General features: G+C 50.6%; 4 protein-coding genes across 10 annotated transcripts; 2 read left to right on the top strand and 2 right to left on the bottom strand.

Moving 5' to 3' along the window:
- The first annotated feature begins 4742 nt into the window (after positions 1-4742).
- On the top strand, positions 4743-38341 carry Adamts13 (ADAM metallopeptidase with thrombospondin type 1 motif 13). Of its 6 annotated transcripts, none has more exons than XM_038336071.1 (29): positions 4743-6000; positions 6279-6348; positions 8010-8158; positions 10374-10457; positions 10704-10828; positions 10949-11095; positions 13276-13422; positions 13870-14032; positions 15411-15515; positions 16312-16463; positions 16563-16626; positions 18661-18787; positions 19967-20115; positions 20565-20685; positions 21479-21559; positions 22336-22517; positions 23383-23518; positions 23599-23728; positions 24332-24517; positions 26019-26205; positions 27031-27151; positions 30057-30186; positions 30266-30435; positions 32762-33000; positions 33733-34045; positions 34725-34871; positions 35167-35343; positions 37197-37381; positions 37934-38341. In XM_038336071.1, the coding sequence occupies exons 1-29, from the start codon at positions 5884-5886 to the stop codon at positions 38123-38125; spliced, it is 4296 nt and encodes a 1431-aa protein (XP_038191999.1). In that variant the 5' UTR covers positions 4743-5883; the 3' UTR covers positions 38126-38341. The 6 variants fall into 6 exon arrangements, 5 of the variants coding, with proteins under 5 accessions (XP_038191999.1, XP_038191996.1, XP_038191995.1 ...); XM_038336067.1 differs by lacking the exon at positions 30266-30435 and adding an exon at positions 31437-31619 and having other exon boundaries at positions 4747-6000; positions 32796-33000; XM_038336068.1 differs by lacking the exons at positions 30266-30435; positions 34725-34871; positions 35167-35343 and adding an exon at positions 31437-31619 and having other exon boundaries at positions 32796-33000.
- Positions 38342-38656: 315 nt separating this feature from the next.
- On the top strand, positions 38657-48560 carry Cacfd1 (calcium channel flower domain containing 1). 2 transcript variants are annotated; one of them, XM_038337849.1, is made up of 5 exons: positions 38657-38832; positions 41613-41685; positions 42958-43083; positions 46196-46303; positions 46708-48560. In XM_038337849.1, exons 1-5 carry the CDS (start codon positions 38715-38717, stop codon positions 46796-46798), a joined length of 516 nt encoding a protein of 171 aa, XP_038193777.1. In that variant the 5' UTR covers positions 38657-38714; the 3' UTR covers positions 46799-48560. The 2 variants fall into 2 exon arrangements, with proteins under 2 accessions (XP_038193777.1, XP_038193778.1); XM_038337850.2 differs by having other exon boundaries at positions 38705-38832; positions 41554-41685.
- A 344-nt stretch (positions 48561-48904) lies between these two features.
- On the bottom strand, positions 48905-55353 carry Slc2a6 (solute carrier family 2 member 6). The gene is made up of 10 exons (XM_038337408.1): positions 55242-55353; positions 54550-54712; positions 53388-53594; positions 52705-52804; positions 52039-52247; positions 51625-51777; positions 50917-51025; positions 50409-50594; positions 50070-50215; positions 48905-49552 (listed from the first exon to the last, which is right to left on the bottom strand). The coding sequence occupies exons 1-10, from the start codon at positions 55328-55330 to the stop codon at positions 49397-49399; spliced, it is 1518 nt and encodes a 505-aa protein (XP_038193336.1). The 5' UTR covers positions 55331-55353; the 3' UTR covers positions 48905-49396.
- Positions 55354-58098: 2745 nt separating this feature from the next.
- Positions 58099-58422, bottom strand: LOC119818379 (NADH dehydrogenase [ubiquinone] iron-sulfur protein 5-like). Its single transcript, XM_038335672.1, has one exon. The coding sequence runs from the start codon at positions 58420-58422 to the stop codon at positions 58099-58101; it is 324 nt and encodes a 107-aa protein (XP_038191600.1).
- Positions 58423-68460: the final 10038 nt, after the last annotated feature.

The raw sequence follows: 68460 nt of genomic DNA on the forward strand, positions 1-68460 counted from the left end.
CCGAGTGCTGGGATTAAAGGCGTGCACCACCACTGCCCGGCTCGAGAAAATTCAAGGTTAGTAAAGTAATCTATTTCTGGGGGTATTTTCCACCCCCTTTTGCTTGTTTAACATATCCTTTATAGTCCTATCTGATCTTTCAATGACTGCTTGACCTGTAGGATTGTAGGGTATACCAGTAACATGCTTAATGTTGTAATAAGCAAAAAACCGTTTCATTTTCCTAGAGACATAAGCTGGACCATTATCCGTCTTTATTTGTGCAGGTATACCCATGATGGCCATAACTTCTAATAAGTGAGTGATTACTGAATCGGCCTTTTCTGAGCTTAAAGCAGTTGCCCATTGGAATCCTGAATAAGTGTCAATGGTATGGTGTACATATTTTAATTTTCCAAATTCTGCGAAATGGAACACATCCATCTGCCAGATTTCATTTCTTTTAGTGCCCTTTGGGTTAGTCCCTGCAGGCAGTGGTGCTTGGTTATAGAAAGAGCAAGTAGGGCATTTCTTTACGATCTCCTTAGCTTGTTGCCATGTAATAGAAAACTCTTTCTTCAAGCCTTTGCTATTGACATGATGCTTTTTGTGAAATTCGGAAGCCTGCAGCACACTACCAATCAATAATTGATCAATATCTGCATTACCTTGTGCTAAAGGACCTGGCAGACCCGTATGGGATCGGATGTGTGTTATATACATAGGGCAAAGTCTGTTCCTGATCATTTCTTGTACCTGGATAAACAATAAAGTTAGTTCAGTATCATCAGGTATGAATTCAGCAGTTTCAATATGTAAGATAACTCTTTCTGCATATCGTGAGTCAGTAATAATGTTAAGAGGTTCCTTAAAATCCCTTAGCACCATAAGAATGGCAAATAACTCTGCCTTTTGGACAGAATCATAAGGACTTTGTTCCACCTTACTCAAGTCTTCTGATTTGTAGCCTGCCTTCCCTGATTTATTAGCATCAGTATAAAACGTGCGGGCTCCAGTTATTGGAGCATCACGGACAATTCGAGGAAGAATCCAAGAAGTTCTCTTTATAAAGTTAAGCCTTTTGCTTTTTGGATAGTTGTTATTAATTTCTCCTAAAAAGTTAGCACAAGCTCTTTGCCATGGTTCATTATCTTCCCACAATTTTCGTATCTCATCAGCGGTGAAAGGCACTATGATTTCTGTTGGGTCTATGCCTGCTAGTTGACGAAGTTTCAATCTATTTACCATTGCCTTCTGCAATGCCTCAATCTCTTGCCCAGTATTATGTTTCAAGGCTTTCATAGAGGATTCAAAGGTATGAAGTTTGTCCAACACCGATAACGTCTCATCCTTGGACAGAATTTTTATGGCATGAATGGTGCCATCTTGTATTGAAATTCTGTCCAGCAATCTTTCATAGCCCTTTGATAAAGTCTTGTTAATACATTCAATGGTTCGAATCTTCTCAGATAATGTTTCAGTTCCTACCGACCAGGGATTGTAACTTATGATTCAAATCAGCTGTTCCTGCCTCCATATCTTGCATTTTCCTCTCAAGTGATAAAGCCATCTCAGAGAGAGATCTGTTATTCCTTTCGTCATGAGATTCAAACTTCTCCTTGAAAGTTTCAAATCGTTTACAAAACTCTTGCATATTTTTCTCAATTAACAAAGCCATCTCAGAGGAAAGTCTATTATTCCTTTCCTCGAGAGCTGCAACCGTCTTTTCAAGCTGTTTATTAATGTTTTCCAAACCAGTTATGTCCTTGTTTAGTTTTTTAGCTCCTGCCTGTAAGGACTCTATCTCTTTTTTATCTTTCAACCACGTTGTAATGAAAAAAATAAAAATAAAGAAGATACCAAGCCCTGTAAATATCCAGCCAAAGGAAACCACATCTGTATCGCTCAAAAATTCAGTCATCGTGTAATTAAACAAATTATAGAATCCTTTAATAGTGATATTATCAGACATTTTTAATCTGAATGCTTAATTTCAATCAAATGAAAAATTACCTGTAATTACCGTTGTCTGACACTAGATGGCGCAGTGCACCTAGGTTCACGTTTTTTTTTCTGGAAACCAAAGATGGCGTCCCGCGCAGAGCACAGTAGCTGGGGAAGCGGAGGCGATGTTCCGGTAGCTTAAAATCAACGGTGAATCTCTGCAAAAGCTGCACAAACAGCTGGCGGGCGAGCGGGTAGCGATCTGCTAGCTTAATATCAACGTTGAGTATCTACAAGAGCTTCACAAACAATTTGGCGGGCCACCCGGCGCCCTGAGGTGGGGGGAGGGGGGAGGCGGATCGCGCGTGGGCGTGCACGCGGCTCTCAATGGCCGGTGGCTGGACCTGGCTGAGCCTGTTAGTGGCTACGGCTACCGGGACGCACGCGGAGCGCAGGAGCGAGCCGCGGTTTTGGTCCCGCGGTGCAGAGCAGCCTCCGCCAGGCAAACAGCTCCTGGGCGGAGCAAAGCAGCAGGCCTGGCACAGTAAAGGATACTGCGTCGCTCCAAATGGAGGCGTGGGAATAATAATAATAAAAAAAATGCGTGCTCCGGCTCAATCAGCTGAATTAAAGTTGAGCCGGCTCCGCCCGCCTGTGAATTTTGAGCAGGAATCTGCCGACCAAAGCAGACTGTGGGGTACGGGTGATTTCAGGTGGCTTGGCTGCCCGGGGTTCTGCCCCACGTGGGAGCGCCAAATGTACCGGCTGCCGGCAGTCGGAGGGGTTAGGAAATAACCAAGATAGTCCTATTATAATAAATCAGTTTTAATAAAAGGGGAAATAAGGGAACTTACAGAACCAAGGATCCAGCGGAGCAGAAGGTAACGCGGGGGATAGCAAACGGGGCTCCTTCCGGGGCCCCGATCCTATTTAAGGGGTATCCTACTCTGCTGGGGCAGCCACGCCCCTGAACGCAGGGATTGGGCCAGCTGCCCCAACAATGATTCTTTGTATTGTTTTTATTTGTTTCTATTTTGATGATTTCAACCTCAGTTTGATTAGTTCTTCCTCTTCTTCTTGTTTTTCTTTTCTGTTTTGTTTGTTTGTTTGTTTGTTTGTTTGTTTGGTCGGTTGGTTTTTTGAGACAGGGTTATTCTGAATAGCCCTGGCTGTCTTGGAACTCACTCTGGAGACCAAGCAGACCTCAAACTCAGAGATCCACCTACCTCTGCCTCCTGAGTGCTGGGATTAAAGACATATGCCACCACTGACTGGCAATTGCTTCTTCTTGTATATTTAGAGTTTTCAGATGTGTCACTAAGTTACAAACATGAGATACCTCTGTACTGGCATTTCATTTGTATTTTAATAAATAAAACTCGCCTGAGGATCAGAAAAGTAAAACAACCTCACTGGCCAGCCTTGCAAACCAGGCAGCAGTGACATACACTATTAATCCCAGTAGCTACACTAATTTGCCATAGAAACCAGGCAAAGTGCTGCATGCCCTCAATCCCAGAACTAGAGAGGATTAGGATTATAAAACAAGAAGAGACAGCTCTCAGGTTCAGTCTCATTCTGAAATTCCTGGAGGCAGGCTTGACATTTCAGATTGTGATCAAGGTAACATCCAATGGCTGGCTGCTTTGCTTTTTTGACCTTCAGGTTGAACCCCAATTTCCATCTCTGAGTTTTATTAATTGTGCTTCATACCTCCGCTTATTTTATGTAGGCACTTAGCGCTATGAACTTGCTTGCCTCTTAGGCCTGCCTTCATTATATTCCATAGGTTTGAGTTTGAGCATGTTATGTTTTCATTTTCATTCATTCTAAAACGTTTTTTAATTTCCTTATAAATTTCTGTCTTGACCCAGTTTCATTCATGGCTTCCATGAATTTTTATACTCTCTGTCATTTCCTTTGTTGTTGACATCTAGCTTTAATCTTAATGGTCAGATAGAACGCAAGGTGTTATTTAAGGTCTCTATGTATACTGTATGGTGGGTATATCTGGTTAGTTTGTTGTTGGCTTCTCTCCCCCAAGCAGCCACAGTGGTTCTCTGCTCAGCTCATAGCCACTTTTCTGGAGTCTAGCACAGTGCCTTTCTTAGCCTTTGCAAGAGCTCAGATAAATGTACGCCACCTGGATGAATGAGTGGGTGGATCTAGCGGAGGGGCAGAGGCTAAATGCCAGCGGGAAAGAGGTGTGCTGAGGGAGCAACACCTCAGAGAGAGGGACTGAAGGCATGGTCCATCAGTTCAGAGTACTCCCTGTGCTGCACTCACACGCACAGCCCTGCATGGTGATAACGCACATATGCATAATTCAAGAACAAAAGTTAAAAGCCTAGGAGTTGGAGAGGTGGTTCAGTGGTCAAAAGTTCTTCCTGATCTTGCACAAGACTAGCATTTGGGTCCTGGCACCCATACTGGGGATTCAACACCTCCTATGGACTTCTACACTCACATGGTGGTGCATATTCAAACAAACAGGCACACATATGCACACAAATAAAAATGAACTAAATATTTTTCATTTAAAAATACACCTCAAGAAAGTGAGAGAGGAGGCTGGAGAGATGTCTCAGTCAGTCTTGGTCTTCAATAAACACCATCAGAATCTAGAGAATAGAGAGCAAGGACACACAGGCAAAGAGCAAAAGTTTCTTTCTTTCTTTCTTCCTTCCTTCCTTCCTTCCTTCCTTCCTCTCTCTCTCTCTCTCTCTCTCTCTCTCTCTCTCTCTCTCTCTTTCTCTCTCTCTCTCTCTCTCTCTCTCTCTCTCTCTCTCTCTCTCTCTCTTTCTTTATTTCTTGTCCTTTAATATAGGCTGCCATGAGAAGGTATGACCCAGATTTAGGGTCTTCCTACTTCAAATTATCCAATTAACCAAAACCCCTTACAGAAGTGCCCAGCAACTTGGGTTTTAGTTAATCCCAGATGTAGTCAAGTTGACAACCAAGAAGCTGGATTCTGAGATGTCATCAAAGGATAGTGGTGGCAGCTGCAGTGGTAGCAGGATGCACATACTTATGAGCAATGAGTGAAAGCTGGTAGGCAAAGACAGCTCTGCTCTTTCCTTGGACCTTGTTATATACCAGGGCTGCTATACTCGTTACACAAGTTCTGCCCACTCTGGTGGAAGGTCTTCTCTCGGTTAATCTTCCCAGAAAGTACCCTCAGATCCATCTAGAGGTGTGTCTCTTCGTCTACTCCAGATCCAATCTTGCTGACAACTAAGATTACCTCCCCGCAAAGACCCAAACTGTAATAGGGAACTGGCAGGGTGAAGGGCAGGCAAGAGTGTTTTGGAGCAAGTGAATAAGAAATTTCCAGGAGGTACAGTGGGATGCCAGGCGGTTGGTGGCAGTGCTTGCAGAGATGTGCACCCCAGGTGCAGGTCAGATCAGGTGGACAGTGTCAAAATAGTAGGGATGAGGGCAGGAGGATGAGGTGAGGGCACAGGGGTCTGCAAGTACAGTGCAGGGAGAGGCACAAACTCTGCCAAGGGCAAAGGGACAGGAGAGCTAGAGAGAGCCTGGAAATGGATGTGCCAGAGCTGTCATGCATCCTCTCATTGGTCAGTCAGAGATTCCAGCCACCTAAGGCCTGTCACTTCACATGAGCCCACAACCCAGGGCTCCTATCTAGAGCTTGCTCCTGTCCAGACTGAACTGCTCGGCCAGACCCTCCCAGGAGGCTAGGTGTGCACAGCAGGAAGGCTTTCCTACTGCAGGACTTAGTTGGGATGCTCTTCACTGGGAGCCACCCCAGGCAAGTTCCTAGCAGAAGAAGCTGCTTGCAGCCTGCCCCACAGCCCTGCCCTGGGAGTAAGATCCGTTAGAAAAGTAAACACTGCCTGTTGTCCCGCCCAGCCAGCAAGTAAAGTCTGTCACATTCCACACTAACCAGACTCCCAGTCACCAGGGCTCCTGTCCAGCCATCCGCTGCCTTTTCTAAGGATGAGCCAGCTTTGCCTATCGGTGTCACGCCAAATGTTTCATGCTGCCAGTATCAGAGGAGTCCTCACTGGTGCCTTCTTCATTCTGAGCTGCTGCGGGGTCTCTGATTTCCAGAAGGTGGGATTGCATGAACTCTGGTATTGGCATCACCTGGGAGAGGGGGCTGCCAAAGCTCTTGGGTGGAGTGGTTGTGGTCTCTCTGCTGGCAGAAAAAGAAATTTGATTACTCTGCTGAAGATGACAGGCTCCATTTTGTTGCAGACCTCTGTGGACCTCTCTCCTCTCCTCCATGATGAGGCACAATCCCTCATTCTCTGTCCCTATATCTCCCATCATCCTCTCTCCCTTGGTCTTGTCTCCTTTCTCCTTCTCCTCCATGTCTTTTTATTTTGCAGAGTTTTCTTCAAGATCGGGAACCCAAGGAGGCACCCTCTAACTTTGGGCCCCGTGCTGCTGCATTCACAGGTAGCTGTCTTGACATTCTCTAAGCCAGGGGGATTCTTGAACCTTCGGAGAAGGTCTAAGGGAGTTTTCACTGAGTCAATGCCATGAGGGTACTGGTAGCCATGGACACATGAGGTCAGAGAAACTTTGCGTCTCTCTGTTAATTAGCTTCACTGCTCCCTGCCAACTTGATAAAAACTGTTTCGGGTGTTCTGGCTGCCCTGGAATCCTGACTCCAGGCTTCTGTTTAGTATCACAAGGGAGGGGGCGTCCATCGGCTGGCCTCTTTGGCCTGTGGATGGCCTTCGCGGGGCTGGCCGAGTTTCAGGAACTTGTCACTTCTGGTCATAGTTGTAAATATTTATTCTTCCTTTGGGAACAAGGTAGGTGCCAGGCCAAGCAACTCTGGCTCCTGTCCTGTAGATCTCCTCATGGTAAAGGCTTTCCCATGACCTATGACCCTGTCTCTCAGGATGCCATCCCTTTTCCCAGAAGAGCAGTTGGTGATTCGATTAAAACCATGGTTGGGGGATGGACTGTGGAGCTAGCTCACTTGGTAAGGTGCTTCTGTGGAAACATGAGGACCCGAGTTCTAGTCCCAGCATCCAAATAAAAAAGCTGGGCATGGTAGCCCATGTTTCTAATTCCTGTGCTTAGTAGAGGCAGAGCACAGTGTGCATCCTTCCCAGACCACAGAAAAACTGGTTACAATGGTATAGCTCCTCATCCTTTCTATTCTGTCCACGAGTCAGGAAAATCCCTGGGGCTCGCTGGCCAGCCAACCTTGCCTAATTGATGAGCCTTGAGTCTCAGTGAGAAATCTTTTCTTAAAAAACAAGGTGGGTGGCTCCTGAAGTTGACTTCTGGCCTCCGTCAGACTCACACAGATGCTGGCAAGATCCAGATGGGGTTAGCAGTCAGGCTGAAGAGGGTTAGGGATGTCCTTCTGCCTGCAACTGGTTTTCCTGTGGCCTAGGTGGGATACACACTGTCTGGATCCTCGGGTCCTCCTACCTCTGGGTTCCTGAAGGGCTAGGATGATGTCACCTGGGCTTCTAGTCCTTCTCTACTCCAGAAGACAGTGAGCACTGAGTAGGACTCCTGTGGTCCAGGGACCAGAGGTGTTCGCCTTCCTGTTGGCTTGTTTATGGAACACCTATTTCAAGGCTGAGACTATTTTGCTAAGTACTGATCCAGCCCCGAGGCAAGATCTAAAGACAGTAGGCAACTTGCAGTCCACTCACTCTGGAGCCTGAAAGAGCAGGGTTCTAATGCAGGACCCTGTCTTCAGGCCTTTATTCCTCCCCACTTCTCACCCAAGAGAGAATCCTCAACTCCTTAGCCTTAGCAGGAGGGTCCCAGATGGGAGGGGCCAGGGAAAGGAAAGTGGATCTTGCCTCTTGCGGTGCCTCAATTAACTGGGGCCATGCTCTGCTTTGTCTGTGAGAGCAACCTTGGGGAGCCATGCTGTGTGGTCCTAGGAGAACTCTTCACTTTTTCTTTTCAGCCTGAACTGGGCCTTCTGCCCACTCCCTCACCACCTTCCTCAGGCTGAGAACTGAGCCCTGGGAGTGGACATGAAATTGTCCTTTTGACTTCCAGGCGTAGCCACCCCATCTCTGTTAGCTTCCCAGAACTTGTTTTTCAAAATCTTTGTCCTCATCCTTCTCCTCCCCGTCTAGGCCATCCTTCCTCTCTCCGCCAGAGACTGAGATGGAGAAGGACTTTGGGGGACATTCTGCACCTAGAACTGCTGGTAGCTGTGGGTCCCGATGTCCACCAGGCTCACCAGGAGGACACAGAACGCTACGTGCTCACCAACCTCAATATCGTGAGTGGTGGTAGGCTGGCAATGGCTGGTATAGGAAGGTGGGCTCAGGGTCTCTGGTGGGTCTGTGGGCTCTGTCTCTGAGCCTCTGGACATAATGCCCCACTCTCGGGGATTGTGACCAAAAGTCAGTACGTTTGAACTCGCATAGAAGCTGAGGGTCTGCCGGAGCTCATGGCCCAAAAGAGAAAAGGAGGTCACTGCTGTCTTCCTCTTCTCTCATCTCCACCACAGCAGAGATGGGCAAAGTCAGGGAATCCCTCTCAATACCAGACTCCTCCCACAGTCCCTCAGTTCTGCCCCAGTGTTCATGTGGCCAACAGTGAGTGCAGCCTGCACACACTGCTCCCTCTTCAGAGGCACAGGGCAGATGAGCACTCCAGGCGTGAACAGATGCTATTCTGCCTGGAGATGTGAGGCTCCCTTTCTCACGGGCACCTCCTCCCTGTGATCTGATGGTGGGGAGAGTAGAGGCGCCTCAGATCATTAATCTTATGTCGGAATGGCAATGTGTCAGCCCAGACACAAGCAATATCAAGCTTCCCTCAGAGAGGACATGAGACACTGTACCGACATCCATACAGTACACACAAGACATATGTGTGATAAGATACTTCCAGACCTTCAGGAATAAACACTGTACCAATGGCATTAGTGAGCATTCATGTGGTGTCACCAGGCCCAATGTGAAGAGAATGATTGGGTCCATTTGCTGGAGCAGTGTCTTCAAAAAAATGATGAACTAAGCTGGGTGTGGTAGCAGACACTATCAGCCCAGCATCCAGAAGACTCAGAAAGGAAGGTTATAAGTTTGAGACCAGTTTGGTCTTATTGGGCTGTCCTAAAAAGAGGAGAAGGAAGGAAGGAAGGAAGGAAGGAAGGAAGGAAGGAAGGAAGGAAGGAAGGAAGGAAGGAAGGAAGGAAGGAAGGAAAAAGAAAAGAGATGGCTCAATAGGTGAAGGAGCTTGCCACCAAACATGACAACCTGAATATAACCTAGACCCCACACGGTGGAAGGAGACAGCCAATTCCTGCAAGCTTTCCTTTGAATTCTATATGTGTGTACATAACGCTACAAAAAGTGTAAAACAATGTTTTAAAATCTGATAAACTGACTCTAGGAACCAGTTCCGGCCAGTGACTGACAGCCCCAGCAGTTTCTCCTACTCTCCCAGGTCTGCCGCAGAGATGGGCATGGGGCAGGGAGTCATGAAGAGATCCTGGGTGTGGCTCTGGGGCAGCATTTGGTCCCAGTCACTGTCACTTTCTCTAGCACAGCTCAGGCGTCAGCCTGGTCACCCTTTTCAGGCCAAAGGAAAAGTCCTCTCTGAATCCACCTCACCAGTCTCAGGGCCAAAGGTGGTCTGTCTACCCCAGGCCTTCCCTCCCACTTACAGGCGTGGTCTAATTCCAGAGAAACCTGTGTAGGCTTTTAGTCTAAAACCCCCCGAGGTGATGTTTTTTCAATGAAATTATTCCTTATACAAATTGGAAACTATTGTCTTTAAAATTTGGGGTTCATCCCTCCAATTTTAAGTTGCCAAACCGAGGTTCCCTCGAGTTATTCACATGCCATTAGAACATTGTTCTCAATCTATGGGTCATGATCCCTTTGGGGAGGGGATCAAACAACCCTTTCACAGGGATTGCCTGAGACCACTGGAAAACACAGATATTTACATTATGATTAATAAAGTAGCAAAATGACAGTTATGAAGTAACAGTGAAATAATTTTATGGCTGGGGGGTCACCACAACATGAGGAACTGTACTGAAGGGTCGGAGAGTTAGGACCGGTGAGAACCATTGATCAGGTGGTACCTGAAACAGAGTATCTAGTTTTATTCTCCTTATCTGCTAGCCAGGCACTGCTTGATCTCCACCTTATAAAACAGAAAGCCTGTAAGGAAACTGAGGCTTAGTGATTGGTGACCTGAGCCTATAGCTCGGAAGAGGCAGAGTTTAGATTCATACTCAGGCCTGCAATCAGCTTTTTTGTTAGTTGGTCTCCCAAGGCATGAGCTAGAGAGCCACCTGTAGGCAGGAGGCCTAGAGGCTCCTCTGACAGTCTACAGTTGGCTTCCAGTACACAGACAAGATTTTCCATCGCCCCAGCCTCCACGGGGCGCCCTCTTTACCACTGGTCCTGCCACTGGGGCTCCTGGACCGACTCTGAACTCGTGTGTTGCCTCACTCTCTCTGTTGTTGCCTTCTGCAGGGGTCAGAGCTGCTGAGGGACCCATCCCTGGGGGCTCAGTTCCAGGTGCACCTGGTGAAGCTGATCATTCTCTCTGACTCGGAGGTGGGTACAACCCCTAACTCTGTGCTCTTCATTCTTTCCTGCAGAACTGGTAGGGGGGTGGTAACTGTGGGGCTCAGCTGTGTGGACAGCTCTCCTGAAACTTTTCAGAGTCTCGGTTTCTCCATTGGTCACGTGGGGTAGCAATAGGATTGTTATAATGTGAACGAACTGAGAAGCACATTGGCAACAGTCAGCACCATCCTTGGTACCACTTCCGTAGAGACAGGCTCTTTGGTTGCTTCCTAGAGTACTCCAAATATCACGACCAACATCACCTCATCCCTGATGAGTGTTTGTGAGTGGAGTCAGACAATCAACCCCCACGATGACGAGAATCCAAGTCATGCTGACCTGATTCTCTATATAACCAGGTAACTGAGATCCCCACGGGGTGCTGCTTGCTTAGGAGGGCTGCCTATGACCTTCCCTTCTTTCTGCACCAGCAGCATGGCTGGTGGAGCCTTCCATATGCTTCTTTTTCTCTTATCAAGGTTTGACCTGGAGTTGCCTGATGGTAACAAGCAGGTTCGGGGGGTCACCCAGCTGGGAGGTGCCTGCTCCTCTTCCTGGAGCTGCCTCATCACTGAGGACACTGGCTTCGACCTAGGGATCACCATTGCTCATGAGATTGGGCACAGGTATGTGGCCTCACCAGCTAACCGCAGACTGGTCAGACAGCTGGTGTAAGTCCCAATGTGGAGGGCTGTGGCCTAGGCAGCCAGAACCTTTGCAGAGTCTGTCAGAAGCTTATACCCTGAACCCAAGTGTCTTGGCAGGGAAAAGCTGAGGTTTCCTGATTACTGAGTGATTAACATAAACTCTTCTTTTCCAGATGAACAAACAGCTAGGCAGTGGTGGCGCACACCTTTAATCCCAACACTCAGGAGGCAGAGGCAGGAGGATCTCTGTGAGTTTAGGGCCAGTCTGGTCTACAGAGTGAGTTCCAGGACAGCCAGAGCTGCAGCACAGAGAAATCCTGTCTTGAAAAAAAAACCTGAATAAACAAACAGCAGTTAGAAAATAATTTAATTTTTAAAATTTAAAAAAAGTGTGTGTATGTGTACATGTGTGTGTATATGTATGTGTGTATGTGTATGTGTGTATGTATGTGTTTCTGTGTGTTTCTGTGTGTGTGTGTGTGTAATTGGTTCTCACTTTTACGCAGGTTCTGAACTCAGGTCATTACACTTGTACAGCTAGCTAGTGCCTTCACCTGCTGAACCAGTCAGAAAATAAGTCTTGTAGGAAATTCCAATAAAGAAAAAAACTGAAGATTATCCTAAGTCCTTCCATGTCTTAGTTACTGTTCTAATGCTGTGAAGAGACATCGTGACCATGGGAACACTTATAAAAGAAAGCATTTAACTGGGGTCTTGCTTACAGTTTCAGAGGGTTAGTCCATGGTCATTGGTCCATGCAGGGAACGTGGCAACACACAGACAGGCATGGTGCTGCAGCAATAGCTATAACTTTATATCTTGATTCACAGGCAGGCAAGCAGAGAGAGGGAGACACTGGGCCTGGCATGGACTTTGGAACCTCAAAGTCCAACTCCAGACCCACATGTCTTCCAAGGACATAGCTTCTCTTAGAAGTCCATACCTCCTAATCCTTCCAAACAGTGCATCAATAAACATGATAATATATGGCGGGGGTATGGGGTTTTCTCATTTAAACTACCACATGCCACTTACACAAATGTCTCTTCGGAGTTATATTCAGTTTTGTTCATTAATGCGCACACACCAGGCTTGTGGCATACATTGTTAATTTGATTCTATTGTGACTTTTAAGACAGGGCCTCACATGGTTCCTTAGCCATCTGTCAAAAGCTGGGTAGGATTACAGGTATGTGTTACCAGACCACATAACTCTTGCCTTTCAATGTAGGTCTATGTCCCAAATATTTCTCAGCTCACAGGTCTCATATTTTGTTCCATTTTGTTTTGTATATACCACAACTTAATCTCCTCTGGTTGGACAGCTAGGGTGTTTCTGAGCCCTTGCTGCTGCATGTATTGTGTATTCTTGTGGGCAAGTCTTTATTCCTGTGTATTATCATTTTATCTAGAGTAACCTGTTTCTTTCTTTATTGATTTTTAGGATTTTTTTAAAGTTAGGCAAATAAAGTCCAATTGTTGTAAAAATGTCAAATGATATGGAAATTTACAGAGTGAAAAAAAAAGAAAGTTTGCCTCCTGACAGCCCACCTTCCCTCTGAAGTGGTGTGGGCCCCTGGGGGTGGAAGCCATGCTCTCCAGATCTCTCAGAGGACCTGACCCCAGCAGCTCCTGCACTGCCCCACCCCCAGCCTCTTAGGCTCCTAGGGTCTGCTGTGCTTGAAGTGCGGGGATATTCAGGCCTTGCCTGAAAATAATCCACTACCTAGGAACAGAAAGGAAAACAGCAGCAGCTCCTGGGCTTCTCAACCACAAGACAGTTGCAGTGTGGATAGTTTTCCCAAAGTTGAACACACCCAGGCCATCAGCCACCAGAGGGCAACCTGCTGGCTCCCAGACCTCTTCCCGGTTCCCAGTTCCCATCTGTACACCCCAGACTTGTATCCGTGGATTAGGTCAGTTAGTCTACGGTCAAAGCATTTTGCTATTTATTAGCCAAAGGAGGAAAGAGCCACCTTGCTTTACCAGCTCTTCTCCCCTCCTCATATAGATGGGAAACTGAGGCAGGGCCTCCAGGATGCCTTCTGTTGGGCTGACTTAGCTAGTAGCAGAGTCCAGGTCCAGGGAACACAAAGGTGGCCCTGGCCCAACCCCAGCCAGCCCCAGCTGGCTTCTCTCGGAGTTTCTTCGCCCCACAGCTTCGGCCTGGATCACGATGGTATTTCAGGCACTGGCAGCACCTGTGAGGCCAGTGGTCATGTGATGGCGTCTGATGGTGCAATGCCTGCTGGAGGGGCCCTTGAGTGGTCCACCTGTAGCCAAAGGCAGCTGCGGCACCTGCTCAGGTACAGCCTCCATCTAGACAGTGCTGGCTGTCACTCTCATCCTGCACAGCAACCTTTACCCCAGCCCACTCTGCTACCATTGCTTCCTGTCCCAGAGCCCACTCTGTTCCCCGGTCGGTTCCTCCATCCCTTCACATCCCTCCTCCGTCATTCTTTTCCACTTCCCTGAACTCACTCCTCTATTCCATCCCACCCCAGCCCCATCCCTCAATTGCCCCCTTGTTCTCTACCTCCCCTACCCCCTACTTCCGCCCTTTCATGCCAGGCCATTTCCTGTTCGTTGGTCTCTGACCTTCCCCATCCTTTTTCAGCCCTCTGCGTGCTCCATTCTATATCCATCTCTGTTGTGTGTCTACCCAGCTAACAGGCCCCAGCCCCACATCTACTCTTTCGCCCTGATCCCACTGGTGTCCACCCAGGTCTTGAGCCCTGCCTGATCTGTCACAGCACAGGGCGACTGCACTGCTTCCGGGACCCGCCTGGGATGCAGTCAGGACCTTCACGGCACCAGCTGGTGGCACAGCCCGGCCTCTACTACAGTGCGGATGATCAGTGCCGCGTGGCTTTTGGCTCTGGGGCTGTCGCCTGCACCTTCTCCAGGGAGGGTCTGGTAAGTCCCACCCTTCACTAACACCCAGTCTCACTACACCCTACTCACTGGCCCCTGGTACAATGACGCCCCCTGCTGGGTGCCAGGCACAGCCGAGGACCACACCAGGGCTCACTTGGTTTAACTTGCACAGCTTACAACCAGCAGTTACGTACCCGATCTTGTCTAATGCTTGTGTTCGGTGTATCGTGAAATAAGAAACGAGTGCACACGCATGAAAATGGAGAACTCTGCAGGGTGGACTCTCTTTTTCCATCCTTGGTTCTGGGGATTAAGCTCAGGATTAGGTTTGCGTTCTGATCACTTTTACCCATCTCCCCCCTCCTCTTGGAAGTATTAAATATTTTTTAACTGAAGTCCCCACAGTTTTGTTTGACTTTGACTTACAGATTATGTAGTGTTTCCTGGCACAAAGGCATCTAACCTTTGGGCTCAGCATAGGGGCTTCCAGAAGGCGGAGGCCTCCAGGCTCCCCACAGAGTAGGAATGTGGCTCACAAGAGATGGCAAAAGAAAAGGCCAGGGCCCCCCAATTCAGACTTCCTGCCTGGGAGGTGTAGGACCTTCCCCCTTTGCCCATAGGGAGCCCTTTCCTGCTTCCTTTCCTCCCTCACTCCACAAAAGCATTAAGAATTGTGTTTAGGGGCTGAGGATGCAATTTAGTAGGTAAAGTGCTTGCTCTTCTGGTATATCCAAAACCCCAAATTTGGTCTTGGGCCACACAAACTGGCTGTGGTGGCACATACCTGTAATCCCAGAACTCTGGAGGTAGAGGCAGAAGAATCAGAAGTCAAGGCCATCCTTGGCTAGATAGGGAATTCAAGGCTAGCCTGGGATACAGATGTTGTATTTTAAAAATATTTTTTAAGTATTTTTGTAAAATGCAAAAAAACTCTGAATTATCATGTTTATAATCCATGTTAGGATGCTTGTTTTTTTATTTTCTTTTTAAATGATTTATTTTTATTTTATGTCCATTGGTGTTTTGTATGTGTGTATGTCTGTCGGAGGGTGTCAGAGCCTCTGAAACTGGAGTTACAGACAGCTGTGAGCTTCCATGTAGGTGCTGAGAATTAAAACAGGGCCCTCTGGAAGAACAGTCAATGTTCTTAACCGCTGATCCACTTCTTCAGCTCCAGAATGCTTATTTTTTATTTAGAAGCTTATTTTTCTCTTCTGATTTTAAATATTAAGGCATTTTCATGACCCCTAGAGTGTGATGATGGGCCCTGGCATGGTCTGTCCCTGCTTCTGATGGACAAGTCCGTCCCCTGTGCTTTGTTCTCCCAGGCCACTCATCAGAGAGCAGGGCATTGACTGGTCTGGAAGGGGCACTAAGTGGACAACCTCTCAGTGGACCACCTGTCCACCTCTCTTAGGATGTATGCCAGGCTCTGTCCTGCCACACAGACCCGCTGGACCACAGCAGCTGCAGCCGGCTCCTTGTTCCTCTCCTGGATGGGACAGAATGCGGTGTGGAGAAGGTTAGAGCAGTGTGAAGGCTGGAGAGAGAGATGGGGGGAGAAAAGGGGGAAGAGAGGGAGGGAGGGAGGGAAGGAGAGAGAGGGGGAAGGGAGAGAGGGAGAGAGAGAGAAGGAGAGAGAGAGAAAGGAGAGAGAGAGAGAAAGAGAGAGAGAGAGAGAGAGAGAGAGAGAGAGAGAGGGAGAGAGACTGTGTCTGTGGGGAGAGGGGAGAGTGGGAGAGAACACCCAGAGCCTCCGCTCTGCAGTCCCCATGCTTTCCCTGAGTAGGGTCTCATTGAGCTCTCACTCCATCCCATCCTCCAGCCCTCTCTCATACAGAGATGAATTTGTTGAGTGACAGCAAGGTCCAAGCATCCCCACTTAGACTGCCCTTGCCTTCACTGCCTGAACCATCTCTTTGGAGTTAATTTCCCCTTTTCACCGGGTACTTTCCTCTGTTGGCTGTCTGTTGTTTTCCAAAATAGAATGAGGTGTGATTGTGCCCAATGTGGGAGGTCCCTCTGTGGAGGGCACCTGTGGATGAGGTATCTGTATGCTTCAGGAGGTCTCTATGTCTACTGGGAGATTCTGCGTGTGGCCCTTATGTACTGTTGGGGTTCTTCCTGTCAGTGAGATCCCTGTGTGTGTTAGGATTCTAATGAGGAACATTGTTCCTGTGTTGGAAGTCTCTATGTGTGATGGGAAACTTTGTGTTCTGGAGGGTCCCTTGGGTGTTAATGGTCCTGTGCGTGCTAACCACATCCTACGTGTGTTGTGTCCCTGTGGGAGAGGGAGACAGAGCTGCCCTGCTTTGCAGTGGTGCTCCAAGACTCGCTGCCGCTCCCTAGCCGAGCTAACCCCTGTGGCAGCAGTACATGGACACTGGTCTAGCTGGGGGCCCTATAGTCCTTGCTCCCGATCCTGTGGAGGAGGTGTGGTCACCAGGAGACGGTGGTGCAACAATCCCAGGTACCTACAGAGGGCTTCCCCGCAGGGAGGGCGGTTGCACCCCATTCTCTAGTTGCAGCCGTGGTCACCTTCCCCCTTTTGTTTTGTGGGCATTTCCAGGCCTGCCTTTGGGGGACGTCCATGTGTGGGTGAGGACCTCCAGGCTACGATGTGCAACACACAGGTAGGCTGGTCTCCTAGCTGGGAGGCATATAGGAGTTAGCCATCACAATCAGAATGGCTGACCTGTGGGCTCATGCCTCTCTTTGCTAATCCGTGGAGTGGGTAGCAAAGCCCCCATGTGATTGCTTCCCTCCCAGAGTATCTTTTCACCTTTGAGATAACATCCACGAGAACTTCATTCAGACACTGATGTGAAATGCTTCTTGTTTAGTTAACCATTTCAAAGTTCACAGCGCAGAGGCACTGAGCTCCCTGGGAGTGCTGTTCCAAACTTCATCCCCGAGGAATAGCCCACACCAGTGAGCAGTCTCCCCTCCCCACCCTAGCAGCTCCAAGCTGCGTTCTCTCTCCTGCATCTACTTATTCTGAACACCTCATGTACACACCGTCGTGCAAGAGCCAGCTCCTTTGACACAGTATGACATTTTTCAGTGTTGTACCAGGAGTCAATACTTCCTTTCCTTTTAGGGGCTGAAGAACAGTCCATGATATCACCAGAGTGCTTCTGTTTTTCTGTCATCATTTCTATTGTTTGGGTCATTTGTACTTTTTGACTACAGTGAACCCAGCTGCTGTCAATGAGTTGACTTTAGTTTTCTGTGACAAAGCACCACGGGCAGAGTAATTTATCGACAACAGAAATTAATTTCTTATGATTCTGGAAGTCCAAGATAAGGTGCTACACTTGGTGTCCGATTCCCAGATGGTCCCTGGCGCCCTGTTCTCCAGAGGCTAGGAATACGTGGTCCTCACATGGTAGAGGGGACAAAAGTAACATAAGTCCTACAACAGAGCCTCCAGCCCTTTGGTAAGAGTCCAGTCCTAATTATTCAGGCAGAGTTCTTGAGCCCTCATCACCTCTCAAGGCCACACCTCTTGGTCCTGCCTCGTGGGAGCCCTGAGCATTGTCATAGAAAACCACAACAATGCCTAAAAATGGGATTGCTGCTTGTATAGAAATCCTATGCTTAACTTAGACTTTTTTCTCTTTCTAAAAAGTCATGTTTATCTTTTTCAAGTGTGTTTCTGCATGTGTGCATGACTGTGTGTGTGTACTCACTCACATTGTATATTTACCTTTGAAGGCCATAATAGGGTGTGGGATCACCCAGAGTTACAGGTAAATCACCTGACATGACTGGCAACCGAACTTGAGTCCTCTACAGAGCAGCCAAGTGTGTCTAACTGCTGAGTCATCTCTCCAGACCCCCTCCCCATTTTTTTTAAACTGGATCTATCTAGCCTGGCTGTTCTGGAACTCTCTATAGATGAGGATGGACTTGAACTAACAGAGACCCACCTGCTTCTGCATCCCAAGTGCTGAGATTAAAGGCGTGCGCCACCACACCTAGCTTTAAGTTAACAAACTGTTTTTCTTCACACGGGGGCCATTTTTCTATTTTTACCAACAGTGTGTGAGGGTTCCAATGTCTTCATGTCCTCTTCTGCACGTGGGTTTTCAGTCCAGTTGTCCTAGCTGTTATGTGGTGGTAGAATGATTTTTTGTCCCGTTGAGTTAGAATGTATTCTCTGCTTCAGAGGGCTGCTGGCTGCTAGAGCATTCGAAGTATGGTGACACACCCCTATCCTGCTCCTTGCCTTCTGCTAAATGCCCAAGGCCTCCTCAGACCTTGAGAGGAGGAAGATGGTCAACTCCAATCCTTTCTTCCCAGCACAGTGAGGCAGAGTGGCATTTCTGGGTCGCAGTTCCTCATTTCCTGCCCCACATGCACCTGTGACAGAATATACAGCTCAACCACATTTCCTCAGGTTCAGGACTTGGAGCCAGAGGCCCCAAATGCCACATTACTTCCTGTTTTTCTTCCTGCTGCTGCTGTGTCCTTTACAGATTATCTGGAGTTTTCCCATGGGCAAAAAGAGGCAGATCTGGTCACCCACAGACTACTGAGCTGAGATAAGGCACAGCTCGGGGCTGGCTGAGTTATCCCCATCTCTTGACCCTGCACGCAGGGTGCATGCTGTCTCCCACTGGCAAGGACCCTGCCTGTACCTGTCCTCTGCCTCCTCTGGCCAGGCTTGTGAGAAGACTCAGCTGGAGTTCATGTCCGAGCAGTGTGCCCAGACTGACAGCCTGCCACTCTACCTTCCCCAAGGCAGTGCCTCCTTCTACCACTGGGACGCCGCTGTGCGGTACAGTCAAGGTGGGCTGTGGGGCCTGAGGGAGCTAGGCCCTGGAGCCCTCTGCCAGACAGAGCTCTTGGGGTTGGCCAGTGTCTTAGTTATTTGTCCTACTGCTGAGATGGAAGATAAAATACTCCAACGAAAGCAACTTCCAGAAGGAAGGGTTTATTCTGACTCATGGTTCCAGGGTACAGTCATCGTGTCAGGGAAACTAGCAGCAGGAGATTGAGGCAGCTGGCCATATTGCATCTGAAACCAGGAAGAAGAGAGAGAGAGACAGGCAGGCTGACAGACAGATACAGACAGACAGACAGACAGACAGACAGACAGATAGGCAGACACACACATAAGAGAGACAGTGACAGATACACACAGACAGACACACAGAGAAAAAGAGGGACCAAGAGAGAAAGACAGAAAGAGACAGAAAGACAGACAGACAGACACACACACACACACACACACACACAGAGAGAGAGAGAGAGAGAGAGAGAGAGAGAGAGAGAGAGAGAGAGAGAGAGAGAGAGAGAGAGAGAGAATCTGTATTCAGCATGCTTTCTCCTTATTCAGTAGATCAGGACCTCAGTCCATAAAATGACGCTGCCCACTTACTTTTAGGATGGGTGTTCCCTCAATTAATCTAATCAAGAGAGTCCCTCACAATGGGACCAGAAGCTAACCTAATCCAGATCATCTCTTATGGCATCTCTAGAGGCTTGTCTCCTAGGTGGTGACTGTAAATCCTGTTCAGTTGAAATCAGCATGAACCATCCCAGTCTCCATCACCCTAGTGCTGGCTGGGCAGGACTTGACTCATGCTCTGGCATTCCACGGGCCATGTATTGCGCTCTGGCTTGGTCTGCCTCCTCAGATAGTAAGCAGTGAAGTCCTATCTTAGACATGTCCTCTTCTGGGCACCCTAGAGGGATTCCGGGAGATAAGTCAGGGGAAATGCTAGTGTGATCCTTGGCTCATAATCCAGGAGTCAGGGTTATGAGACCAGAATATAATATGGCCTTGGAGGTGAACCGTGGTCCTGGCCACACATGCGTACAGTTAGCTGAGGCTTCTAGGAGGACAGCTCACTTGACCCTGTCTGGCTGAGCTGCGACAGCAGGTCCCAGGGGAGCTTCCTACCTAGCTCACTGACCTCCTTGTGCACCTTTGAGCACCAGACCCTTGTCTCTCTGCCCTCCCAGGGGACACTCTGTGCAGACACATGTGCTGGGCTGTTGGAGAGAACTTCATTGTGAGCCGTGGAGACAATTTCCTAGATGGGACCCGTTGTGTGCCAAGTGGTCCTCGGGAAGATGGGACCCTGAGTCTGTGTGTGTTGGGCAGCTGCAGGGTAGGTATATGGACAACCCAGTGTCCTTGTGAACTCAAGGCTTTCCTGTCCTGGTAGAAGGTTCTGGGGCAGTGAATTGAGGGGTTGTAGAGAGCAGGAGGAGGGGAGGGAGGGGGAACTATGGTTGGTGTGTAAAATGAATAAAATAAAAAATAAAAAAATAAGGCTCTAGGGAAAGGGGGAGGTGATATATGGGGCTAGCTCAATAGAGCTGCCCTGTGTCGCTGGGGAGTATTGTTGGGAACAGGATGGAACTTGGAGTCAGCCTATATTATAGGCCAAACTGTGACCTTAAACAAGTCATCATGGGGGCCTGCTAGGTGCAGTTGCTCTGTAGGGAAGCCACAGAGAGTTATGTCAATCCAGAGTATCACAGCCAGCAGAGCTGTGGTACCAAAGAAAAGAGCACCCTAATAACACAGGCCTCCCAACCCCCACCCTTTGCACAGACCTTTGGCTGTGATGGCAGGATGGACTCCCAGAAGGTTTGGGATGCGTGCCAGGTATGCGGAGGAGACAACAGCACGTGCAGTTCCCAGAATGGCTCTTTCACGGCTGGGAGAGCCAGAGGTAGGCCTGCCCTGTGTGGAGGGCGAGTTTCCCCGCAGTCTACAGGGCTCCAGCATCCAAAGTGTTAACCTGGGCTATTCAGGCCACAGCACCCACATGCTGGCTCAGTTGAAACCTTCCATGGGTCTCAATTCATTCTTCCTTCTCTGGTGTCTTCTCATGGCAGACTCAAACTCCAGCAACATTGCCCCGGCAACCAGGATTGTAACACCCCAGTAACTCCCTCACTGTGGCTGTGATGAGAGGGGGAAAAAGAGGGAACAAGTAGCACCCTGAATAATTGTCAGGTCACTTCTTCCTTCCCACTCAGGTATCCCAGCAGGGAGAGTACCCTGGACAACAGGGATGTAATTTGCTTGACTTTGATATATATCAAATATATCTATCTCTATATCCATCCATCTATCTATCTATCTATCTATCTATCTATCTATCTATCTATCTACCTATCTATCTATCTATCTATCTATCTATCTATCTATCTATCTATCTATCAATCATCTATGTCGTTTGCCAGCACTGAGTTGCAAGATCAGCAGAGAATTTGGGCCCTGCCTCTCCGACTGTGCCTGCAGCCAAGAACCTTGGGTCTGGTCTATGCTCCTGGCCTTGCCAATGTCTTTGCAGGTGGTCCTGCAGCCTGGTGTTGAGACTTACCATGATGGGGATTCATTGCCACTGAAACCAGTCCTGCAACACTGTTCATGTCTCTGTCCATCTAGGTTTGTCTTCTTTGACAGTGGTGTAGGTGACCATGAAGCCCAAGCAGCCCTCTTGCTCTGCTTCTTCCTAGAATATGTCACGTTCCTGACAGTTACTCCCAACATGACCAGCGTACGCATCGTGAACCGCAGGCCTCTCTTCACGCACTTGGGTGAGACGACTGAAGGACCCTTCCCTGCCCTAAGCTACCGTGTCCTTAGTCTCTGAGATGCCTTGCTCCTGACACTGCTGCAAGGTGGGAGGGATCCCCAACTACCCAGACCCCATCGAGAGGCTGCACTCACAGCTAAGCCTATCTGGCAGGTGGGGGAAGGATGCAGGTTAAAACTGTTTGAAAAGGAATATGGAAGCTAAGCGTGGAGGGGACCAGGCTGGACGGCTCCAGGTCCCAGGAACATATGACATATTCCCAGACGATGACCATGCCAGGAATCTGGCCTTTTTTCAGAGGACTCCTTTTTGAAGACCCTGTCCCGAGTGTCTCAGAGGCTAGCTTAGACCCCATGGAGGGTATCTTGGCCCTGGGTCCTAAAGCCTGAAGCCTTATGTGAGCATACTCAGTGGAGGCAGAGGTCACAGCCCTCACCAGCTTCCAGAAAAACGCCTGGAGCCACCACTGTGGGAAAGCTTCCTGGGTGGGTTGTTGTGGCAGAGGTGTGCATTCTGAAGGAGGGGTTTAGTTCATGAAGATGCCATCTGAATGAGACACCAGAAGGACCATTCCTTGGGGTCAGGTTTAGAACCTTGGTAGGAGCTATGGTCATGATTTGGGGATTAGACCCTGTTGGCAGAAATCCTCCTGCCCCTTGTCTTGCTGCCATCTTTAACCCTGTCCTTTCAGGAGTGGCCCCATCCCACCAAATAGACTGCTGGTCTATGAGGGGGGATGGTGACGACTCCACAGTACTGATGGCCCTGTTCTCAAAGCGGTGAGGACCCAGGGGCACTACATCGTGGCAGGGAAGACCAGCATCTCACCTAGCATCATATACCCTTCCCTTCTGGAGGACTGCCGTGTGGAGTACAGAGTGACCCTCACTGAGGACCGGCTGCCCCACTTAGAGGAGATTCACATCCGGGGACCTGTCCGGGACGATGTGGAGATCCAGGTCAGATTAGCCTGGCTGCGGGGTGTGGGGTGGGGAGTCAGCAGGTCTCCAGTGGTGACTCTGAATATCTGCTTATTTGTCTGTGACTCACTCACTCATTAATCCTTGCAGTAGTTATTTGGAGACCTATTCCAAGTCGGGCTGGGTAAGGTGAAATGCAGCAGGAGCCACTCAACAGGATTAGTGTATCGCAAATCAGTATCAAACGTGCCAGTGTCCAGGGCACGCAGAGGCCTCAGAGGCCTGAGAGTGAAAGAGAGGGTAGACTTCATGCTGGAATCAGGGACTGCCCTCCAACCAGGAAAGCACGGTGGAGCTGAAGGTCTGGCCATGGGCCAAGGAGTCCCTGTACCAGCTGGCATATGGGGCCCTTCTTGGGATGGAGGGTGGCTCTTGCTTTTTCTTTGGGGTCAGAAGCACATGAGGCCCTGAAAGCTTTCATATAGGGATGTGCAAGAAGTCCCTCATTCATGTGTGTCTCCCCTGTGTGCTCTGCTAAAGGCGTGTAAGAGTGGACCAAAGCTAAAATGGCCTGAGCGTTCACCTTCCATCCTGACCTGGACCCCTTCTGCTGGACCACTCCCTGCCCTGACACTACTCCCGATCGTCTTAGCTGTAGACTGCCCCCAACCTCATCAATACTCCCATACTACCCCCACCCCAAACGTACCGTCTTCTTGGTACATCCTTGTTCTGTTCCGCATTACTCAGAGTTACCTGGCACTCAAGTCCCATCTGCCTCCTGGAGTCTGGGAACATGGAACCCGAGGAAATGAAGTGATCGAATGCTTCAGGACAGGGGGATGTGGCAGACACCCCAGGGTGTGCCTGTTCAGAGTCTGAGCTCTCACCTGTCCTGGTGTAGGTGTACAGACGATACAGAGGGGACTATGGGGATCTCACACACCCAGACATCACCTTTACCTACTTTCAACCGAAACAGCCGGCCACTTGGGTGTGGACTGCTGTGCGTGGAGCATGCTCAGTGAGCTGTGGAGCAGGTGAGGCCTGGGGCAAGGCTTGCCTATAGCTCTGCTGGGCCTCATGTGGAGGTGGTTGAGTCTTTGCTCTGCCCTTCCAGGGCTGCGCTGGGTGACCTACAGCTGCCAAGATCAAGCTCAAAACAAGGGGGTGAATAGCTCCCTGTGCCAAGGGAGCCCACAGCCACCTGCATGGCAAGAGCCCTGTGTCCCTGCCCCCTGCCCTCCATAGTAAGTAATAAGCTGGTCAGACACCTGGCCTGTGGTGACTCCTGTGGCCTGGGTAGACTGGGAACCTTCTCTGGGTTGATTTACAACTTTAGCTTCAGCTCTGTGGACCAGGCTCTGTCAGTGTCCCCATTCTGTGAGTGAGGACACCAAAACTTGAGTACGCACAGTCACAGACACAGTTTGGTGTGTGGTCACATCTGCTGCCACCTTGTCTGGATGTCCTGAGGCTTCTCTGAGCTCAGGTTCTCATTGCAAGATGGTGGTGACCACCCTACCAGGAAGAACGGTGGGAGGGCCAGCACACACTGGCTTCTGCCACCTGGTAACAGACCAGTGATAGAACAAGGCCATCTCACAGGGTGTGGGACCAGGAAGGCCCCCAGCCATCACTATAAATTCCTTGCCTCAGGTTCAGAAGTATGTTAGGGGCGGTCTCCAAGGCTGGTCTTGGAACAGCAGCTTGGAAACACAGGGCCTGGACCAGACCAGAGGAAGTGTCCCATCGGGATCAGCAAGACAGACCTGCTTGTCTTCCATCTGATGCCCCTGAGCCAATTGGGGGATCTGGCCACAGGCCTGATGTTCTGTCCCTTTCTTCCTTAGTTGGACACCTGGAGACTTCAGCCCATGTAGCGTGTCCTGTGGCGGGGGTATTCGGGAGCGGCTAGTGCACTGTGTGGAGGCTCAAGATGGTTTCTTAAGGACACTGCCACCAGCCCAGTGCAAAGCGGTAGCCCAGAAGCCAGCCCCAGAGGTTGAAAGTTGCAACTCCCAGCCCTGTCCTACCAGGTAAGCATTCTGGGGGTGGTGGTGCCGCAGGGCTCCTTGGCAGGGTTTGTCCCTGCACCAAGACCAGCCCTTGTAGAGGGTCCTCTCTGCCTGAGGGCTCTCATCGGCTCCATCCTGGTGACAGATGGTGGGGCCTGGTCTATGTAAACACTGGGGTGCTCACTGTTCAAGAGATGCTGGGCTGCTTATCTCCATCTTTGAATTTCTAACACCTGGGTGATGTGGGGATGAGGGCTGTGATAATGGCATGACACTGGGAATGGAAAGCTCATATGGTCAGTCATCACTGGCTGGATGGCTAGCGTGAGTCCCCTATCTATCTGCCCAGTGGGAGAGCCCTGTATCCTTGGTGGCCCACCATGGCCCTGGCTTCTTCCTCTTATCTCACACATGGCCAACACTGCAGTCCCGCTCTTTCCTGCTCTCTTAGGGTTTCTTGCTGTGAAGAGACACCGTGACCACGACAACTCTTATAAAGGAAAATATTTAACTGGGCTCGACTTACAGTTTCAGAAGTTTAGTTTATTATCATCATGGCGGGAAGCATGGCAGCATGCAGGCAGACATAGTACAGGAGAAGAAGCTGAGAGTTCTGCATCTTCATCCACAGGCAACAGGAAGTGAACTGTGACATGGGTGTAGCTTGAAAATAGGAGCCCACCCCCACAGTGACACACTTCCTCCTAATAGTGCCACTCCCTTTGGGCCGAGCATTCAAACACACAAGTGGGGAGGGGCATTCCTATTCAAGCCACCACACCTGCAAAGGTGCGATCCAGCCTCAGCGTTCTTGACATCATGGTGCTCTAGGCAGCCATCACGGGTGACATAAAGTGAACCATTTGTCACGCCGCAACTGGTACTGTGAATGCACATGACACTTGTTTGTTTCGCGTCCTCTACAACTGGGCATGGAGTGTGGTGGTGCTGGGTTGGGAGGGGCTACCCTTGCTTCTGCCAGGCAGCTGAGTAGGGCTCTGCCTTCCCACCCCTGAGCCGCAGGTGGAGTGTGTGGTTGGCATGCATTAAGTTCTTTCTCTAATCTTTAAATTACAACTGTGTGCGCGCGCACACACACACACACACACACACACATGCACACACATGCACGCACGCAAACACACACGCACACACACACGCACACACACGCGCGCACACACACACACCTGTGAGTGAGCCAGGGCTAAGAGTGGAGCTCAGAGGATGACTTACAGCAGTCAGTTTTATCCTTCCACCTGTGGGACCCTGGGATCTGACTGTTGGGGTAGAGGCAGATGCCTTTGCCCGCTGAGCCATCTCACCGTCCCAACACACAGAGTTCTTGTTGAGGAAAACCTGAGGTGTGACGAACCAGTGCTTCAGAGAAAGCCGCTGAGCTTTGCTTTTTAATGGGGTCTATGTACTGGAATCCTAGATACCCCAGTCCAGCCTCAGGAGTTAGGCTGTTTCTCCCGCTAGGCGGCAGGGGCATAGACTGACGACAGCCACATGTCATCTTCAGACCGGAGGTATCAGGCCCCGATCCTTGCATGCCCACCTGTGAAGATCTGGCCTCAAGAAACGTGACATGCGTGCCCAGAGTGGGTGACCTGCAGGACGCAGCCACTGCAGGTCCCTGTCTCACAGATGAGACTGCACCTACGCTGGAGCCCTGTTTCAGGGCTACATGTTCTCCAGGTTGGGGTCAGGTGAGTGGATGGGGAAGGAGGGTGGCCAGGATTCCTGGGTCCTTTCTTAGCTGGGAGAATATAGGTTGTCATCTTCCTGCAGGCCTGAGCGAGGACTCTGTCCTTCTCAGAACAGACACACCTAGAGTGCCTCTGAAAGGGGCAAGCCAGGCTGAGAAAAAATAGAGCCCGCTAGAAGCATCTGAGAGGGGATCATTTTGAACCAAACCCAGGGCCTTCAGCGTGCAAGGCAAACACTCTACCACTGAGCTATATCCCTGGTCCTTTTCTTCATCTATTTTAAATTTTGAGACAGTGTCTCACTAAATTGTTCAAGTTGGCCTTGAACTCTCTATAGCCCACACAGCCACTGAGCTTCCAGTCCTCCTGCCCAGGCCTCCTGAGTTGTAGGGATCACAGGCCTGTGCCACCTAGCAAGCAAGCAAAGAGTTCATCCAGTTGCTATGAGAGTAATTCTTCCATCTTTTGCCCATCAGCCTTCAGGCTGATGATGTTGCTCTCAGGCTGAAAGGCCCTGGATTCTTATGGGCTAGGGACTGCCGAGCCAAGCATGCTTACAAATCCACTCCTGATCCTTATTAGTTTCCAGCCCCACCCTACAGAGAACACTTGGAACAATAAGGAGCCTGCATAGACCAAAGTGAGGCACACGGTGAGGGCTTTACCAGGGGCATGACATAAGCCTCTCTAGAGAACAGAAGTGGGGGATCCCTCGTGTGTTTGGAATATTCCCTCTTGCCTCCCAAAATGGAGAGGAGCTGGGGAGCTGGGAGCCCAGAGGCAGAGGTGAGAATGCCAGACTCACCTGCTCATTGCTTTCTTTAGCTGGACACAGTGTCTCTGGGAGAGGAGGCTCCATCCGCTGCGGGCAGTGACAAGCCAGGAGCTCAGGCAGTGCCTGTGTGGACTCCTGTGATGGGGCTGTGTTCCACCTCTTGTGGGCGAGGTGAGACTGGGGCATTCACGAAACCTCTCTCACTTCTTATCTACTCACCTTCTGCCCAGATCAGTGCTAAAGGAGGGGCTACCAAGAAAGACAAACTATGTGACTGTGGTACTCAGTAAGTCCACTAAATGTGTTTTATGCCTGACTGAAAGAGAAAGATAAATCCTAGAAAGACTTGCACCCAAGAGTGTGCCCTTAAGTCCTACAGAGCTGTGCGCAAACCGACCACCAAAGTTGAAAGCTGTTTAAAGGTACATTAAAAAAAAAAGGTGTTGTTCTAAAACTAAACCTCAGTCTTACAACTTTACCAATAAAGACTCAGGATTCAGATGCTAGGGTGGAAACCTGTTCACTCAGAGAGGCTGAGGAGTTAAACCAGCTGACCTTCCTTCTTAGCCAATGTTCCAGAAAAGAGAGCTTCTCTTCCACTGTCCCAAACCAGAAAGGCTGCCAAACTCCCTACTACTTCCTGTGCATTTCTCTGTCTGCTTTTCTGGCTCCCTCCTACTCTCTATGGCTACTTCCTGTCAACTAGTTGCTGACTCTACCTCTTGACCCAAGGCTAATTTTAATTAGCACAATCTCAGGGTTCATCGTGTGATCAAGTATCCCACAAGAAAAAAAGTGTTCTGTCTTTCCTGCTGTGGAAAATGCCCACATACCCCTTAGCTATGTAAAAATATTTGTGTTTATGTTCCTGTGTATATGTCTGTGCATCATGTACATGCATCCATGAAGGTCAAAAGAAGCATCAGATCCCCTCGAACTGGAGTTACAGATGACTCTAAGCTGCCGGGTGGGGGTGCCAGGACCAAGCCCATGTCCACTGCAAGAGCAGTAAGCGCTCTTCACCATGAACCATCTTACAAGCCCCAACCAGTAACGTTTTAAATGTTTCATTCAGTGGCATTTATCATATCCACTGTGTTATGAAGCCACCATCACCATCCTTCTCCAGAACATTCCACCCTTCCAAACTAGACCCTGTCTTCATTAAACACCAACATCCACCACCTTCCAGCCCCTGATCTCCCCCATTTTAGTTTCATTCTCTGTGGATTTGACTCTCACCGACCTCAGCTATGTGGAGTGCGCCATTCTGTGACTGGCTTCTGTTACCTAGGTTCAGACACGCTGTAATGGTGTCAGAATTCCTTCTTGGCCCCAAAAGAGTGTTCCACTGTAGAGCTGGGCTGTGCCGTTTCTGTCACCTGTGCGTGGACGGACACCTAGCAGCCTCCCTCCCGCTTTTGGGCTTTTGGTGGCACCACTGCTCTGGACATGCGCCTATGTCCCACAGCCTGGTTCTTGGTTCTTCTGGTGAGCACAGGAAGAGGGATTGCAAAGTCATGTTCCAAGCCATGCTTAAGTTTTACAGGCACCTCTGCACTGCTTTTCAGAGTGGATTTTTTTTTTTTGTTTTTGGAATGGAATTTTACATCCCTATCAGGGATAAACAGGGTTCCAGTTTCTCCACATCTTATTAATATTTGCTGTTTTCTGAATTTTCAATAGCCATTCTATGGGGCTGAGAAGGGTGTGAGGAAACACACAATGTCCTGAAACAACCCTAACCACTTGTTTACCCAAACACATCTGTTTAGAATTGACCAGAAAGAGATTCCTAAGGGATGGATGGAGAAAACCAACCCTAACAGCACTTTTTTGATGGACACAGCAGGATCTCAGGTAGTTCAGGCTGCTGTCTAACTATGTAGCCAAGGATGACCTGGAATTCCTTCCTGTCTCCATTCCTTGAGTGTTGGGATTGTAGACTTGTGCCAACATGTATAGTTCTTATTTATTAGATGTCTACTTGTGTGTGTGTGTGTGTGTGTGTGTGTGTGTGTGTGTGTGTGCATGCAGGGTTTGTGCCCATGAATGCAGGTACAGCAGAGGCTGGAAGAGGACATCAGAACCCCTGGGGCTGGAGTTACAGGCTGCTATGAGTTGCCTGACTTGGGTTCTGAGAATTGAACGTGGGTCCTCTGAAAGTGCATAATGAGCTCTTAACCACAGACCCCTCTTCTCTCCTGTCTACATATACAGTTTTTGTGTTTTGAATCCAGGACTTTGTGCATGACAGGCAAGCACTCTACCCTGGCCCTCAAGAGATACTCTTTAAAAAAAATTCTTCTTCCTTTTTGTTTTTTTGTTTGTTTGGTTTTTCGGTTTCTTTTCCTTCCTTCCTTCCGTCCGTCCGTCCATCCGTCCGTCCGTCCTTCCTTCCTTCCTTCCTTCAGTCCTTCCTTCCTTCCTTCCTTCCTTCCTTCCTTCCTTCCTTCCTTCCTTCCTTCCTTCCTTCCTTCCTTTCTCCTTTTTTTTTTTTCCAGACAGGATTTCCCTGTGTAACCTTGGCTGTCCTGGAACTAGCTCTGTAGACCAGACTAGCCTCAGACTCACAGAGCTCTACCTGCCTCTGCCTTGCAAGTGCTGAGATTAAAGGTGTGTTCCACCACTGCCTGGCTTTATTTATTCTTATTCTTCCACTTTTTCACAATACACATGTGTATATATGTTATTTTTTCCACAGCAAGTCCCCCTCCTACTTTTATATCTTTTTGTTTGTTTATTTGTGGCCATCACATTTAAGTAGGATTGCTTGCATGAGCATGGGTAGAGGCCAAGAGAATGTGACAGCAATGTCTAACATGCTTCGCAATAACAACAGCAGCTCCGGGCAGCAGGCATCTCCCTTTATTATGCAATCTCTATAAATGATTCTGCTAGGTAGATACCGTTATATGGAAACCAGAGGATCAGAGAGGTTAAGTCAGTTGTCCAAGTGCACACAGCTGGTAAGTCTCAGATGGACCTTGGCTTTGGAGCTGACCAGGGAACAAATGCTGCGGTCCTCGCCAAGCTGGCCTACTGGGTCAACAGTATCCCTGCTCCTCCTGGGTAGGTCTGACGGAGCTGCATTTCCTGTGCATGGATTCTGTCCTCAAGATGCCTGTCCAGGAAGAGCTATGTGACTTGGCCAGCAAGCCTTCGAGTCGGCGGGAGGTCTGCCAGGCTGGCCCGTGTCCTGCTCGGTGAGTTGGGGATGGAGCGCAGGGAGAGAAGTCTGACCCCGGGCTTGGTCTCCTATGAAGCCTTGGCATTCTCCTTCAGGTGGGAGGCACAAGTCTTGGCACCATGCCCAGTGACCTGTGGAGGGGGACGGGTGCCAGTGGCTGTTCATTGTATGCAGCTGGACCATGGCCGCCCTGTATCTCTACCTCACTCAAAGTGCTGGCCAGTACCTAGGCCATCCCCCTTCAAGGACTGCAACCCTGAGCCCTGTCCTAACCTAACCTATCCCTGAGAACTTTGCCTGGGAGAGAGGCAGTCCTGGATCTACATTCAGCTCTGCTATCATCCCAGATGATGCACATTTGTGGGGCCTGGGATAGTAATGATGCAGGCACATTTTTAAAAAACATCTATTTATTTAATTTTTATGAGACAGGATCTCACTATGTGGCCCTGGCTGGCCTAGAATTTGCTATGTAGACCAGGCTGGCCTAGGACTCACAGAGATCTACTTACCTTTGCCTCAAAGGTGTATGCCACCACTCATGGCCACTTTTTTTTTTTAAATACTGGGGTTTTATCCATCTAAACAAGCACTCTATCACTGAGCTATATTCCCAGCTCCCCTTTTACTTTTATATCAAGATAGGGTGTCACTAAGCTACGCACTAACTTCATTATGTAGCCCAGGTAGGCCTTTAACTTATGACCCTTCTGCCTGAGCTTCCCAAGGCTTGTGTGTCCTGGCCCATTCAAGCACATATGTTGATAGAACATTGATTCATTGCACGTTCTTTACTGAACGCCTGCTATGCTCAGGTGCTATCTGCAGCCAGAGGGCACAGCAATGACAAAGGAGAAAGATGTCCTGGCCCTCCTGGAACTGATACCGGGGGTGATGGACAATGAACGAGACAGTGTGATGAGCAGTGTTTGGGGCAACAGAGCCAACCGTGGTGGCTAGGAAAGTTGGCAGGGCTGATGGCAGGTTCCAGGGTGAGGCCAGTGCTAGGATTCCATTACAGACAGCCACCTTTGCAGGTTCCTTATGGTATCCCGACTTTTCCCTTCCTGCCTTTTGGATCCAACCTCTGTTTGCCCTATGCTTCCCCTTCTGTGAAGTGGGTTGGTTTGAACACTCTGTCCACTGTCCTGAGCCTCCTGGTGGAGCAAAAGCTCTCCATGCCCTTTCCAACCTATTTCTTCCCACTGGAGAAATGAGGGCAAGGTATGTGGCCCTTTGGGTTCCGCTAACTTCAATTCTTCCCAGGTGGCGTTATAAGCTGGCAGCCTGTAGTGTGAGCTGTGGGGGAGGGCTCGCACGGAGAATCCTGTACTGTGCCCAGGCTCATGGAGAGGATAACGACGAAGAGATCCTGCCTGATACCCAGTGCCAGGGGTTGCTTCGTCCCGAGCCCCATGAGACCTGCAGCCCGGAGCCCTGTCCTCCCAGGTGAAGGTGGGGTGTAGTGTGGGAGGGGTTTGCCCAGTGCACAGACTCCAGGCAGGACTCCTGGAGATTGCAAGGCACAGTAATAGCTCAGAGACACTGCAGAAAACAGGGCTGCTTGGTAGACCAAGCTGGATGTGGGAGCTGAGGTTTAAGTACAATGGCTGGTGGGTTGTCAGTTCTACAGGCACAGCTGTGGGAGGGCCTGCAGGCTCTGTGTATGGGAAGGCAAGGATGCCATTCCCTGCAGAAATAAAAGAGCTACCACCACAGCCTGTCAGGTTTTTTCTTAATCAGGTATGTGTAATGATTTAATATTTTATAGCTTAGAAATTACCTGACACCCAAAGCACATGTATCTCGTCCTTTGTTTTTGCTAAACAGTCTGTGTGCCTTTATTTTTCTTGCATGTTATATTTACAAATGATCTTTGGTTTGGTTTTGTTGTTGTTGTTTATAAGACAGTGTCTTATGTAGGCCAGGCTAGCCTCAAATTATCTATGTAACTGAAGATAATCTTGTGTTCTTGAACCTCAGGCCTTCACCTCCCAAGTGCTGGGATTGTAGGCATGTGCCACCGCACCCAGCTAAATCTTTCTTTCTTTGTTTGTCTTTTAAATGGGAATAGCGTGCACACACGAGCTCTGGTTACCACTGGGATGTTGTGTGGCCTCTGTAATGAGCACCCATCTGTCTGTGGTCTCTCTTCTTTCTAGGGCCCTCGTTTCTCTGCCAGGCATGATTCTGCCTCAAAGAGCACATGGACAACTTCAGTTTAATGGTCACAACTAGGGACATTTGCTATTGGCTCCTAGTGGGCAGAAGCTAGTCATGCCCATATGCAGTGCGTAGGACAGGCCCCCAAGGACAAAGGGCCATGCAGGGTTAGATGCCACTGGTGGCAAGGGGTAGGCCACATGCCCCTGAGGTGGGGTTTTGGTGTGGCTCATACCATTGTCCTGGGTCTCAGGGTCCCAGAGCAGTACTGGGCCAACCAACCACATGGTCAACATTGTAGTTCATGAGGTCAGTGGAAACCTATGGCCAGCTAGGCATTTCAGTGGCCAGGGAATGTGTGCAGACTATTGTTGAAGGAGTTGGGGGTTCTTCAAGAGTCTCCCACAAGTGACCTAGCCTTCACAAAGGCCCAGCTGTCATTGGAGTCTTCTCTTCCTGCAGATGGAAAATCCTGTCCCTTGGCCCATGCTCAGCCAGCTGCGGCCTTGGCACTGCCACACGAATGGTGGCTTGCATGCAGCTTAACCAAGGCCATGAGAGTGAGGTGGATGAAGCTTTCTGTAAGGCTCTGGTGCGGCCCCAGGCCAGAGTCCCCTGCCTCATTACTGACTGTGCCTACCGGTGGCACATCAGCACCTGGACAGAGGTAAGGGCAGTCTGATACCAGGAGTTTTAGCTGGAGCTAAGCAAAGCATCCACAAGGGGTCTTTGTGCATGAGGGGGCCTGTGGTGCTGATTCATTATGACCCTTGGAAGGAGGAGAGAGTCTTCTGTGGTGCATACTGAGCCAGGGACACAGCAAGGCATAGAGACCCCCAGCTGGGCTGAGAGAAGCCTGGCATCTGCAGATACTGGGAGCCTCACTACCAGAGACCAGTGTCATCTTGTGACAAGCACCAGAAAATCACCAGAGAGATCGAGGCAGGTGGAGCTTGGTCCCCCTGGGAGGAGCTCACTCACGGTGGTAGACAGCACAGAGAGAACAGACAGGATAAACTGCAGTCCTCGGGGGCTGCTCCCCACCTAACCTTGGTTGGAAGGAATCTGGACATCAGATAAAGAAAGGAACTGCAGGAGGGCAGGACAAACATGTACTTTAGGCTCAAATGAGCTATAGGTAGAGAAGACCACCCTGGACCCCTCTTTAAGGCTCTGAGGGACAAAGAGGCCGAGACAGTGATAGCTGGACCCCGAGACCAGAATCTCAGGCCTTGTACACACGTGAGGCCCCACAAAGGCATCTCTTTAGCTCTGATGTCCTCACCTGTACAGCAGAGACACCTGCCATTTACCGGGGTATGAAGGGGTGACATCACATCACATTGTCCTGTGGTCTCTCTGAGAGGGTCACCTTGGTCTTCCACCTCTTTCCTGACAGTGCTCCGTCTCCTGTGGGGATGGCATCCAGCGCCGGCATGATACCTGCCTTGGACCCCAGGCCCAAGCGCCTGTGCCAGCCAGCTTCTGCCAGCACCTACCCAAGCCAGTGACAGTGAGGGGCTGCTGGGCTGGACCCTGTGCAGGGCAGGAGACCCCCAGCTCACTGGCCCACAAGGAAGCTACTCTTCCCAGCCAGACGCAGGCTGCTGTTACTGTTGCTTCTCTGGAGTGGTCCCAGACCCAAGCCCAAGGCCACACCCTATTTCCAGTCTCCCAGCCTCTGGGGATCCAGGAAAACCTGGAAGAGTATGGTTAGGTTTCTTTCTGCTTCCTGTTGGGGAGGTTGGCATCTTGACCTGGGCATGCCTGGGCAAGCGCTCAGGCACTAGACCATGTGCCACTGGGCCCGGGGCCACCTTTGCTTTTCATGTTTGAATGTGTACGCTTGTGTTTATGTGTACATAGGTGCAGGTGTGTGTGTGTGTGTGTGTGTGTAGGCCAGAGGACAACCTTGGGTGTCATTCCTCAGGAGCTGTCTGTCTTGTTTTAGACGGTGTCGCTCATTGGCTTGGAGCTTGCCCAAGTAGGTTAGGCTGGCTGGCTGGCTGAGCCCCAGAGATCCACCTGTCTCTGCCTCCCCAGTGCACCTCCATACCCGCCCTTTAGAATGTATGTTCTGGGGGTTGGACTCTGGTCCTCATGCTTTCAAGAAAGCACTTTACTGACTAAGCCATCTCTCCAGTTCAGAAGTCACACCTTTACTTCTATCCCCTTCAAATAACCTGAAGGTTGCAGGGTCAAGAGCTCAGATCCGTGCAGCCCAAGCCCACACAGCACAGTGCCTCCTTTCCCCTGAAGCACACAGAAGTGGCCTAGTGCCCGGCGTGGTGACTGATGCTCTGACTCACAGCCCCCTTCTCACCCTTTGCCAGCCCTCGCTTTCAGCCCTGCTCTGCTCTGGTCGCCTCACTTCCCTTTTGCCCTCTGTAGGTGCCTGTGGAAGGCAGTACCTGGAACCCACGGGAACAATTGACATGCGAGGTCAAGGGCAGGTAGACTGTGTGGTGGCCATTGGGCGGCCTCTAGGTGAAGTGGTGACCATCCAAATCCTCGAGAGCACCCTCAAGTGTAGTGCAGGTACATCCAGAGGCAGGCGGGCAACTGCTGGGCTTGGGGGCCTGTGGCACAATTCCAGTATATCCTGTTTTTTGGCAGGATGTCCCTGTTTGGCATTTTTAAGGCTGTCTCATGACTGGCGCGAGGGGATGTCCCTTTATAAGACAGGAAACTGGGGGGATGCGAGCTTTGGTGACATGGCCCCTACGTAGTCACATTAGCCAGTAAGAGAGAGAGTGGTTATTTGAACTCAGCCCTGAGCCACTGTTGCTGACTTGAGTGGGGTGCTGGTTTCTCACTCTCCTGCCCTTTCTAGGGGAGCTGTTGCTGCTTTGGGGTAGGTTCACATGGAGAAAGATATGCTGGAAGATGTCTGGCATGACTTTCAGCACCAAAACCAACACACTGGTGGTGAGGCAGCATCGTGTGCAGCCAGGACAGGGAGTGCTGTTACAGTATTGGAGCCAGCCTGCCCCAGGGACCTTCTACAGAGGTACGCCAGGCGCCTGGGCCTCCCCACCTTCTCACTGGGGAGCTAGGCCTGTGTTGCTGTGGGCAGGGCATTTTATTTTTTCCTATTTTTTAAAGATTTATTTATTATATATACAATGTTCTACCTGCATATATGTATGCTTGGATCCCAGACAAGGGCACCAGATCTCATTAGATGGTTATGAGCTACCATGTGGTTGCTGGGAATTGATCTCAGGACCCCTGGAAGAACAGCCCATGCTCTTAATTCTGAGCTATCTCTCCAGCCAATGCGCAGGGTATTTTCAACAGGGTCATAGGCAGGCCAGGGGAGAGCTGGCCAAGCTGGAAACTGGGAGCAGGCAATGTCTTCTGAATGGTCAGGATGGGGTTCCTCTGTGGCCGTGAAGCTGGACAGGTGGAATTGATGTGGTCCACGTCATTGTTCCATCCCTCAGGCCACTGCCTCACTCCCTCGACCTTGGTTCTCAAGGTCCTCTCTTCCAAGGTCCTATCAGATTGGTGAGCCATTTTCCCTCAGCCTGACTTATATGTGTTCGCTAGCACCCACAAGAGAGATGCCCGCACTACATACTGCTCAGACAGAGGGCATCTCATGGATTCCTGTTTTACCCAGAGGCCAAACAGTGTCCTCTGAGTGCCCTCTCGATCACCTTAGAGGTTTGATGTAGAAGCCCAAGGTGACTGAAGATGTCTTTTACTTTGCCGATTCCAGATGTTTCTGCATGGCCCAAGCCACATCTGAAAGTGGTACAACAGGGCATGGCTTCTGCAAAGGCTTAGTGTGACTGTGTCACCCTTTCCCCCAGCTGCCACCAGCAGTAAGCTGTGCTAGTAGCCAAGTGCACAGGTGCTGGGGTCCTCCTGCGAAGCCCAGTGGCTTCCTTCTCATTGCCTCTCACTTTTCACATGCAGACAATCCGTCTTACAGGAAGCTTAGGTGCAGGCAAGTGGGGTTCACCGACTACCAATGATAGCCGTGAACAGCATAACTGAAACCCAACTTTTCTGCCAGTTTTGTATTTTAAGTACTTTGTGGTATAAGTTCATTGAATCCTCTTTTTAATATATATATAATGTTCTGTCTGCATGTATGCCTGCAGGCCAGAAGAGGGCACCATATCTTGTTATAGGTGGTTGTGAGCCACCATGTGTTTGCTGGCAATTGAACTCAGGTCCTCTGGAGGAGCAGTCAATGCTCTTAAGCTCTGAGCCATCTCTCCAGTCCCCATTGAATCCTCTTTTAAAATTCCCTGCCTAAAGCATGCCACTGTTCCCTCCTCCTCACAGCGGAGGGAACCAAAGCTTGGAGCCTTTCCGTCCCTTCAATTTATTATGATTTATTATTATTATTATTATGATTGTGCATGTCTGATGTATGTATGGGGGCATGTGCATGGCATGGTATGGGTGTGGAGGACAGTGGGCAATTCCATGGAGTCGATTTTCTCCTTTCGTCTTTATGTGAGTTCCAAGCACTGAGCTCAGGTTATCAGGCTTGTGTGGCAAGAGCCAAGATTTTTACCTACTGAGCTATCTCATTAGCTCTCCTTACCCTTAAAAAAATTATTTTGTGTATGTGTGTGTCGGGCAGGGGGCAGTGTCAGAGGTTCTTTCCCACCGTGTGGGTCCTACCAATCAGACTCAAGCTGTCAGGCTTGCACAAAGCACTTCACCTGTGGAGCCATCCCCACCTCCCCCTTTCAGATCTCTGCCTGATGCTAGTCTATTAGAAGTAGTCTGAACGAAGGCTCAGCAGCGGTGTGTGTGTGTGTGTGTGTGTGTGTGTGTGTGTCCCCGCTTGGGACCACCCTGGAATCACAGGCCAGCCAATCCGCTTGTTCTTGCCTATAGAATGTGACAGGCAGCTCTTTGGACCTCGGGGTGAAATTATGAGCCCCCAACGGAGCCCAGACGGGAGGAATGCAAGGAGCTGCCGGCTCTTCATCAGTGTGGCCCCACAGGCCCGCATTGCCATCCGTGCCCTGGCCAGTGACATGGGCACTGCCTCTGAGAGGATCAATGCCAACTATATCTCGGTGAGGTCACCAGGATGGGGACAGAAATGGGGTGACTTTTAATATGCTTCTGGAGAGCTGTCTCTAGGAAGGACAACAGGGATGCTGGGTTTAGGGAACCCTTTCAGTTTATTTCTCACCCCAAACTTCAAAATTATTGGAAAGAACGGGAAAGAGGGTTTCCTCCACACTAACTCACCAGCAAACTTGCAGCTCCACCTGCAAGAACCAAGAGGGGAAACCTTTCCTGGGGGTAGACTGCCTGTTGACCAGGGTCGAAGCATCATGTTCAGGCCTGGTATTTTTTTTTTCCAGAAGAGCATAGGTAGGGTTCCGGGTTTGTGTGCTCTGCAAGATATCAGATCACCCCATAATCAGGCCTGGGCAGGATTCCAGCTCTGGCACCTGGCTGTGTATCCTAGGGAAGCAGCCCAAAGCCTCTGAACTTCAGTTAGAGTGGCATATCCCTCATGGGGCTCCTGTGAGAATCTAACATGGTTCTGAGTAGCCAGGAGTCTATAAATTTAGATAATGGTCACTCATGGTTTCTACTGGCTACTTGCTTCTCCTCAGATCAGAGATATCCACAGCCTGAGGACCACAACATTTTGGGGGCAGCAGGCACTCTTCTGGGAGTCCGAAGGCAGCGAGGCTGAACTGGAGTTTAGTCCTGGTTTCCTGGAGGCTCGTGCCAGCCTCCAGGGTCAGTACTGGACCATCCCACCGAGGACACGGGAACAGGACAACAGTCTGACTCTGTCCTAGAGTTCTCTCCAGCCGCCAGAAAGGGAGGCAACCCTCCACTTAAGTGACCAGCCCTGGAGAGTGCAACACTAGCCTCTTGAGACGTTCTAACGCCTGCCAGCCTTAGGGAATCTCTTTTAGGGACTTTTCCAGGTGCAGAAGGGCTGGGGCTGGGAGGTGGAGATCGGGAAAAGCAGTCCCAACCCCAGTAGCTAATAAAGGATACAGGAAATCTGACTGGCGTTTTCCTCCCATAACCTGCCCCAGCCGGGCTTGAAAGCTCATTCTACTGTAAGGTGGAGTTTCCTGGCCATTTGAGTAGGGCCTTTGCCACTTCTAGACGACTTCTTCCAATCTTGGGGAGCAAAAAAAGCCAGTCCGAAGGCGGCGCACCTGCTGGGTCTTGGCAGCAAGGAGAGCCTAACGACTATAAACGCGCCCCTTATGCTAATATACGCCAGTCCCCGCCTCCCGCCCGCCCCCCACTACTGGCTTGCGGGTCCGCCCTTATGCTAATCGCCGCCTCTCCCACAAGGCCGTGCGCGGGTGGACACGTCCCTTTGTGCGTGCCTGGGGCTGCGCGCAGCCTAGAGCGTAGCGTCCCAGCAGCATGAGCGGCTCGGGCGCTGCCGGGGCGGCCGCGGGCCCTGCCCCGCCGGCGCAGGAGGAGGGCATGACATGGTGGTACCGCTGGCTGTGCCGCCTGGCGGGCGTGCTGGGGGCCGTGTGTGAGTACCGCGGCCGGGGGAGCGGGCGTCCCCGGGGTTGCCATGGCTCCTGGCCTCAGGCCTGTGTTCTGCCACCCGAAGTGCGGTGGCCAGAGGCCGAACTGACCCGGCCTTGTCCAGAGGAGCCGAGACTCACAGAGGACGCGCGTCACACTTTTTCCTGGTCCTCCTCGGCCTGGCGATGCTCACCTGGGCTGGGGTGGGACTGCCGAATTCCCAGCCTTTGGGCAAAGCTTGTTCATAAGTGGGGGCGGGGGCAGGTCGCCACAGGCTAGCAAGTTTGCTTGAGAGTCTGACGGTGCCAGGGGGTAGATGGCTTCACAGGATGGCTGGGCAGGGGGTGCGGGAGAGGCAGCTCATTGGTTTCTCACTGTCCATTTAGACTCCAGCTCTTCAGCTGTCCACCCTCTCCTAATGCTTCTCACCGGCCGGGAATCTTCCACACCAATCCCTGGTTCACACCCCCTGAGCTTAGGTCCCAGAGAGCTCTAAAAGGATAAAAGAGAAAGGCAGGTCTGCCTCTTACGTGCAGCTATGTTGCTGGCCTTCCAAACCAGACTTTTGAACGGAATGTGTTTCCTAAATCCTGTCTGTCCCTTTCATTGTGAATTCCTAGAAGCCCAGGGGGAATACTAGTCTCAGGAAAGGGAGGTCCGAGGATACCATTGCCTACCTGGTACAGGAGCCGAAACTGTGGGTAGGGCAGACCCATCTGCTCTCTTGCCTGAAGGAGTAACTAGGAGTCCCATCTATTCAGAGGCTCCTGCTGGAAGTTCAGGTGGATTGGGTGGGGTTAGTGTGTGCTTTCCTGGCAAGGCAGTTCCGGAGGGAATTTGCTGAGGTTGGATTCAAATCCTCTCCAGTTGCAGTTAGCTATTTCAAGGTGGTGTTAAGGGGTGCAGGAGCAAGGAAGATCCTGACCACAACTTACATGTTACCGCCCTCCCTCCATCTTGGTGATCCCATCAGTGACCACGGTGACTTCTAGATTGACTTTGGAAATCCTGTCCAGTCCTGTGCTTCCTAAAGTGGGTGTCTATGCTACTCCAGAAGGTCTCCCCCAACTCAGCCCTCCTTCTGGGTTGAACCATAGTTGAAATCTTAAGGGAAACCCGTGGCACTAACTTCAGTTGTCCCTTGAGCCTACAGATTTGGGGGGAGGGGCAAAGTGTATTTGCTTTAGAAATTCAGTAGGGGGTTTTGACAAGAGCTGTGTCTTACTTAACCAGTCATTTTGGCATAGGGCGGACTTCTCTTAGAGTGAAGGGCCTTGGAGGGATTTATTCTGGTCCCAAAGGCATCTGTAGAAAGTAGCTATAAAGAAGAAAAGATGGCATAGTGACATCTGCCTTTTATGGAGGACATAGCAGTAGCAGTCCAAGTGGATGTTTCTGAGTCCTTGGTTGTCAGAGGACTTCTGTTTCTCTGCGTTGTGACCTGGTCCTCCCCAAAGCTGTCTGTGTAGGACAGCTTGGGTGAAGTGGAACCACAGATGGAGTGTAGGCTCCTTAGGCGAGACCAGGCCCAACTCCACACAGGCAGGAGGTGCGTAGTCCCTCACTTTTGTGTCCCCAGGAGCTTTGTGGCCAGAACCACACATGGGTGAGTGCTGCCTTGGGTTCTTTATTAGAGAAGGTGGTTTTATGGCATAGGAGCTGGGCCACTCAGAGCCATTCTCCTGCATCAGCTTCCATTTGCATAGTGTAACACAGGAATGAGGAAAACGGTGGAATTCCAGGCCCAGTGGAGGGATCAGGTGCCATAGGCCTGCTGCAAGTTTAATGAGTTGGTTGCTAATTGCAGCCTCAGAGGGCCAACACTCTGCCCCTCCCTGGCGACAACCTGGGCTTGTGCCCTACCAAGCTGGGCAACTCCCAGGAATGTCCTCAGAGGCTCCCAGAGTTCCTGGTGAGGGACTTCCTGGTGAAGCCAGCTGCAGGCTGTGAGTGGGTGTGGCAGACTGTATCCCTGAGGTGCTGACAGAGGAGAAGAGCCTCAGGCTCCACACTGAAGTCAAGTTCTATGATGGGGAAGAAGAGGACACATTGTCCCTGCATGGCATCTTGCTGTTCTAGTACTGGGACACAGCATGGCCATGTGTAGGAGAGAAAATGAGCTTAGGGGGCTACATGCCCAGGATGATCACTTGGCTGGTGTTTTAGATGGGGGAACTGTCACTTGGATCTTACCTGGTGCCCATCAATGTATCATGAGAAGCATCCCTATCCTGACCCAAATTCAAGCTGTAGCCAGACATAGTGGCACGTGCCTGTAATCCCAGCCCTCAGGAGGCTGAGGAAGCAGGATAGTGTATCTTGGGCTCAACGGGGGAAAAACCCAAAACCAAAACCCTAATCAAGCAAGCATAAACAACAACAAGCAATCTCAAATAAATCTGAGTAGAATTTTCCAATTCAGAGGGCTTTTTGAACAGCCTACTTTGTGGATGGTGATTGGTGGCCCTTGCTAAGGTTTTTTTGAGAGCAGAACAGGCCTGACCTCTTGAGGGGGTTTTGATAATAGCTGGGAACGAAGAGCTGGCCCATCAGAGCCTCAGGTTTGAGAAGGGTGTTGCCTTTATCATCCCCCCAAGTGTGAAAGTAGCTAGATTTGAGGTTCAGGAACAGACTTACTGAGTCTTACTCTTAGCTGTCTTGGGTGAGGGTGGGTGGCTGAGGGAATCCCTAGTATTGAGCGTGTTCTCCGTGTCTGCCCAGACAGCCTTCTGCCATGTCTGCCACATATTCCACTAACTCCTGCCCATGTCATTTGCTTTGAAGCCTGTGCCATCTCTGGACTCTTCAACTGTGTCACCATCCACCCTCTGAATATTGCAGCTGGCGTGTGGATGATGTGAGTAGCTGTGAGTGGCCCGCCCCAGTGGGGCCTGAGGTCTGTGGTGCAGGTCTTATCCCCCTCCCTGCTCCCCCCAGTGATGGGCCGGGGGACAGCCGGCTGAGCCCTTGTTGAGTACAGGGTCACAGACGCAGTTATTGAGCATCTACCCCACAACACTGTAGACTCCTTATCTACTACAGTGGGATCTTCTGTCTCGGAGCTCCAGAGCCATGGTGTGTAAGGTCAGAGTTGGGGGTCTAAGAGGGAGAGAAGAGGGTGGTCGACCAGCCATGAGGCTGTGAGCAGGGCTAGTTAGGGGGGCAGATGCAGGTGTAACTGGTGGCTATAGCATTCACAGGTGCACTCCTTATCATCCTCTTCCTGGCAGCTGGATCCCAGGAGGGGGCGCCAGAGAGAGGGCTGCTCAAGGCGCAGAGGAAGCATTAGCATTTGTTAGTGCCTACACAGTCATTTGGGGCAAGGTACAGGTCCCACCTTAGGCCTCAGGCCGGGGTGATTTTGGTCTTGAGGTGACGTGTGTAGAGGCCTGTGCTGGCCCAAGGTGGCGAGGATGGGAACTGTAGAGGTTGTGTACAGATTGGCAGAACAGTGAGCTGATATTTGGAAGACTAACAGCCATGGTGGGTAGGCAGTGGTCAAGAATTACAAGAGCTATGTCTGTTAATCAGACTGTCAACAGCACTTTCTTCCAAATGTGGCAAAGGCCCAGTTGTCTGGTCATGACCATTACCCACCTATGGAAGCCAAGACCAGCAGCTTAGCTGCTCCCAGCAACTGGGCAAGGATCGAAGCCACCTGAGTGGAAGCTCCCAGCATGGGCTGCCCACTACCCTGCCTCTATCTACCTGACCCACATGGTCGCAGTCCTCAGCGACTGGGGGCAGCCTGCCCTCAGTGGCAGTGTTGGTGACTATGATAATACTCCTAGCATCTGGCACTATGGCTAAGTTCTGTGGATGAACATGCTGCTGGCTCAAGATAACATCGAGGCAAGGGCCTTAGTTCATTTCACAGTTGGAAGGATAAAAAGATGATAAAAAAAGATCAGATACCAGGCTCTTCCTCCAGCATGCTTGGGTAGTTAAGGATGCTGCTACCGCAGTGGGGTGAGGTGGGGTGTTGAACTGCTTGGCAGAAACAGGTACCTTGTGGCATCTTACTTCTGAGGGCCTGTGGGAGGGTGGTGTTCCTTGAACCACTGGCATGAAGGCTTTTGCAGCCCCAGCTTGTCAACTGTCATTGTCCTTTTTGCCTTTGCCCCTGCAGCATGAATGCCTTTGTCCTGCTATTGTGCGAGGCACCCTTCTGCTGCCAGTTCGTGGAGTTTGCAAACACAGTGGCTGAGAAGGTGGACCGGCTGCGCTCCTGGCAGAAGGCTGTGTTCTACTGCGGGTGAGGGGCTGTTGGGTGGGGCCTATGGCACGGTTCCCCAAACTCTTACTGATTTAAGCAGGTATTGGTGAGGTGGGTGGGGCAGGAACAGGTAGAGGCCTTTCTTTCCTGAAGGAGTTTCATTGGATAGCTCTGGACACAGCCAATAACAGCTGCTAAAGAGCGGGACCCAGTATTTGCCTTCTGGAGCTCAGCTGGCAGCTATGGCCACGCAAGTGTTCTAAGATCTGTGTGTGTGTGTCTGTGTGTGTGTGTGTGTGGCGGGGGACAGGGAAACAGAGAAGCAGCTGGGAGTTGCTGGGTAGGTCATAGTAGATCTGTGTGGGCATTGTGCAGCCTTGAGAGGACTGTGACCAACCTAGAAGTTCAGACATGAGATTGAAGAACAGAAAACACCATTTTCCTCTAAATACATTTTCTCCTTTTGGTTCTGACAAGTGTCATAAGACTGCACCACTTCCGAGATAAAGTGAATACACAGAAGCTTCAGAGAAGGGCTTTTTTTTTTTTTTTTTTTTTTTTTTTTTTTTTTTTTTTTTTGCATGAGAGGCCAGGCTAGGCAGTGATATTTATCACAATTTATCTTTACGATCAGGTTAGACCAAAGCTTGGTGAAGGCTCAGCGGATTTGGCAGTGAGAATATACAGTGAATGTGTGCTTGCTGGCGGTTTTCTGTTGTGTCTAAATCTAAAGGGATCATAGGATCACAAAGTTCTAATCAGGCTAGCATGGTGTCCTTTGGTTTGTGTGTGTGTGCACGCACGCGCGCACACACACACACACCTATATAGAGGTGCACATGTGTGCGGAAGCCAGCTGTGGAGACCAGGTGTTTCCCTCACTCACTTTTCACTTGTTTTTAAGGTTAGGGTCGCTCACTGAACCTGGAGCTCACAAATTTGGCTCGACTGCCTGTCTCTACCTCACCAGCCCTGAAGTGCTTGGGTTTTTATGGGGATCCAAACAGGGCCTCATGCACGTGTGGCAGACACTTTACCAACTAAGCCGTCTCCTCACCCCTTCGTTTTTTCCCCCACTCTTTGTATTTGAGGTGGTCTCATTATGTAGACCTGGCTGGCCTTGAACTCGCAGAGATTCATCCGTCTCTGCCTCCTGAGTACCTGGGACTAAAGGCGTGAGTCAGCACACCTGGCTTTCTTTGAGTTTTTAAGATGTGTTGTCATGATGTTCACAGTAATGTATGCTTATCAAAAGTCATTTGTAAAGTAGAAAATGGTCACTCCAGACCTCACTACCTATTTTTTGGCATGTGTTTCTCCAGTCAATCCAGGCACTTTTGAAGCTCATCTTTAACATGCTTATAACTGCTAAAACTGCTTATAAAGTTTGAACCTGCTTTTTTGACTTGCTTTGGTATCAATATATTCAGTATTATCACAAAGACTATGGCCTCCCTTTTAATGTTGTTGTTGTTGTTTTTTTTTTTTTTTTTTTTTTTTTTGGTTTTTTGAGACAGGGTTTCTCTGTGGCTTTGGAGCCTGTCCTGGAACTAGCTCTTGTAGACCAGGCTGGCCTCGAACTCACAGAGATCCGTCTGCCTCTGCCTCCCGAGTGCTGGGATTAAAGGTGTGCGCCACCACCGCCCGGCTCTCCCTTTTAGTGTTAAACACATTTATTCAGCAGGACGTACTGCCTTTGTTTTAATTTGTTAGCTGACGTCAATCAAGTCTGGTGAACATCTGTCTGCCAAAACTACCATGATGACATCCTTAGGAGATGTTTCCAGGTGTGAAATTACCAGGCCAAAGGCTATGGTCATTCAAAAGATCTTAACATATGTGATTCAGTTTCTTTCCCAAGAGGCTATCTGGGTGTCCCTCCCCTCCCCACCCAGTGCCTAGTGCTACTTTAATGTTTATATTCGTTGTCTAAGAAGTAAAATACTGTCCTGTATATTCACATTCATTTTCTTTCTCAAAAGGTTTCTGGTCTCTGGTCCTGCTCTTTTGAGAACTTTAATGTTTGACTTTGCAGGCTGTGTGTTTCAGTATTAAAGACCTCAGATTCCTATGCTATGTTTCCCATTCTGGTTTTTCCAGCCTAATTGCTTTAATGTTAATGGTTTTCCTCGTGTGAATCTTTTCCCTCGAGATTTCTATTATTTTATTATAGAAGATCCTTGACTTAAGATGGGTTTCCGTTTTAATAAAATAGATATCCCATTGAAAACATGGTAGCATGACTCACCTACCAAACACAGCTGTTACCAACCTTCACTATGCTTAAAGACCTGACGCTGGGCATTGTGACTTGGTATGGTGCCTCATAAGGTGGCCTGCAAAGCTTGGGGCTCAGAACTCCAGTCACAACTATAGATAGACCATAGTCTGCTGTAGTCAAGGACCCTCCACACTTTGAAGCACTTCTGCTATAATGAAATCTACACTGGAAGTCCAAGGAGTTCAGTTGGCTTTGAGTGTGTGTCATGCTCCTGCTCTGGGTGCCTCCTCTCCAGAAGTGACTGGACTGAGGGCTGGGCTGCAGGCTCCAGAACCTTCCTGAGTCAGCCTGTCTGGGACTCACCTCCTGTTGGAAAATCCCATCCCTCAAGACTGAGCTGCAGAGGGTCTTAGGTGGAATGGACCCACCACCAGGTGGCGCCAGCCTGCTACTGAAGCCCCAGCTAGAGCTGCACTGGGTCCAGTGTTCCCCTGGGCATGAACGGGGTGTGGGGGTCAGGGTGGGGTGGGATGGTGGTGCTTGTTGAGGTACAGCTGGCCCAGGATTGTTGTACTGATGAGAGTTTATTCAGTGTGATGTGGGTGTGGGATAAGTGGCCAGCAGTCCTCACCTGACATCAGGATCTCAGGTTTGAGCCCACTATATAGCGGAGATGGAGCCTTGAGAAGCTAACTTGGTCACAGGACTGTATGGATGGACCATACCCCCATCCTTTGGCCCCAGCCTCTCTGTTCTAATGAATAGTGGGGTCATATACCCAGCAGTTTGCTATTTAACCATTTGTGGGTCACAGATCTTGCCATAAAGACCTGATACGGTCTTAAATTCTGTCTCCAGAAGGGATATTTGAGGACCTCACAGGGCCAACACACAGGGTGGAAGGCGCCCTTGACCTCTGTTCTCTCCTAGGATGGCCATCGTACCCATCGTCATGAGCCTGACCCTGACCACGCTGCTGGGCAACGCCATCGCCTTTGCCACTGGGGTGCTGTACGGACTATCTGCCCTGGGCAAAAAGTGCGTCTGCAGCCCAACCCCAGGGTGGGGCCTCCTTTGCTGCCCCCACTACCCCCTCTTAAGTGGGAAAGGTCTGGGTGGAGCCCTCTGTCTAGTTATGCACAGTGGCCATAAGTGACTTACCTGTGCTCTCAGTAATGGAGTCAAGAACTCGGGGGACAGTGTAGGTGGCCCCTCTTGCCTGGCTTGCACTCCATCAGGCATGCACCAGACACTGTAGCCAACTGCAACCTCTCCCCTTCAGCTTTGTACCAGCAACATGTGCCCCTCTCAGAGGAGCAAGGCCTCTGTCCCCTTGACGGTGACCTCTGGGGAAACATGCCTGCAGGTCCTATCTGGGTTATAGCCTGGGAGTTGGCAGTGGGAGGGGTGTGCCCATGGAACAGCTTCTTTTCTCTCCCTAGGGGTGATGCCATTTCTTATGCACGGATCCAGCAGCAGAGGCAGCAGGCAGATGAGGAGAAGCTGGCTGAGACGCTGGAGGGAGAGCTGTGAGGTGGTCCAGGGTGGCCTACCCTCATTGCCTACTGCCACTGGGTTCTGTGTGACGTCTGGAGAAGGCGGAGCGCCTGCAAGTCATCATGCCTCAAGTCATCTTGTGCCTACCCTGTTCTCTGGACCTACTCAGCCTGGAGCTCCTGCCCCATTGGTACTGAAGACCTGGGCCATAGGATGTGGATGGGATGAACTCGCTCCTGTCAGCCTATGGTACAGATTGACCTAAGGCCGGTCACCCAGGCTCCCGCCGCTTCAGGTCTGAGCTTGCTGGCAGGCGAGGCTTTGGCTCTGCCCCATGCACCTGTCCTCAGAGCAGAGGTTGAATGCAGCAGTGTCCTGAGGCCAGCGACTGTTGCCAGGAGCAGGAGAGATGGCTGGTCCTTTGAGAATCTACAGCGCTCCCAGGATGCAGCTTCTTGGCCAGAAGAGCAGCCTTGGCAGTGGCCAGGGGGCTGGGTGGGAGTCCCCTGGTGCCTTGGCCAAGCTATTCCAGACACCTTGTTGTTCCATCTCCCATGGGCCTTGCCTTGACCTCCAGGTCCTGCTCCTCCCCCAGCTCAGGCTTTGGTGCTAGGAATTGTGTGTTAGTGTGTGTGGTGTGTGCTGGGGGCATGTACTCCTGCTAATACGCAGTGAGAGCCTTTTTATCAGTTGGCAGGCTCACTATTTGTAGGGGTTGACCTCAGGTATTCCTCCCAACCTGCCCCTGGCATCCTGTAGCCTTTGAAGCGCTGAGAAGAGACTAAAGTCACCTCACACAGAGCTGGCCCTGCCTCAGGTACTAGACCTTGGTGAGTAAGCCTGCATGGCTAGGGTATGGAGAGCTGCTATTCTGGAACTAGTCCTCCTGCACATACCCTGGTTGTCCCCCATCCTTCTGCACTGTTATTTTTTCCTACTGTCCTGTGACATTGGCACTAGTGGCTGCTTAGATGGGCGGGACCTTAGACATTAGGCACATGTTGGTGGTCTGGCCGAAGATGACGTGAGAGATGCTAAGCCCCGCCTCCCTCCTGCACTAGGACTTCAGCTGGGCCTGCTCCACGGGACCCAGCCCAGGAGTTGCCGAGTCTCTAGGGAATCTTTAGCTCACCGGTTTTTGGACCCAGGAATAGTGGACATTCTATTTTGGATAGAGGCTCTTTGATATGTGGGCTCCGGTCGTTTCTCAGAGAGCCTGGCCACACTGAACCCCAGAGTAGCAGAGATGTCAGAGTGTAGCTGGCTTGGCGGGACATGTGTCTTCAAGGCTATTTTTCTCAAGCCAGGAATGGGCTTCAAGGGATCTGTGTGTGTATGTTTGGGTACATCAGGGCCCATGTTCACAGTAAGACCTGTGTACCTCCCAGGAGGAGCAAAGGCCCTACCTGCCCCTCTGGTTACTTGTATTGGCATAAGATTCAGGTCACTTCTGCCCAGGCCTTCTGCCCCTGGTATTGAAACTCACTGGCTCCATCTGTGGATAAGATTGGATCCCAATAAGGAAATTGATTTTGTACTGGGAAAGCATGGGGTGGGGGGTAAAAGTAGAGATATGGATATAGACCAGAGTGGGACAGTCATTTACATCCTGGATTACAGTGGCTCCGGAGCCCATTGCTTTGCTTCTGAGCACACACAGGTACTCTCTAGCCCAGACTAGGTCCCCCTATTGCCTGTGTCTGACTGTCTTCTGTGGCTCCCTTTGCCACCCACCCCCTGGTTTGTTTGTTGGTTAGCTTACATTTGGAGTAAACAAGGCTATAGTTGGTATGCACCATCTGCCTGTCACCTTCTATCTTCAGTGCCTGGGCCTGGCAGGGAGACCCTGTCTACGCCTGCTGGGCTGAGCCTGGCCCGAGCCTGCTCACAGGGTCTCAGAGTAGCCTATCTGTAAAGGGTGAGCTGGCATTCAACCCCATGGTGGCTGCTGCTTTCTCTGCACTATGATCATGTCCAGAGTGCCCTGGCAGTCTGGGCTGAGTTGGAGGGTAGCCTGGCCGCTGGGGTAGGGAGCTCCTGGAATAGATCCCGCTCCCCTTTCCTCCCTGAGGCAGCAGGCCCAATTCCTTTATTTTGAAAAACAGTGAACAGTTTTCAGACTAGAGGTATCCAAAGGTTGGAATGGGTCCTGTACTCTGGCCTTTGGAAGCCCAGTGTTTCCCCCAAGATATCCAGACCCTGTGGGTGCAGGCCCCTGTCCTTCCCATGGCCAGCTGATCAGAACAGCATGATGTGATGATGTCCCTGGACAGAGCCACTTTGCCACCTCCAGCCCTGTTCTCTGTGGCCCTGCATGGGAAGTGTCCCTTGTAGGAGTGAGAAACTAAGCGCCAGGTCCCCTGACAGCCTTGTCCTTGGGCACAGCCTTTGCTCAGTCTGGGGCTGGGCTGCCTGCTCCCCCTGCAGGTCTCAGTTGAGGTATTACAGCACCGCAGGCTGCCTGAGCTGGGGCCTGCCAGCCCACAGTTGGTGAACTGCCTGTCCGGAGGTGGAACTGTGTTCTGCATTCTGGCTGATGGCAGGGATGCTGCTGCTCCTGGTTGCAGGTGTGGATCTGTGGCCAGCTCAAAGGCCCGGCCTGGGTGATGTGGTCCCTTAGAGCCAAGCCCCAAACTAGGGCCTGAAGGACATCCTGCGGGTTTGGAAGAAGGCCTCGATCTGCTCCAGCGAGCGGCCCCTGGTCTCGGGCACACAGCAGCCCGTGAAGAGCAGGCTGAGCGCGCAGATGGCCGAGAAGAAGAAGAAAGGCACCTGGAGGCCGAAGGCACTCTGCAGTGAGGAGTGGGGGAGGGAGTCACTGAGCACACCCAAGCTCTAGGCTGCCTACAGGGAGGGCCTGGTGGGCAGCACGTGTGTCAACCTTCCTCTAACCTCAGTCACTGAAGGAGGAGGGCAGGTTCTGGCCTGTGCTAACCCAGCTGGATCGCCTTGATGGAGTCTGGAGCTGACCAGCATTCAGGTGTTTTTAGGGCCTGCTGGCTGGCAGACCTGGGAGCTAGGTATATTTAGGAGGGACCTCACCATGCTATAGTTAGGTAGCAGGGTTACACTGGAGAAGCCTAGCATCCAGTAGGTCAAGAGACAGTACAGCTGATCTGGGCTGTATCCCTGGGCTAGGAGGTAACTTGACCCCACCCACCCACCCACCCACCCACCCAGTGCGCTCCTGTTTCTTGCCATGGCCTTGGCTGTGCTATTACTTGGCCACTCTTAGCCTCTAAAGGGCCTGTGAAGGAAGACTGCTAATGGAGAAACCTAGCTGGGAGTCCAGGGGCCAAACACTCACCACTGCCAGCAAAAAGTAGTTGGTGAGGACGAAAGCTGTAAGCCAGCTGACCAGCACACAGAGCCCCGAGGCAACACCACGGGCACGCAGGGGCAGAACCTCAGACATGAGGAGCCAGGTGATGGGCCCCCAGCCCATGGCATAGCCTGTCCGGAAGAGAGGAGCAGTTGGGCTCAAGCCCTGGGGACCCTCAAGCTGTCTTGCCTGTGTCTCTTGGGTTATAAGGAAGTCTTATTCTCCAACTCCCCAACCCCTCAGGCAAACCAGGACAGTAACAGAACCATGTGCCCCCACCCAAACAGCCCAACCCAGGTGTCCCCACTGCCGGGGTGTTCCTACCCATAATGAAGAACATGGTGGCCAGTAGGGGTATCAGAGTGAGATAATTGAAGGATGTAGCTGGGGGCTGCTCTGTGCCCCCAAAGGTCATGATCTCCAGTCCCAGAGTGCTGTTGGGGGTCAGAGGCCTTGGGCCAAAGTGGATGTATAGCCCCAGCGTCAGGTTGGCCACAAACATGACGGATGCTGTGGACACACGGGCACTTCATGACCAAGATTCTCCAAGCCTGAGGCCCTTTCCAAGCCCCATAGTGCCTCTTTCTGGGCAGCAAGACTGGCTTGTAAAAGGGGCAGTCCTCCCACCCCCAACACCTCCAACACGGAATGACAAGCTCAGGGTCTCTTGCCAGCCCTCTGCTAGGTGGGTGGGCTCCCTTGCTCTTGGAGCTCTGGCAGATCTGTCTGGAGCAGCTACCATGTGCAAGGGAAGCTTGGGTATGGGCCAAAGACTACAGTCCACCCAGTGGCTGTAGGAGCAAGAGGCAAACAACAGAGTGGGGACACTCACCTGACACATAGAGCAGGACTTTCCGGCCGGCCAGGTCCATGGTGACGGCTGCAATCAGCACAGACACAAGCCTCACAGCACCCACTATGGCTGCATCCTGCTGGGAGGGCTGGGGGCAAGACACTGTGCTGAGAGACCTGTTCTGTGTCCTACCTCGACCCTAATTCATGTCAGGGCACTCAGACCTAAGTCCAGGGTCACTGTCCTTTTTTGCCTTGAGCCATCACAAGTACCAAGCCCTAGGTACTTTCTCTGCACCCAACCCTTTACTGAGGGGGGGTTCCCCAGTACAGGCATATATACTATGCCCACTACTAGTCCTAGTGGGCACAGACCCTGGCTGGGCAGTAATGGTGGATTGGAGTCATCCTCATCTTCAAAGCTCACTGCAGGAAGAACATGGGGGTAGAACTGTGCTCTCGGGGACCTCATAGGTCCCACCTGGGATCTGAGCCTGAGGCCATGGTCCCAAGAGTTCCACATTCTATTAAATTGTTTCCCTTTGTTAATTTGTGTATTTTAAAATACTTAAGCTTCACTTGAGGAAAATGTAATTGAGGCAGGGTGTGAATCAGAAGTGTCCAGGGCTCTGTCACCTAACTCCCTGCTTGTATTCTCCTCAGCAGCCTCACGGGACTCTGGGCAGTGCTGGCTGGTGTGTGTGTGTGTGTGTGTGTGTGTGTGTGTGTGTGTGTATGTGTTTCTCACCAGCACCACAGACGTGCTGTCGAAGATGGTCTGCAGGTACACGAGGATGGGCGTGATGCCCGTCAGCTGCTGCAGAAAGCGCATCAGTACTGCGATGAGAATAGGCCGGTACACACGGGGGTCCCGGGCCTCCGACCACGACACTCGGCTACTCTGGAACACAAAGCTGCTGCTGAGGGGCTGTGCCAGGCTCTCCAGCCTTGACCACCCTGTCTTGGCACCTGTGGGTCTAAGAGAGACCTCCTCCCCTCTTCCAAGAGAGACCCAGCCACGGGAGACTGCCTGGGCTCTGCACACTAGGAAGAATCACTCCGAGGAAAGGCAGTCAAGGCTCAAAGAGGCCTAGTGAATTTCCAAGGCCACAGAGAGCCTTGCGTGCTGGGCTCAGATCAGTCAGCCGCACCCATGCTGCACCTGTCTCCGCACATTGTCCTGGATCTGCTCAAACTCCCAGTGGACCTCCGAGTCAGCTCGCAGCCAGGTCAGCGCCTGCAGGGCCTCCTCATCCCGGCCCTTTGAGAGCAGGAAGCGAGGCGAGTTTGGCATGAAGCTGAGCAGCAAGATCATGATGAGGACAGGCCCCTCCCCGGCCACAGCAAGCCATCTCCAAGGCAGCAAAAGACCTGGTGAGGGAGGCTTTAGTGAGGGGCTGGGGTCTCTGAGTAACCTCACTGCTCTCCTGGCCAAGCCTCCCGATTGCCCAAGTCTCTGTAGTAGAGGCAATGAGGGGCTGCAGGGATTGCCTGGACCCTGGTACTAGAGTGAGATTCTTACAGTATAATGGGAGAGGGTAGGACAGGCTGGGCATGGGGCTCTCACCCCCATCACAGGCAGCGAAGCTCCTGTATGGGCTTCCCTCATGACTAACAGGATACTAGACAACCTTAGTGCTGTGGGAAGGTGGTTTGAGACTCTTGCTGTAGAACAGGCCTTAATTGCTCAGAGATGTGGTACCCATGGGGGCTAGGAAGCCAGATGTCCTTCCTATCAGTGCTGGGTCTTTCAGGGAGAGTTCTACCCGACCCCCTCCCTGCCCCTCATCTCCAGAACCTGCAGGCTGAATTGCAGGATGATACTTGCCGAGGGCATAGAGAGACAGGGATCCAAACACGGACATGAGCTGCGGTGTGGCCCCAAGAGCCCCACGAACACCAGGGGGTGCAATCTCAGACACATATACCTGCAAGACACATGCCTCCACTTGAGGCTTTAGTGGGAATGCATGTTTCTGGGCCTATTGGGGTGAGAGAGGGGCCTGGGAGCCTGGAGAAACTGGCAGGGGACTTGTTCTGACCATAGCTCTGACCTTCCCTTCCCTAGCAAGAAAATATGCAGAAGCACTCAGCTCTGATGGGCATAGGGTGGGGGTGGGGAGGCAGACACACAGATGGACTATGACCCTGGGACCCAACCAAGCCCAGGGTATTTCCCATAGTGCTCCCTTTTCCCTCTGTTTGGCCAGAGGACAGGTGTCTGTAGGGAGTACTGCATGAGGTAAACAGTTGGGGCTGGGGGGAGGCGGGGACAGGAACTTCCCTTCACATCCCTTGCTCAACACAGATTTTCTTCAGTTGAGCAATGCATAGAACTGAGGTCAAAAAACAGGATAGGAAGCTTTTGGTGACAATGATGTCAGCTTCTTTGGTGGAGGGAGGTGAGGTTCCTTGGGCAATGTAAGAGACCCCACACACTCTACTGAGCAAAGGCTCAGAGGCAGGGGTGACCTGGAACAGCCCTGAAGCAGCAGAGACATCCGGCCTTACCGGGATGCAGGCAGCAGTGAGTCCCCCGGCAAAACCCGTCAGCATTCTCCCCAGCAGGAGCATCCAGAGGCCACGGGCACCAGCCATGAGTGCATAGCCAATGACTGAGGGGACAGCCGAGAACATGATGCTGAGCTTCCGGCCCAGGAGGTCATTGAGTACCATAGCACTGAGGCCCCCAGCTGCGGCACCCAGGGTGAACACGGACTGCAGGGGTGCAAGAAGATACAATGGCCTTAAGCGTTCTTACCCCCAGCGGAGCCTAGAGATAGTCCCCCCAGGGTTGACCCAGAAGGCAGGCATTCATTGGTGTGCACAGCAGCCTGTGGACAACGGTATGGGAGGGTGCCACAACCACTGTTCTGCTCTAGAGGTGCAGGGGGCCACCTGTCCACAGTGGCTCAGCTCAGGAGTGTTCACGCAGGCCTCAAAAACAGTCATCTGCCTCCGCTTCCCAAGTCCTGAGATTAACGGCATCCTCCATAGCTCCCACTCTACCCAAGAGAACTGTGACTTAAGATTGGGGGGGGGGGGTCATTGGAATTGTTGGAGAATAAGGGATTTGCCAGGACTCTGTTACTCATGAGCAGTGTGACAAGGGCACACAGCTTGGCTTGTCTAAGCCCCAGTTTCTCAGCTGTGTAATGGGGAGAGCACAGGTTGACCCAGGAGTAAAACTGTTTCACCAAGTATCTGAGCTGTGTGTTCCCTGCACATGCCCACTGCATTTGAAATGCTCAAGAAACCCTAACTCTTTCCAGCTTGGTTGTCGAGTTGCAGTTCTAACTCAGGGTCTACTGACATCTAATGCTACAGTCTTGCGCTCCTGGGCTCTTCTCTATTTGGCCATACTATGTCTGTCTCCAGATGACACCTTTCATCCCTCTGGCACCTGCCTCCAGACACCCAGGAAGATGTCAGCTCTGCTGTGGCAGCCTGGCTTTGGGTATGCTATTGGGAAATCTTCCCACCAGCCCCTCCCCGCATCTCTGTAGGATGTCACTTCCTCATGGGTCTTGCCATCACCACTAGCAGACAGGAGTGTGTGAGGGAGGCTTTAGGGGAGGTGCCAAGGCTGAGGGATTTTAGTTCTCTGTGGTAAACAGGCTGAGTGGGTCCATGCTCCCCTACTACCCCACCTGGCTTAGAGAACAGGTCTCACCCCAAACCAGGATGCCTGCTTTTTGTCCAGGTGTAGTTCTGGGTCAGAAGAGAGCTTCAGCGCAGGAATGACTGGGGACGTGTAGACCAGGGCATACCCAAAGCTGAAATTGCCCAGCACAGCAGCAAAGGTGGCCAGGAACACCCTTCTGTTTTGCAAGACCCTGGTGGGGGATGGGGTGGAACCAAAGGACCAGGGTCAAGTCCTCTAACTGGATCCTGGGTTCCCAGACTGATGCCTTCCCTGAGCCTTGTGGTCATCCAGCTCAGCAGATAGCAGGGAGAAGCCTCTGTCCAGGGCCAGTCAAGTTGGTACCCCTCTGAGGCCTGAGCAACGGCTCTAGGAAATCCCCAGAGAGCCAGCTAGGGATGGGGCCCCTTTTTCTCCAGAAAAGGGGTCATGGGTTCTCTTTCCTGCTGTGCTGCCCAAAACTTGCTCTGTAATCTCAGGCAAGACCCTCATCCTCTCCCTATCTGTGACAGATGGGTCCCCACCCATTATTCCTTTAGAAGACCACTTCTCTATGGTAGATCAGCTCTTTAAATAGGACTTGCGAACATGCGGTTAGAAAGAGCCAGATGACTCTTGGTAGCCACTCACCAGAAGCCAGTGGCAGCCCAAGATGTGTGCTGTCAGTCTACTGGAGATAAGGCCATTCCAACCTCCCACCCCCCACGCCCTGTGACTCTCACCCGGCCCGCGTCCTTTCTCTCGGCGATGCGGGCGCCTCGGGGAAGGTGTCATAGTCCAGACCCTCGGATCGTAGCAGGGGCTCCTGCATGGTCAGTGCCAACGCTGGAGTACAAGCAGGCTGGACTGAGCAGCGGAGCTAAAGCATCCGCCCGAGCCCCCAGCGCGCGGCAGGCAAAGCTCCGCCCTGCGGCTACGATTGGCTGCAGGGCGGCCCTGCAGAGCCGTGCTGTCCAATGGGACGGTCTCTTGTCTCGGATGCAGGATGCGGTCGGGCTCTGGGGCGCGTCCATCCGCGTGCGCTTTGAGGCCCTGGGTTCTGCCGGGGAAACCCGCTCCAAGGGCAAGGCGCAGGGAGGGTGAGCACTAGCGAACACCTGTTAAGGTGGCCTGGGACCAGCGACCAAGGTCTCTGAGCCCCACTCCGCCGGTCTTGTGTCAAGGGCGTGGACCTCTCTGTGACTAGGTCCAGCACAAACAAGCCCACAGAGGTGAAGCTCGCCAAGGTCACATGATGGATTTTTGTCTCACTCAGCCTTACTCTGTGCCCTCTCCTGTTATAGAGATGTCATTTCTATATCTGTCACCCCACTGCTTCCGTCTTGACCCTAATTAAATCTGAACAGATTTGGGTGGGTGCAGTGTGGGAAGGATGCCTGAGCAGAGACAATTTGGGGAAACTACAGCAGGTGCCATTGGGTGTCTCACCCCATAGCTGGGGCAGAACCCGAGGCCTCTCTGCTAAGCAAGCAATCTGAGCTACATTCCTAGCCTTTGGGATTTCCTGACTGTCGAAATAGCCTGGTATTTTTCAAAATCATTCCAGTAATGGCATAAAAATAATGAAATAAAGAAAAATCGAAACAGAAACGTCTCTGGATGCCTATTCTAGGGTGTGGAAAAAAGCCACCGTCATGATGCCCATTTCTCCCTTGGGTCTTTTCAGGCATGGGCATGGACTCACTTCCCCTTCACATTTTTTTATAAGCTGGCCCTTTATGATCAGGCTATTAAAACAGTAAAGGGCATGGTAGATATCTTAGTTCCCCTTTACTACAGTAGACACAGTACTACAGAGGACAAGAAGCCAGGAAACCACCCATCTCCCACAGCCCACCCCGGCTAGACCACTTCTTTCCTTCCTGTATCTTCCTTTCATGTCTGTTACCTAACAGGGGAGTGTGACTTCTCAGTGGCATTCCACTTCTTACCAGTCTCAGAACACGCATGTTTGTTTGTTTGGATTTTATTTTAGTGGTTGGAGAGATGGCTCAGTGGTTGAGAGCCCTGGCTGGTCTTTTTGAAAATTTTGTTTAACTTGATTTTATGTGCCTTGGGGTGAAGGTGTCACATCCCTTGGAACTGAATTTACAGACAGTTGTGGGTGCTGGGAATTGAACCCCAGCCCTCTGGAAGAACAGCCAGTGCTCTTAATCACTGAGCCATCTCTCCAGCCCCTGCACTGGCTGTTCTTGCAGAGGACTCAAGTTTGACCCTCAGCACCACATGCTGGTGCACAGCCCCCTCTGTACCTCCATTCACAGGGTCATCAATACCTTCTTCTGGCTTCAGCTCGTGGGTGATGCAGACATACATGGAGACAAAACACTCAAACACATAAAAAATTTAAGATATGTAGATTTATCTTTACTGTGTGTTTATCTGTTTGTGAGTATGTGCTCCTGAGGCTAGAAGTGTTAGGCTTCCAGGAACAGGAGCTAGAGGCAGGTGTGAGTCATCTAACAGTGGATGAGAACCAAACTTGGACCCCATGGAAAAGCAGCCTAGTCATTTAACAACTGGGCCATCTCTGCAGCTCCCTCTACCCCTTTTCCCCCTGGTTTGAGACAGAGTCTCCTGTATTTCAGGCTGGCATCAAACTTGCTAGTTAGCTAATCACTTCAATTTTATCCTCCTGCTTCCGCCTTCACTTGGTACTGCAGGCCTGTTTTCATTCTATTATAGGCAAGCACTACACCAGTCGAGCTACATTCCAGCTCCTATCTTTCTTTGAGACATCTTTCACCAAGACACTTTTTAATACCCCTGCCTCAGATCACCAAGTACCTGGGATTAGCAAGCTTGGTGATTTTTGAGGACATCTCTCACATAATCGGTTTTGGACCCCACTTCCTGTATCCTGGCGATGCAGTTTTTAAAGGAAATATCATAGTTGCTCCTTTAAAAAATTGAGACAAGATCTTTCTAGCTATAGCTGGCTTGGAATTCATTATATAAACCAGTCTGGGGTTGAATGCACAGAAATACGCCTGCCTCTGCCTCCTGAATGCTAAGATTAAAGGTGTGCACCATCAACCTAGTTTAGTTTTTTTTTTTTTTTTTTTTTGAGATTGAAAATATTTGGTGGCCGGGCGGTGGTGGCACACGCCTTTAATCCCAGCACTCGGGAGGCAGAGGCAGGCGGATCTCTGTGAGTTCGAGGCCAGCCTGGTCTACAAGAGCTAGTTCCAGGACAGGCTCTAAAGCTGCAGAGAAACCCTGTCTCGAAAAACCAAAAAAAGAAAAAAGAAAAAAAAAAAAGAAAATATTTAGTGGCCTGCTGGGGATATTTTTAAGGACCTTCTTTAAATCTTTTTTTTTTAAGGTTGACTAATCCTTTATTTTTTTTTTTTTTTGTTTTTTCGAGACAGGGTTTCTCTGCAGCTTTTTTAGAGCCTGTCCTGGAACTAGCTCTTGTAGACCAGGCTGGCCTCGAACTCACAGAGATCCGCCTGCCTCTGCCTCCCGAGTGCTGGGATTAAAGGCTAATCCTTTATTTTTATGTACTCGATGAAGCAGCTTTCATTAGACTTTCTCCCAGCGGAAAACAGCATGAAAAGCAGTGTCCACCTGCTCTGCTCAGGGCCCGGGTTCCGCCTGGCCCATGTGGAGAGGTGGAGGGGTGTATTTCCCTTCTTTAACCAGCTTATCCCGCTGTTGTTTGGTTTCACCCAGGCGCTTCATCGTTTTATACCGAAGATAACATCCCTCGAAATCTTCATATTCTATCCTGCACTCTTTTTTTTTAGCCCAGGTAGCACCGATGCCATGTGCACACTCTATCCACTCTTTCTCAAAAGCATGGCATCGGGCGGGAATCTTGAAGGGCTGCTCAGCACTTTGGAACACAAAGTGGCGATCGAGGCTAATGCCCAGCTTTTTCTGCACATCAAAGAAAGGCATGGCGCACCACAGAAGTGTTCTTGTAGGCTCTCTGGGCACAGATCACGACCTAATGTGTGTGTGTGTGTGTGTGTGTGTGTGTGTGTGTGTGCCATAGAGATTGAAGAGGTCAAAGAACAACTTGGGGGTCGTTGGTTCTCTTCTTCCACCATGTGGGTTCCCAGGGTTGAACTCAGGCTGTCTGGTTTAGGAGAAAGTGTCTTTATCCGCCGAGCCGTCTCACCAGTCCAGGACAAAGCAGGCTGCTATATTCTACTGGCAAGGCAAGTTCTCTTATCATTTTTCTTTCCCATGCTCCTTTGTGGTCAGTGGCTGTGTAGTGTGATGTGGGTGGGTAAAGCAGTTAACTTCTTCTCCCCTCTTCCTGGTTCCTTGGGATGCCTTCTTCTTCCCACATCCATTGTTCTCGTGACTTAGAATGACCCTGGCTCAAATTTAGGGAAGGGAGGGGAGCAAACAGAGTGGCTGGAGCCTGCCCCAATTTGGCGTAGACTCAGACCCTCATGCTTTCTAGCAAGTGCCTCTATCCACTGAGCTATCTCACTGGCCCCTGTTGCTTTTCTAATTGAACACATTTCCCATGCACGACAGCCGATACTTTAAGCCATGGTTAAGTGTTTTTTTTCCGCTTGGGTTTTTCTGTTTTGTTTTGTTTTGCTTTGTCTTGTTTTTGTTTTGAGACAGGGTTTCTCTGTGTAGCCCTGGCTGTCCTGGAACTCACTCTATAGAGCAAGCTGGCCTTGAACTCAGAGATCCGTCTGACTCTGTCCCCTCCCCCCCCCCCGTGCTAGGATTAAAGGCATGCGCCACCACCATCCTGCAGTGGTTAAGTGGGTTTTTTTGTTTTTGTTTTGTTTTGTTTTGTTTGCGCTTTATTTATGAGAACTTGACTGCCTCACCGACATGAAGAAGGTCATCACTGCCCACTTTTTTCTCAGTTCCTTCATGTATTCCCAAAACAAGAGTGAAGTCACAAACAGGACACACTTCCCCCTTCTTTCCCTGTTCTTCAGTGGGCTCTTGCCCCCATTGGTAGTTTGCTGGTGATGTTTCGTCCCCACTAGCTGTGACCAGAACTCCTCCATCACGGCAGGGTGTGGACTCCTTTTCCTCGAGGCTGCTTTCTGCTTACCACTTCCCTCCACCTTTGCCGTCTTTGCTGGCTCTGGGATCTCCCTTATTTTCCCATTTTCAGGAGGACTCACCTCCAGTTACTTCCTCTTGTTCCCAGTGTCCTTCTGGTTCCTGCTATGCCCATAGTAACCTGACTCAAGTACTTTCCCAAAAGAGGTGTGGCTGTAACCAGTGATATTTTTTTGGCTGTTCCTACTGCCATGGAACAAGGTCAATAAGTTTCTTTTTTTTTCCCCTTCAGTATGTATTCCAAGCTAGCTGATCCATGGGTTTTGTGTGTGTGTGTGTGTGTGGTGTGAATTTTATATATAATTAACATATAATATTTAATATTTTAAATTTAAATAATTTAAATAATGTAAAGATAAAGCTAGGGTGGCCAAACACATAAAGTAAATAAACAAATTCTGTTTCTATTATCCAGGTCTAGAGAAGGAACAGAGGAGACAAGAGGAAGCTAAAGCTATTGGAGAAAAGATGGAGTGAGAACAGGCAGCTTGAGATGGCCACTGGCTCCTCTTGAGGAAATGAGGAGACACACAGGTCACAGAAAGGGACATTGTCTGATAAAGAGTACCTTCCTAAGGCATTGTGTGCTCCCCCGAATCAAAGGCTCCTTAGACAGAGCTCAAGCATCACCTCTGCCCTGGCCACCAGTTGGCCTCTCATGAAGCTTTTCTCTTTTTGACAGTCTGCCGTAGCTCATGCTAGGCTCAAAGTCACTACTACATTGCCAAGGTCAAGCATGGCCAATCATCACTCCTGCCTACCTGTGCTGGCTAGTTTTATGTCAACTTGTCACATGGTAGAGTCATCAGAGAAGGGGGGACCTCAATTGAGAAAATGCCTCCAGAAGATTGGGCTGTAGACAAGCTTGTAGGGAATTTTCTTAATTAGTGGTTGGCAGCAGGTGGTACCATCCCTGGGTAGATGTTTCTGGGTTCTATACGAAGTCAGGTTGAGCGAGCCAGGAAGCAGCACCCCTCCATGGCCTCTGCATCAGCTCCTGCCTCCAGGGTCCTGCCCTGTTTGAGTTCCTGTCCTGACTTCCTCCAGTGATGAATGGTGACGTGAAAGTATAAGCCAAATAAACCCTTTGCTTCCCAGGTTCCTTTTGGTCACGGGGCTTCCTCGCAGCTATAGTCACCCTGACTAGGACACTCCCCCTCCTAAGTGCTGGGATTGCAGGCCAACCACCATACTTGTTTTGGGAAATTTATCTATTTAAATCTAGTATGCGTGTATGTGTGTGTGTTGTGTTGGGTTGGGAGGGTCTTTTTTTCTTGCATACATGTCTGTGTACCATATCCATGCCTGGTGCCCAAGGGGACCAGAAAAGGAGCTCAAATTCTCCAAGACAGGAGTTACAGATGGTTGTAAGCCACCACGTTGGTGCTGGCAATCAAACCAGGGTCCGCTGGAAGAGCACCCTGTGCTTTTAACCACTGAGTAGCTTCTAACCTTTGGGTAAACTTTAAAGCCCTCCCCTTGATAGGGCCCCTCTAGTCAGTTCTTTGTTTTGTTTTTCCAGACAGGGTTTCTCTGTGTCATGCTGGATGTCCTGGAACTCGCTCTTGTACACCAGGCTGGTCTCGAACTCACAGAGATCCGCCTGCCTCTGCCTCCCAAGCGCTGGGATTAAAGGCGTGCGCCACCACCGCTCTAAATCAGTTCTTACCTCTATTTAGGACGCTGGCTGCTGCTGGCTAATCCCTCTGTACACTGGGAATATGTACTCCTCTCATTGTTTAATAAAGAACCTGCTTTGGCTAATAGCAAGGCAGAATAAGGCCAGGCAGGAAGAAACTGAGAATACAGAGGAGAAGGGAGGAGTCAGAGAGAGGTGAGTCAGCCTCAGAGGAAGCAAGATGTGCTAGAGAACAGGGAAAGTCATGAAGCCATGTGACTAACCCCCCTCCCCGCCCGCGGGTAAGTCAACAGAGACCCTAGAGGGGGAGTGAGAATGGGAAGGGACAAGAGACATGAGAGATGGAGACAAGACAGGATTCTGATCAAGTCTCGTTTATTCAAGGGAATAATCCAGGTAAATATAGGGTAAGGGAAACGAGGAAGTTCTTCTTGTGTATATGGGTAACTAAACAACTTACTAGGCAACCTAACCATGGTCTGACGGTCAGGTGGAAAGTCCATAACTACAACATGCAGAAAAGTCAGGATGTTCAGAACACAGGAACAATGGAGCAATAGCTCCTTGCAGAGTTCATAGTTAAAGATCAGAACAGCAGGAGAAGCCAGTGCAGCAGGGTGGGTGAAACTAATTCAGGGAGCAGTAAGTCTCCCACAGGAACTGATCCGGGGAGCAATAAGTCTCCCACATGTGACAAAATGTAGATTAATAGGAATGGGTAGATTTAAGTTGTAAGAGCTAATTAGTAATAAGCTGGAGCTATAGGTCAAACATTCTATAATTAATATAAGCTTTTGTGTGATTATTGGGGACTGGTAGGAGAAAAGAAAAGCTCTACTTCTGTTTACAACTGGCCTTTGACTCTTGGGGATGGCCATCAGTGGCACTCAGTGACAGACACTCTGACACCTTTTTGTAAACAGGCCTCCCCAACAAATCCTAATTATGGGCTACTAACAGGGTAGGTAGCTAATCACAGTCACTCCAGCAGTAAGCAGATTAAGGGGCTTCAATGTGTTTCTCTGGCCGGGACTCTTGAGTGGTACATTACCTCCAGATCAGAACCTTTAACAGGTGTTCACCCTGCAATACCCCAATGCTGGCCATTAAAATCACCCCTGGAGTGTCTCTTCCGAGACCTCATCAAAGTTGTGACAGTTTTGTTTCCTAGGTCCCTCAGCCTATAGATAAATCTGAGGGAATTTGGTACCATCCTCATTGGTCTTGAAGACCCCAGTTCTCTGGAAAGTTTGAAACAACCTATATTTACTGTAATATTTTCCCAATCCTATTTGCCTCTGGAGCCATTAACTGCCACTTTATCTCCTGTCTAGAGCTGATCAGTCCTCAGGTGGTCCTTTGAGAACCGAAGTCCAGCTATCTGGGTCCCCTGATCTTTCTCCAAGGCCTGAAGTTCAGCAGGATTGAAGACCTAAACCCTTCTACCTTGTTTCAGCCTGAAGTATCCAGATCAACTTACTAGGTGATTCTAGTGTCTACCTCTTGAGTGGGACTGTGAGGCAGCTATTAAAAGCCAGACGTTAGCAGGCTTGGTCATCCAGGCTTAGACGTTTCCTCCTCTACCCTGGCAGCACACTGAGTTTTGAGGATGGAGAAGTGTCTTATGCTGCTCAAGCGTGAAAACACTGTGTGAAAGGGGAGGACTATGGAAGCAGGGTTGTTTCCCACTGTGGAGAGCTATTTCCTTCTTGTCAAGATGGCTGGTCTATAGATTTATTCACTATTACGTGTGTGTGTGTGTGTGTGTGTGTGTGTGTGTGTGCGTCTGCCAGCGTGATTGGGGACCATGAGTACAGGCAGAGGACAGCTGTGGAAGTCGGTTCTCTTCTTTCCTCTGTGGGTCCTGGGGATCGAACTCAAACCATCAGGTGTCCTAGCCCACTGATCCATCTTACTGTCCTTAGACATCTTCCTTCCCTTCCTCCCTCCCTTTCTCCCTCCTTTCCTTTCCTTTCCTTTCCTTTCCTTTTCTTTCCTTTCCTTTCCTTTCCGTCTACTTGGTTACATGGTTTGATTGGGTTTTTTTTTTTTTTTTGTCAAAAGAATGGGATCTAGAAAAAAGAAAGAAAGAAAGAAAGAAAGAAAGAAAGAAAGAAAGAAAGAAAGAAAGAGGAAGGAATGGGTTCTGCTCTGTCTCTGGCCCTGGGTAGAGAAATAACCTTCTAAACCGCCTAAAATATAAGATCAGGCCAGGTGCGGTCACTCAAGCCTTTAGCCCTAGCACTTGGGAGACGGAAGCAGGCAGAACTCTTGAGTTTGAGGCCAGCCTGATCTACATAGAGAGTTCTAGGCTAGCCAGGGCTATATAGTAAGACTCTGTCGCAAACCAAACCAAACTAACCCTCCAAGCCCCCAACTTTATTAAGGTGTAATCTATAGGCGACAAAAAGGGCTCACGTTTGGTTCTAACTCATGAGTTTGACAACTTGGGGAAACTTCCAGCCAAGACACGCATTACTACTGCCTTTGAAGATTCTTTTGCATGACTGTACCCCTCTCCCCACCAGCCCTCCCCAAGACTGTGTGCTGTGATTCAGATTAGGCAAGCTTCATAGGCTTGCCACTGTCCAGTGCCCATTGGCTCAGGCTCCTTGTGGGTGGAGTGGGGGAAGGTGAAAGCACCCACTTCTGTGTTGTGGTTTTAAGGTTTGTCCGTTTTGCTTGTGGTGTAGTGGTGGTGCCTTTAGGTGGACAGGTGTTTCTGGTTTAGGGCTAACAGGAAGCTGGTAAGCCAGTGAGGGGCCCCAGGCTCTGCCTGCCTCTGCTGAGTAATGACACCTGATTTGCTAATGGTCTTTAGTTGTGAGCATTTATTAAACAATTCACAGTTCATTTTTTAAATATGTATACGTATACACACACACACACACACACACACACACACACACACACACACACACATATATATATATATATATATATATATATATATATATATATATATATTCTTTGGGAATTTCATATCATGAACCCCAATCCCACTCATTCCCCTCACACCTATAGCATTCCCCCAAAAGAACATTTTAAAAAGTATTAATTAAAAGCAAAACAAACAAAATACCCACTTTGCTCCTCCGTCTTTCCTGCCTCTCCAACACCTCTTCGTTCATCTTAGTGGTGTTGAAAGCTGCAGCCTGTTATGAAATATACCCCTTTGTCCAACCAACTTTACTTGCAAATGTTCATTGCATTGAGTTGTTGGTCCTATTCAAGGCCTCTGGCTTCTGGTCCACCATCAGTACTGGACCCTCACCAAAACTCCTGCTGTTGCTCCGAGTCTTAGAGATTCTGCAGCCATGGTTCTGCAGGACCAGTCCCTTCATACACTCTGGCAGGTCATAGATGGGGTAGATGCTGGGGTGGACCAACTCAAAGTCCTGGATGTGGGTTTGGGTTGTAGCTGATTTGATTAGTCTGGGCTGCTGGGTCTGCTCCCCTCAGGCAAGGGGTGGAGTCAGCTCTTCTCTACCCGTGCCAGTGGTGCCAGTGCCGTAGAGGCCAGCTCTCCCACATCTGTGGTGAGGGGTGGGACCATTTCTCCCTGAGTATGGGGTCAATCTCCAATGACAGGGTGGAGCCAACTCTTCCGCTGCAGTGACCAAGAAGGGGCAGGACTAACTCTTCCAGGGCCAGCAAAGGATAATGCTGGCTCAGCACAGTCCTCGGATTTCAACATGCAGGGTTCCTATAACTCCTGGTGTAACATGGGCCATGGAGATCACACAGACCCTAGCTGCAGCAGGACCACAAACCCAGACATGACCCTTGGCTGCAGCTCGGGCCTGGATGTCACCATGGCCCCAAGTGGAGTGCAGGTCACTCAGATCTGTATGGCCCCGGCTGCAGTGTGACCTTCAGATACCAACATGGCCCCAACTGGCAGCTCAGTCCCCAGGCATCCACACAGCCTTCAATGGTACAGGAAACCTTTGACTTCAGCTAGGACCTAGGCAAGTCCAGGCCATGAGGGCCCAAGTGGGTCTTCCACCCACCCAAGCTGTGAGGACCTAGGCAGGCCCATGGATCCAAAACTTCCTGTTTTAAGTTAACAATTTGATGACCATCTATCTTGAAGGTTATTGACCTCTGCAAGGATCTTTGAGGCTGTCCTAACCCTCTTGCTGGGGGGCTTCCTGCATTCTCTTGCCTGGGTCTGACTTAGTCAGGTGTCTGGGGACCTAACTTCTGGTTAGGTGTGAAGGTCTCCTTCCCTCTGCTTACCTTGTGCCTTGCACAGCCCTGAGCACCACAGCATCTGGAAGCCCCTTGCTCACTTGAACCCATAATCTCCTTCCCTTCCTCAGCCTGCACTCCCCAATGTGAGAGTCTGGATCACAGGCAGGGGATGAAGGCTAGCCTGGGAGGGGGCCCAGCTCTGCTTTGAGACACTGGCTCTTCCTCTCTGTGGACACACCCACAAGGGTGGAGCATGCAGCTGGGTCTCTCAGTTTCCCATAGCTCAGCTCCATCTAGCTCCTCCTCGGGAATGCTCCCCTGAGGTGGGTACTGCTGGGCAAAGGCCTCAACTGGATCCATTCAGAAGAGGTGGGAGAGGGGCTTGCTCTCCCAGGATATGAGACCCCTGTGGCTGGAAGGTAACTGCTCTGGGGGCTCACAGTGCTGGGAGACAGATGCCATACAGGGTCCATGAGGGTGGAGAGAGGGACCTGGGAATCCAGCTTGAGCTAGATCCCAGAATGGAAACACCTCCTCTCCCTGCCTCCTGCACTAGGCACCCCAGGGCACTAGATCCCAATAATCCTTCCATGTGAGGCCCTGCCCTGCCCAGAGGAGGGGCTCTTCCAGTTGTCTGGAAGTATTGCTATAATCTCAGTCTCAGGTGGCCACGAATACCAAGAGTCTTGGAGGCTCTTGTTTCTTATCTTTATGGTGGATGCGTCCTGGAATCCTCACCCGTGTGTGGAGGTAGGGTGGAGTGTAGCTCCTTACCAGGCTTTACCAAGGTCCTTCCAGACCAGACTGACAACCTCTAAGTGCCCGAGGAACTGGCAGGGTGGCATTCCCGGACTGTGACTCTGGGGCTAAGGTCTCCAGCACCTCAAGGGGAGGTAAGAAGATAAGACGTGAGTGAAGCAGTGGTGGTGGTGGGGGAAGGAGCCTCACCTGGCACCTGCTCTCCCAGGGGCCGTCAACAGTCCCTTTACAGAGGAGAGAACAGGGACAGCATCACTGTCCAGGGCCGTGGTGGGGTATCTTGTGGCCACTCTGGTCTATGACACTAGCCAGAGAGTTGGACAGAAAGAAAGTGGTAAGTGGACAGACAGGCAGGGGTTTACTTAGATGAGGTCCAGCCTTTCACCCTTTCTCCTTCCCGCACACAGATGGGCCGCCTGGGATTCCCAGAGGAGAAGGTCTCCGACGCCCAGCTGTCCGGGGCTCCAGACGCCTCTGGAGATACTCCTGATGACGACATTTATGGTACAGAGGATTCAGACTTGGTACCCTCTGTCACCCTGGGTACAGCGCTCATCCTGCTGTTCCTCCTAATGTCATTCTGGCTGGCTTGGCCACGCCGCCACACCTCCTACTAAGAGGGTTCCTGAGTGGAGGGCAGCAGGACAGTTGGGCTTCTAGCCCCACTCTGGGTCAAGGACACTCAATGCTGTGGGAAATTGTTGTAGGAGATTCCAGCCTGGACTCCTAGGTTTGGGCAGCTCATGTTCACCTGGTCCAGTTCCCTTGATGCCTGGTTTTAGTCATGTTTCCCATCTTTGTAAAGCCATGCTGGGGACTTCAGATAAAGCTGAATGATTTCAATCACTTGTGTCGATGAGTGGGGGTAATTGTGTGGTCAACTCCTCCATTCTGGGGCCTCAGCTTCCCCAGTCTTCAAGGTAGGATAGCAGTGCCTGCTTCTGGGTATTTTGAGGAGCATGTCCAGTGGGAAGGCCTTCTGTGGTCACCTCTGCATATATAAATCCCCCAGGTCGCCAGCCTCTGTCTGATTCTACAACAGTCACCTAGAAGATTCATAGGCATAGGCGAGGCTACAAAAAGATGTACTGGTCTCAGTTGCCACCTGGTGGTCAAAAATAGAATTGCACCTGCGTGGAGTTTCCCTTTGGGTGTTCCATGAATGGATGGGCAAACAGTTTTGTATTGTTTTGTGGTGTGAAATTTTTACATTTTGTATGAGCATGGGTCCAATTACCCAGTGAGAACTACTTTGACGTTAGCTACTGATGTCTGTTTCCCATCTCTTTGTCCCTTGATGGCTCTAAAAGCCACTAGAGAGGGAGCAATTCTCCTATCTTAAAGGAGGGTGTGGAGGGAATAGCTAGAGGCTTGCCTCTCAGGACACTGTGCTTTCTTGCCTTAGGCAGCCTGGGTTCCCAGGGACCTTCCTCTCGGGACTGATCAGCAGGCGTGTGTCTGGTGGGTGGTGTCAAGAGGGACGAGATTGGGTCTGCAAGTGCAAGACAAGGAGCAAACCTACCTCAAGAACCCTGCAGGCACCCGCATCCCACAGGATCTCAGCTCTGCCAAGCCTGGAGGAAGGGTTTACTGAAGCTTGCAGAGAATGGGCTGGGTAATCCAGGGCTACTGTGGCTTGACTGGTGGGCAGAGGCTGGCAGAAGGCTCTGGGGTATGAAAGGGGTATTTCCAGGAAGCCTGTCTTAGACTGTGGGAAGGCCAGAGACTGTGTTCTTGCTTTCAAAATGCTTATTTTACTTCCAGGAACTCAGGGTCTTGGGGGATTTCCAGAAGCAGGAGGGAAGGAAGTGAGTGGCAGAGAGGCCTTGAACTCTAATGTCTGAACTATTCTTTGCCAATGTCTGGGTCCTAGCATAGGATGCTGTTCCTTCCTGGGGGCATTGAAGCACCCGGGGACCAACTCCTCTGACCCAGCAAGGCCTCAGTCCAACACTTGGGCCCTGTCTGCCTGGGCAGGGGCTTTAGGAGGCCTGAGAGATTTGGAGGGGTGGAGGTGTAGTGTCTGAAGCAATGGCTTCAAAGGCAAAGGGGAGCTGGGTGACATTTTTCACTAGCCAGGGCAAGAGGTAGCCTGCTGAGGAGGGGAGTCCGGGGAAAGAGGGAAGCGGGACTCCCAAGGGGCCACTGTGGGACTGACCCCACCATGAGCCTCTGAGTGTGAGAAGTGACAGAGTCTCAAGCATGGCGCCAGTACTGCTGGCCATCTTCTTTCCTACCCTTACCCCTGCTGGAGTAGAGATGCCACAGCAAGACACTTGGTTGCTCCTCTTCTCTGGGCT

This window comes from Arvicola amphibius, chromosome 7 (genome assembly GCF_903992535.2).
Source record: "Arvicola amphibius chromosome 7, mArvAmp1.2, whole genome shotgun sequence".
Classification (NCBI taxonomy): Eukaryota; Metazoa; Chordata; class Mammalia; order Rodentia; family Cricetidae; genus Arvicola; species Arvicola amphibius.

Coding starts and splice junctions, on each gene's coding strand:
- Cacfd1 (XM_038337849.1), top strand. CDS start 38,715: ATGAGCGGCTCGGGCGCTGCCGGGGCGGCCGCGGGCCCTGCCCCGCCG. Junction 38,833..41,612: donor GGGCGTGCTGGGGGCCGTGT/GTGAGTACCGCG, acceptor TTTGCTTTGAAG/CCTGTGCCATCTCTGGACTC. Junction 46,304..46,707: donor CTATCTGCCCTGGGCAAAAA/GTGCGTCTGCAG, acceptor TTCTCTCCCTAG/GGGTGATGCCATTTCTTATG.
- LOC119818379 (XM_038335672.1), bottom strand. CDS start 58,422: ATGCCTTTCTTTGATGTGCAGAAAAAGCTGGGCATTAGCCTCGATCGC.
- Adamts13 (XM_038336071.1), top strand. CDS start 5,884: ATGAGCCAGCTTTGCCTATCGGTGTCACGCCAAATGTTTCATGCTGCC. Junction 13,423..13,869: donor CAGCTGCGGCACCTGCTCAG/GTACAGCCTCCA, acceptor GATCTGTCACAG/CACAGGGCGACTGCACTGCT. Junction 27,152..30,056: donor TTCCACCTCTTGTGGGCGAG/GTGAGACTGGGG, acceptor CCTCCTGGGTAG/GTCTGACGGAGCTGCATTTC.
- Slc2a6 (XM_038337408.1), bottom strand. CDS start 55,330: ATGCAGGAGCCCCTGCTACGATCCGAGGGTCTGGACTATGACACCTTC. Junction 52,248..52,704: donor CCTGTCTCTCTATGCCCTCG/GCAAGTATCATC, acceptor CTCCCTCACCAG/GTCTTTTGCTGCCTTGGAGA. Junction 51,778..52,038: donor AGGACAATGTGCGGAGACAG/GTGCAGCATGGG, acceptor TTTGTGTTCCAG/AGTAGCCGAGTGTCGTGGTC.